Source organism: Hippopotamus amphibius, chromosome 11 (genome assembly GCF_030028045.1).
Source record: "Hippopotamus amphibius kiboko isolate mHipAmp2 chromosome 11, mHipAmp2.hap2, whole genome shotgun sequence".
Lineage (NCBI taxonomy): Eukaryota > Metazoa > Chordata > Mammalia > Artiodactyla > Hippopotamidae > Hippopotamus > Hippopotamus amphibius.
The window spans coordinates 33,679,593-33,748,698 of record NC_080196.1 but is presented as its reverse complement, the minus strand read 5'-3'; the positions used below and the strand labels follow the sequence as shown (position 1 = coordinate 33,748,698).

The following is a 69,106-nucleotide window of genomic DNA, read 5'->3' as shown; positions in this document are numbered from 1 at the left end:
AGGGAGAGGAGTCAGGTTGCAAAGTGCCCGAGGATGACAGACTGATGGTGACTACTCCCCACGTCAAAACAGACAAGGGATTAATATCTAGACTAGAGGATACAAAGAATGCCTGCAGAGCAACGAGAGGACAGCGGCCCGACCCCAACGTGAAGAAGGGCCGTGAACAGGCAGGTAAAGGAGACACAGGACCCCAAAGCTAACAAGCACGAGAAGAGACCCTGACAATCACAGACATCACCTCTGGTGGGCGGGCACACACGAGGAAGTGGGGTGAAGCCCAGCCCTGCAGGGATGTGGGGACACAGGGACCCTCTGCTCTGTGCCGTGGACGGGGGGTAGGCTTAATCAGACGAAGTACGAGCGTGCCTGGGGCCCAGCAGCTCCATTCACGATGACTCCCCAGGAACCGCAGCCCCATCCCTACCTGGCAGGTTGGGGGGGTTGCGTCATGGCAACTTGTTCGCAGTCAGGATGGGCAGAGAAGTGTGGGTCAGCACATTGTGGGGCGCAGTGCAGCCACTGGAAGCAACAAGGCTAGACTTTTTTAAAAACAGTGCCGAGTGAAGGAGGTCTATCACACAATGACATTTACAAAAGTAAAAAAAAAAAGGGTTACAAAACAGTAGCACCCATTTGCAGGAAACAGACCAGCAGAAAGATGGGCATCACATGCTTTGAGAGGAGAGGGGCACAGTGTGGGAAGGGAATGGAAAGGAATAAATGCACAGAACGAGAAGGCCCACGACGCCCTGGAGCCTGCTGTGAGCCGCGTGAGACAGACTCTGGACCGGAGGTCTGCGAGGGGAGCAGTCCCCAAGGCCTGAGGTGAGCACAGGCTCCCAGGGGAGGCCAGGGCGCCAGAGGTCGCCCGGCCCCCTGCCCGCCTGGGGCAGCCGAGGGTCTTTGCCAGAGTCCATCCCCCGCACACTCAGAGCCCCGCCCAGCTTGTGCTGCGGTCCTGTCCTGAAAGTGGAAGCAGGGGGAACCTCAAATCAGAAGCCATGGGGGTCCCCTGAGCTGGATGCGAGGAGCAAACCAGTGAGAATCCGGTTCATGCCTTCACAGACGCCTCCGTAACTGTGGAGTTTTCTTTCTCTTCTGTGTGGAGGGTCCTTATCCTTAGATACATTCAGAAACATTCCTGAGATCCTGTGGTGTCCGAGGTGTGCTTCAGAACAATCTGGGGGTGGAGACAGGGAAAGGGGACGGGGGATTGGCCTGGAGCCTGGGAATGGGCTCATTCGGCTTTTTTTCTAACTGTCTATTTAATATTGGAGTATAGCCTATTAACAATGTCATCATGCTTTGTTCTCTACACACGCGTATGTTTGAACGTTTCTATAGTAGAAATTAAAAAAAAAAGTTCCCAGTAAGAAAGTCTCTCTTCAGACTAGCGCCTGAATTCAGGGGGCGCCGTCTGATGGGGGAGACACAGTCCTCTGCCCTCTGTGGCCAAGGCCTCCCTGCATCTCCTCAGCACCCCCGACGCCATCCAGGGGCCCCCTGTGGGACAGAGGCACGGTCCTGTTACCAAGGGCCGAGCCCTGGGACCTGGCCCTCGTGCCTGAGGCCCCAGGTCAGGCACTGGAACCACGTCTAAGCAGATCTGATTCCAGGTCCAGCTCCACCTGCACATGGCTCTAGACGTCTCACCTTAGCAGCACCTGCCTGGAAGAGAGGGACCACCCAATGAATCCAGGTGTTTGCAGTGGGAAGACGTTTCCACTGGCCGAGGCCCTCCCTGGCGGAGTCTGTCTGGTCTTCTTGTGGTTATTCACCTCTTGCGACTTCTGCCTCTATGTCTGGATAATAAGGACCAGAATCACCGGTGGGGGTGAGGATTAAATGAGGCAGTGCTTCCTAAATGTTCATATTGTCACCAGGACTGGGGGAGGGAGCTGGCCAGGGTCACACAGCGAGGCAGTGGCTGAGTTGGCTTATTCACAGGTGCCGGACACAGAGCCAGCTGCCTCCCCCCGCCCCCGCCATAAGGCTTGCAGGCTGGTAGACAGAGTGTCCTCATTCAGAGTCCAGGGTGGTGTCCCTGGAACCACCCCTCCAACCCCCAGTCCCCCTCCTGGAGTCTCCGACTCAGGGGAGCCCCAGGAATGTTGCAGGGGCAAGATGCAAGCAGGGGGTGGGGGGAGAGGGAGGCAGAAGCCTTTACCCTGCCCCCGGCCCTGTCCCCGCCCCCCAGGAGCAGAGTCCAAGGTCATCTGTCTGGGAGAGTGCATCCAGACTCAGGGCCTCTGTCGGGGGCTGCTGGGTGACTCCTAAACCAGGAGTCTTAGCCGGGCCTCCTTTCACAATAGCGATGAGTAATAATAATAGCCAATACTTGTATAGTTCCTGCTACCTACAAGGCAGTATTCTAGCCACCTTGTGTGTGATATCTCATTTAATTCTCACAACAATCCTAAGAGGCCAATGTTATTATTGTCCCCCCTTCACAGATGAGGAAACTGAGGTACTGAGTGGGTAAGTAACTTTCCCAAAGTCACTCAGCGTGTGAACAGAAGAGCTAGGATGCGACCCCAGGCTGTCTGCCTCGGGTCTGCGCTCTTAATCACCCCAGTACACTCTCAGAGAGCGACAGCCTGGATCCTCCTGAGCTGGTGCGTCTCGTTTCCCATGGGTCTGGTGGTTGTTCATATTGGAGGCAGAGCTCAGTCACAAAGGGGCACAGGCCATTTCTCTTCCCCCCACGGGTGCCTGGGCCACCGGCTCCCCATCAGCCTCCTGGGACCTCAGATGGTGGGGACACCAGACGAGGCAGTAGCTGGCACCCCGTTTGCACACACACGTGTGGGATGGGGTCTTCACCTGGCGCATGGCGAGGACCTCCACCCATCTCTTGCTCAGGAAAGCAGAGCAGGAGCGAGCAGGGGCGGGTCTGAGTTCTCTTACTTTACTCCTTTTTAATTTGAATTGCTCTCCCAAGGTTGACCAAGGTCAGTAACAAATTACTTGTGAGACACTCTCACAACCTGTCCTTCATTGAACGGGAGCATCCCTCCCCCCAAAGCTTGTCCCTCGGCAATAAATGGCCACATATTAACCTCTCTGGGCCTCAGGTTTTTCTCATCTGTAAAGTGGGGATGATAATAGCATCCCCCCACAGAATTGTTACAGGGTGTAAATGAGGTAATGTATGCAAAACATTCAGCCGGTGCCTGGCACGTAGTAGGTACACAACGCTGGCTGCTAGCACTGCTATTGTTATCAGCACCAGCCCCAAACAACCTGCGGGCTCCACTGGGGAAGGAAGCGCCTCTTGTTGATCTGTGTCTATCTCAGCATTTCCCAAAGGGCTTGGCACACAGTAGATGCTCCATGTCTTAAGATGAATTTTCCAGAAACAGATCTGGAGAGGGGATTCCGACCAGGCAATTTCCTAAGGGAGGGCTTCCAGGGGCCATGCCTGGGGAAGCAGGAGGGGAGAGGAAGAGGCCAATAAGGGTGCAGAGGACACCTTCCGTCTGTCCCGTATGGAGGACTTTGGATTGGAAGTTGTCCCCATGCCAGGCAAGAGAGCTGGGTCTTCCCTCCCCCACCCCCCAGGCCTTGGCTCAGGGTCACCTTGCGGGGATGAGCTTCCAGGCACTTCTGCTGCTCCAGTAGCTGAAGGCAGTCTGCAGAGAGCTTGTTCAGAAGGGAGAACACTCGGAGGGCAGGGGGTGCTCAGAAGTGGAAAAGGGGTCCCAGGAGATCTGCTACACTCCATAACTGTCTTCTGGGTTGAACAGAAATCAGCCCCGACCCAGCCTTGAAGGGTCGTGGTTCCCTGTGGTGTCCTGGGTGGTCGAGGCAGAGGGGAGCAGCTCTAACTTATCCAGAGTCCCAGCTGGTCAGAGCCAGGAGGGTCCCCCAAGCAGCCCAGCCTGTCCCCTCACTGAGCAAGGGCGGGCCTGGGGCTGTCCAAGATGGTCTAGGAGCCCCTACCACACGCCCCGCACATAAGCTAAGTTCTTTGCCTTGTTCACTCATTTCACCCTCCCTAGAGGTATCCTGATTTGGACATGAGGGAAGTGAGGCATGGAGAGAGGGAGGGACCCCCCAAAGAGTTAACAGTAAAGATGATTAATGTCATTAGTCATTAGGAAAATGCAAACAAACCCACAATGAGATACCATTTCACACCCACCAGGACGGCTATAAAAAGGAAAATGACAAGTGCTGGCAAGGAGGTGGAGAAATTGAAACCCTCATGCACTGCTGGTAAGAATGTATAACGCTGCAGCTGCGCTGGAAAACGGTTTGGCTGCTCCTCAAGAAGTTAAACATAGAATTACCATATGACCCAACAATTCCACTCCTAGTAGGGACCAAAAAAAAAAAAAAAAAAGAATTGAGAACAGGTGTTCAAACAAAAACTTGGACACGAATCGTCATAGTAGCACTATTCACAATAGCTAAAAGGTAAGGACAAGCTCAGTGTCCATCAGCTGATAAATGGGTAGACGAAATGTGGTCTATCCATGCGATGGAATATTATATAGCCATAATAAGGGATGACGTTCTGATTCCTGCTACAACCTGGATGAACCTTGAAAATATCATGCCGAGTCACCTGCCTAAGCCAGTCACAAAAGCCCAACATATTGTGTGATTCTGTTTATACACAATGTCCAGAATAGGCAAATTCACAGAGACAGAAAGCAGATCGGTGGTTGCCGGGGGCTGGGGGAGGAGAAATAGGGGGTGACCACCCAATGGGTGCAGAACTAGATAGTAGCAAGGGTTGCACAGCCCTCGAATGTACTAAATGCTACTGAATTCAGTATACTTTAGTGAACCCAATTGTACCCTTTTAAATGGTTAAAATGGTAAATTTTATGTTATATGCATTTTACCATGATTTTTTTTTTTAAGTGAAAAAGAAGTGGCTGAGAGAGCCTGGACCAGACCAGTTCTTGACTCTTCCCTTCATGGGCCTGGGAGCAACCAACACGGTCAGCCATGGTGTTTCAGTATGGACAGAACAAATAAAAAACAAGTTTGCTGGACACTGTGCTGACACAGATATGGGACTCACGTGTTTTGGTGTTTTGTTTGTTTGTTTGGTCGTGCCACGCGGTATGAGGGATCTTAGTTCCCTGAAGTGCGGAGTCCTCACCGCTGGACCAGCAGGGGATTTCCCTGAAGTGTTTTTTCAAACATTTCTGGGCCTTGGCCTGCTAAAGAAATAACAGCTCTGGGCTTGAGTTCAGACAGACATGGATATAAACACTGGCTCCAGCATAGGCTGTGTGACCTTGGACACACACTGTGTCCTTTCTGGACCTCAGTTTTCTCATCCAGAAAATGGACAAAGAAGAAGACGCTCTTTATGTTGTTAGAATTCAGTGAGTTGACACAGGTGGAAAAGCCCGAGGGCTAGTGCCTGACACAGTGAGGGCTCTGCGCCTTTCCTCCTTCTCCCCACACATGCCCTTGACATTTATCCCAACCAGATGTCACCTGGACAAACACGATCCCAGAGGTCATCCTTACACCCAACTTGTCCAGCTACCCCGATGGACCCTGCCCATGCAATATTTGCACTTTCAAAGAGAAAACTAATTAATCCACACAAAGTCTAAGGAATATATAGAGAAGTGGAGACTTTCTGAATTCATCCAAGAAATATTTAGGATGCGAGAAGCTCTCCCTTTTCACTCCAATCACACCGCTTAGGCAGCTACCTATCCACACCTCTCTCCTACACACACACACACACACACACACACACACACACACACACACACACCCTCAAACCCCTAAGCCAACAATTCTCAAGAACTGATCCCTGACCATGTTCTCACCTGCCCACAGCTCAAAATGTCAGCATAGGAATGCCTATCAATCTTTCTGGGGAAAGACTATTCTTATTTCTCTTTTCTGGTATTAAAATATTCATTTTTTTTTAAGATGTAATAATAAGAAAATAATTTTTTTTAATTATTATGTCTTTTCTTAATAAAATAATATGCCAGCAGCCCTTAGATCAGTTCCCAAAATGACTTTTTGAAATTTTATTGTAAATCCTCAAATCCAAGGAGCATGGCTTTCCCTACCCACCCACACTCCCCAGCAAATCTCCCTCTTCCAGCAGGAGGTGAATCCCGCCTCACTTGCTCCGTGGGTGGGCAGAGGGCAGGGCCCTGAGGTCTGTCCATGCCTGGGTGGCCCTCTCCGGCCCCTCCCCCTCATCCCCACAGCAGCAGATTGATTGCAGGCTGGGTGCCACTGTCCCAGGGCCAGCCTCTGGATACCAACAGACTGCTTCCTGCTTCCTGGTGCCAGAGGCCATCCTCCAGCAGTGGAGTGGGTGACACAGAGCCATGGCACTGTCCCCTTTACCAGGCCTCTGGTTCAGCTTAAGAAAGGACAAGCTGTCTTCAGGGATCAATTTGCCTGTGAGGCAAGTGAGGCCTCATTACACTGTGTGGACCCTGCTCAGCCTGGGCAACTCACAGCCCAAGCTCCCCAAGCTGAGAGGGGGCAGTGGGCATCACTGGGAACTCCTGGCCTCTCCAGGTCCCTAAGGTTAGACCAGACCATTCTAGGTCACTGTCCTACCACCCAAGGCCTCTAAAACTCCGCTCAGGAATGAAACCCAAACTCCCCACTTAAAATCCTGCGTTTGACTTGGAAGCAAAGTACACGGCAGAGACCTGGGGCCTGCCCAGGACACTCCCATTCTGGGAGACGCCAGGCTCAACCTGACACACGTGAGAAACCATCGGGGGCTACGAGGAGCTGCGAAGGGAAACGGGGGCGAGAACCAGGGCAGGCAGGCAGCAAACACAGAGCAGGGGTCCACTCTGAGGCGGGCACCCTGCTGGGTGCTAAGGCAAACATGGGTGAGACACACCCCTGCCCTGAGGGCTCCCTGTGAGCAGGTTTGGTCGGGGGGGGGGGGGGGGGGGGGAGGAGGCGTGGCTGGGAGTGTCACTTAGCAAGTCTGTTCATTTCCTATAATCCCAGAGACAAGAGCCCCGTCCTCACAAAGCTGACAACCAAGTCACAGAGTCGGAAAATTACAGATTGGGGAAAACCCTAGAAGAAAATAAACAGAAGGTGAGACACAGCTGAAAGGGGGCGGCGATTTCAAGGGTGGTTGCAGAGGGCTTCTCTGAGGAGGTGACACTGGAAATGAAGTGGAGGAGGATGAGAAGGGAGAATGTTCTAGGTAGAGAGCAGCAGGTGCAAAGGCCAGGAGGGCAGGAAAGGACTTGGTGTGTTCAAGGAAGAGCAGGGGGCCAGTATGGCTGGAGTGTGGGGAGCCAAGGGGAGAGAGAAAGGAGACAGGACAGGCTGTGGTGAGGAATCTGGGTTGTGTAATTAGAGCTTTATCCCCATTCAGCAGATATGAAAACCAAGACTCAGAGAGGTTAACTACCTTGCCCAAAGTCACACAGCTGGAGAGTGGCCAAGCTGAGATTCCCAATCTGACATCAGAGCCCTCGTGTTTTCTTTCCTCTACCCACTGACAGCGCTGGGCTGGCTGTTTCATCCGTGGCTGGTATGTGATTAATGACAATGGATTTCATGATGGGCTTTGGGGCGGCCACTTTGCCGGGGATGTCTTTGTGGAGGAACTGACTACTGAACCAGGCCTTTAAGAGTGAGGAGGACTTTGGGGAGTTCCCTGGCGATCTACTGGTTAGGATTCGGAGCTTTCACTGCTGTGGCCCTAGGTTCAATCCCTGGTTGGGGAACTGAGATCCTGCAAGCCACACAGCGCAGCCAAAGTAAAATTTTAAAAAATTTAAAAAAGAAAAAAAAGTGAGGATTACTGTAGCAGGTGGAGAAATGGGAGGAAGAGTGTTCAAAGCAAGGAGCACGTGGCCTGTTTGAGGGCAGTGGGGTTGTGGAGCGTAGCAGTCACAGTGTAAGAAGGCACTGGGGGCCGGATTCTCAGGGACCACAAAAGCCACCAAGGATGCCCGAATTGACTCACAGGCAATGAGGAACCAAGGAAGGTTCTTGAACAGGCTTAGCTGCTCTGTCTTTAGGAAGATGATTCTGGGGCAGGAGCCAGGGTAGGCAGGGAATGGGGGGAAGGGACAGCTGAAATGAACGAGGGGACAGAGGCTGGTGGACAGGAGAGAAGGAAGAAGGAGGGAAGTGGTGAGCTGTGACCTGCAGAGGGAGGTGGGGGCAGGGCAGGGCCCCTCCCGTCCCAGAGATAACAGCACTGCTGGTGCTCCCCCTCCCCCACCACGGGGGCACATTGATCCCAATCATGCAAAACCTCCACAACCTGGCTGGTGGGTATTTGGAGAACAGGGGAGCTCAGGCAGTAGATAGAGAGGTACTTTTTGCAGACCACAGGAAGGGGGTAGCACAGCCTGGGACCCCATCCTGCTTCACTCCCCCCACCAGGCCTGGCCTAGGTCCACGGTCCATTCCTAGTCAAGAGCCCCAGGCCCTGCTCTCAGTGGCCCCCATCAGCCCAGGGCTTTCTGTTCTTTTTTTTCATTTTTTTTTTTTTAATGGCCATGCGGCTTGCAGGATTCCAATACCCTGACCAGGGGTCGAACCCAGGCCACAGCAGTGAAAGTGCAGCATTGTAACCACTGGACCACCCTGCCAGGGAATTCCCCCAGGGCTCTCTGTTCATGCCCCGCAGCCCCCAGGCCCATCATCTTCCCTCAGAGCCCCCAGTCTCCGGGGAGCATGAAGGATGGGATGTCAGCTTCACAAGGTTGAGTGACCCTCAGATACTGATAGCAGCTTAACACTTAACAGCCCTCACTCTGAGAGGGCCCTGTTGTTTCATTTTTAATCATTTCATCCTCACAACATCCCTACAAGGCAGATACAATTGTGCTCCAAAGAAGGGAAACTGAGGCACAAGGGACCTGCCCAAGGAATTCTCTGTGCTCATCGATTCTCCCCTGTGCTGCATCTGCTGCCCGGCTACCCTCTCTCTCCTCTCTACTTGGTACTTTCATGATGATCCTGCCAGATGCTCCCACTCCTGCCAGGAGTGAGGGTGGTGTGTAGCGAGGTGGCATCGGGGCCTCAGGAACCACCTGCCTGCAGCTCGCATGATGTGGGAAGGCCCCCTAGGAGCAGGGCAAGCCTGGCTGAACCCTCCCCACCCCAGACCTGGAAGCCAGGCCCACAACCAACCCCAGCCAGCCCTCCCTGTCCCCTCTGCTCCAGGGCCCAGCCAGGCAGCCCACCCTCTACCGTCTGCCCAGGATGTCCTGCGCCAGGGTGCTGGGAGCCCTGTGCCCACTAGGTGGCGTGATGCACACAGAAATTCAGGTTTGACCGCAGGGCTGCCCCCCTCACCCACAGAGGGGCTGGATTTTCAGGACACACCCTCTGTATTTATCTCACTTTTATCCCCTTCCTCACCCCCACCCCATAGCCAACCATTTGCCTGTGGCTTCTTTCGAAAACCTGAGCCAGTATCTTCTAGTTTCATACTTAGTACATTGTACAAGGGTGAGTCAAAAATTATCCGCACTCTGGTTTTATTAAAACCTCTGTTGGCTTCACTGTCTTATCAGCACTTTCTGTTCAAGGCTACTGTCTCCCCAGTCACTGCTGTGCAAGTGTGAACGTGTTACATCAGTTCATTCATAACTGCAGCGTGAGCAAAAATGGATGCCCCACTTGTGATTTGCACGAAAGAAGAGCAGCGTGCAGTGATTCATTTTTTGTGGTCTGAGGGTGTACCTGGTGCCATTATTTATCAAAGATATTGTGCGCAGTATGGAGAAAGTGTTTTGTGGTGAAGAAGTATGTATGAATGGATAGAGAAGTTCAAGGAAGGTCGCACAAGTGTCAGCCATCAAGAAGGAGACTGATGCCTGTCCAGGTCCACAGCTGATGACAACATTGAGCGTGCACGTGAAATGATTCTGTCTAATAGACAAGTGACAGTGGATTATGTGGCAAGTCATTTGCAAATCAGTCATGGCTCAAAGGTTCAACAGTCAACAGTGCTCGTTACAGTGAGATGCTTATTGAAGAGCTGAAGCCCAAACTTCGGATTAAACGCAGAGGACTGCTATCCAAGGGTGTTGTGATCTAGCATGACAATGCACGTCCGCACACCTCTGCCCACACTGTCCACACTCTGCAAAAACTTCCTTTTGAGGTGTTAAAGCATCCTCCCTATAGTCCTGATCTTGCTCCATCCAACTTTCACCTGTTTGGTCCCCTGAAAACAGCCCTACGAGAACGAAGATTCACTTCTGATGAAGAAGTGAGGACAGCAGTGCATTTGTGGCTCACAGCTCAGCCTAAAACATTTTTTAATGAGGGAACACAAAAGCTTGTTGACAGATGGACAAAGTGTATTGAAAAGCAAGGAGGTTATGCTGAAAAATGATGTATTTGCCTTTTCTAAAAGTTAATTAAAATAAATTCTACAGCCAGAGTGCGGATAATTTTTGACTCACCCTCGTATATACTCTCACTTTGTTTACTCAGCACCATATTTTTAAAACCCACCCATACTGCGACGGTGGGTGCCCTCCACATCTGTTTACCCACTGTGAGGGTGACGGGCACCCACGTCCCCGCCAACACCCCTCAACAATCCTGCATGAGCGTCCTTGCACATGACCCTATGGCCCTGCCAGAGAACCTAGGGAGCGGAATTGCCAGGTCACAGGATATGTGTTGACTTTGTGCGGTACCACCAGTAAGCTCTCAACTCACTCAGTTCTTAGAAAGTTCCTGGGAAAAGTCTCCTGGCCTCCCAGGACCATGTGGCCTGGCATCCTCCCTGTGGGCTGGCCCAAATCCTTTCTGCTTGGGCCTCAGGGCAGTTGGAGGGCTGCTGGCGGGTGGCCTCTGTCAAGAGCACCTTGTGGAATTCCCTGGTGGTCCAGTGGTTAGGACTGTGTGCTTTCACTGCTGAGGGCCCAGGTTCGATCCCTGGTAGGGGAACTAAGATCCCACAAGCCTCATGGTACGGCCAAAAAGAAAAACAAAAAGAGGACCGTGTGATTGTAAGACCTTGGGTCCCGCTGTCTCCCCAAGCCTGCTTTGCCCGCCTGCTGAGCCCTCACTAAGGCCGTGCTGGCACATGACATGGCCCCATCCTTGTCTTCAGGAGTCTTTCTGGTGCCAAGGCCTGTTCTTTCCCACTTCCCTCTCCCACAGAACTACCCCAGTTTTGTGCATTTTCCTGAGTTCTTCCATGTGATCAGTTCTACACTTCCTAGCTATGTGTCTATGGGTAACTTATTTAGACTCTCCAAGTATCCTTGTCTGTAATATGGAGATAGTAATATCATTACCGATAAGAGGCACACAGATATGATCCCTCCTGGCCGCTGCTCACAGCCCTCTCTCTGATTCACTGATGCCCTGCTTCCCACGCACTTAAGTAGCCGTAACTCCTCTTCCTCCAGGAAGTCACCTCTGATTGACCCAGTTATGGTCCCAAAGCCCTTAACCCAGCTGTCACCTAGTAAGAGCTCAAATATTTGGGGGGCTAAAATTTAAAATAACAAAAATTTAAAATAACAAAAATTTAAAATAACAATAATACCACCCACCTGCTCAGTAGAGGTAGGCAGAGCAGGCCTGGGGAGACAGTAGGATCGACGTCTTACAACCACATGGTCCTCTTTTGTTTTTGTTTTTGTTGATTCATTGAGCACATACTATGTGCTAAGAGTTCTTTATCCTACTTCATGAGCACGAGAGCCCTGGAAGGCAGACATTATCCCCATTTCACAGAAGAAGGTGGAGAGTTAAAGTGACTTGCCCAAGGTCACTGGCTGGTAATTGTCAAGGTCGAGACTGGAATACAGGGTTGTCTGACACAAACGTTTTTCCCCTACCCAACCCCACCTCCTTCAGAATCCTTTCCTCATGCCCTCCATCCCCCATATACCCAGCGTGTGTGCTGCATTGGAAAATTAGTTTTAAGCATACACATAATACAGGGGTATATTCTCCTTATTAAAACATTAAAGCAGGACTTCCTAGGTGGCGCAGTGGGTAGGAGTGCGCCTGCCAAAGCAGGGGACGCGGGTTCGATCCCTGCCCCGGGCGGGATACCACATGCCACGGAGCAACTAAGCCCGTGCGCCACAACTATTGAGCCTGCGCTCTAGAGCCCGTGAACCACAGCTATTGAGCCCATGTGCCGCAACTGCTGGGGCCCACGCGCCTGGAGCCCGTGCTCTGCCGCAGGAGGCCACCACAGTGAGAAGCCCACGCACTGTGGTGAAGAGTGGCCCCTGCTCGCCGCAACTAGAGAAAGCCTGTGTGCAGCAACGAAGACCCAACACAGCCAATAAAATAAATAAATTTATTTTAAAAAAAAGTTTAACATCTGGTGCAAAGAACATCAACCCTATCAAACCCAACACTCCTTCTTAAAAAAAAAAATTAAAGTGGTATAGATAGGACTGTGTCACCTGGAACCAGGATCATCTACTCTCTGCAAAGAACCCCGCTAATAGCCGCATCCTGGAAATCATTCAAGTCCATTTTCCATGCATTTCCATGCATTTTTCTACATGTGTAGGAAATAAGTAATATTGAGTGTTTTTGTTTGATTTTACATAAATGATGTGTGTGTGTGTGTATATATCACTCTTCAACATGCTTTTTTCCCACTCAACAATATGTCTTGGGGAGCTGCACCTGTTTAGAACTATGCCATCCTTCCTTGGAGATGTGTGTACTATTCCATGGTAGGGATGGGCTTTGCTTCTGAAACTACCCGCTACCAATGGCCACTTGGGTTGTTCACAGTTTTCATGATTAAAAATGAGGCTGAGGGGGAATTCCCTGGTGGTCCAGTGGTTGGGACTCTGCACTTCCACTGCCGTGGGCCCGGGTTCTTTCCCTGGTCAGGAAACTAAGATCCCACATGTCTCACGATATGACCAAAAATAAATAAATAAATAAATAAATATTAAAAAAAAAAAAAATGAGGCTGAGGGAATTCCCTGGTGGTCCAGTGGTTAGGATTCCGAGCTTCCACTGCAGGAGGCACGGGTTCCATCCCTGGTCAGGGAACTAGGATCCCGCAAGCCGCACAGCGTGGCCAAGAAAAAACAATGAGGCTGAAATGCCCATCCACATACAGATGTCTTTGTGCACTGTGATGTGTCCTGTGAAGGGCACGGACAGTCACCGCTTCTCATCTGTCACACTGCTAATGACTGGTGTCAAGGGAGTTCTCCACCTGGGAGCCTGGGAGCCACTGGAGGCCTTGGGGGGGGGCCTCGAACCCCTGAAATCTCACCCAGAGTTATCTGCGTGTGTGGACTCTTCTGGGGAGAGGGCCCATAACCCTCACCAGCTTTCAGGTTTCCAAAGCGACTTATAAAAGCTAAAAAGTGCTGTCCCCGGCTACCTTCTGCGCCTTTATGGAACACCACGTGATGTGCTCACAAGGACAGGGCGCGCAGCATAAAGCCTCTTCCCTCCCAGCGGTTTTGCCAACAAGGATTCCATCTGGTGCTGAGAGGACCTTTCAAGCCACATCGAGGTCAAAAGCCTGACTCCAACCCTTGTCGTGGGCAACTAAGTAACACCTGAGCCTCAGTTTCCACTTTACAAAGTCAGGTGAGTAATACCTGCTTGGTGGGGGTTGTTGTGAAAAGAGAATGAAGTCACCTGTGCCAGGAACCCGCCCCACCCCCCAGCCCTGCCCTAGGGCCTCCGTCTATCAGTCCCCCCCCGACCAACCCTCCCCTCCAGCAGCACTGCAGTCTGATCACCCCAGTGCCACCAGTTCCTGGCCCTGGCACCTTAGACGGGGACTGGGTACTCCTCCAATCCGAGCTTCAGTTCCTGCATCTGCAGCACAGGGCAAAACCCAGTAAGACTGACAGGCTCTACCTCCTAGAGTACTGGGAAGACAAGCTGTCGTTGCGTGAAGCTATTAGAAGCCAGCTGGCCGGCTGGGAGCGGTCCTCAATGTGCTCGCTGTTGCTCTGGCCACTGGGCAGCACCCACAGCATCTGAAGGGCACAGAGGCACCACTGAACGATCACTGGGTGATCAGGGATGCACAGGCCAGGGGAAAGCACCCAACGACTGCTTGTTCTCCTCATCGAATCGCTTTCAGTCTAAGTCAGGTGAACCCCCAAATCTGTCTCTCCTGGGGTCTTCACCCAAAGCCCCACCCTCCACCAGGCCGTTCTATTCCACTCTCCTGAGAGGGGTGGAGGTCAGTTTCCGTGGGTCTGGGCGCTGCAGGCCTTCAGAGTGAAACACAGCCCACACTCGTGGGTCTCCTCGTGCTGCTAACGTTGACCTCTTGGTACTCACCTTGCTAACAGCTTTTTTTTTTTTAATATTCATTTATCTATCTATTTTTATTTGGTTGCACTGGATCTTAGTTGCAGCAGGCATGCTCCTTTGTTGTGGCATGTGAACTCTCAGTTACCACATGCATGTGGAATCTGGTTCCCTGACCAGGGATCGAACCCAGGCCCCTGTGTTGGGCAGCTAGTCTTAACCACTGCGCCACCAGGGAAGTCCCCTTGCTAACATCTTCTTACCAGAGACTCCTCACAGCAAGGAGAAGCCATGTGTCTACAAACTCACATGCTCAGCTCTCTCCATCCTAGAAAGTTCCTTGGGTCACCCTCTAGCTACAGCCCACCTCTCCTCTTGAAGAAGTCCCCTTGCCCCACCCCCTCCTCACCCCACTGCGGGCTGCCTCTGACCCAGCTCTCCACCAATGAGAGCCGTGTGGTCACTTCCCCATCCCTCTGCAGGCCTCACTGCTAAGAGCCTGGCCACACCTGACCAGATCGACCACTTCCTCCTCGAACCTCACCTCCCGGGCCCCTGGACTCCACTCCCCAGTCTGCCTCCTCCCTCCCTAGCCAGCCGCCTCCTCCTCCACTGCCGCCACGTCCTTCATTCTGCCCTGGGCTCACTGCTCCTCTCTCCCTCTCTCCTTGTGACCTCACAGTCTGAAGTACCATGTATGTCCCAATGCCTCTGAAATCTACCCCCTGTTCTCTCCTTGACCTTGTGTGTAGTGTAACCCAGCATCCCCCAAATACTTGCAGCTCGACCGACAAACAGAAGAGAACTCCCTTACTCCTCTCCTCTCCCAGGATCCTGGACTCCCTAAGGAGCACCCACCCCCAAGCTGGGAGCCCTAGAAGGCTCCCTCACCTCCTCCCACCTCCAGACATTCACGGGATCCTGCCCACCCCGCCTTGGGGCAGCTTGACAGCTGGGTGGCCCAGCAGCTGTAAGACTCAAGGCACAGGATGCTTGGATGCATTTATTTCAAGGACGTGGCTCAGAGAAGGGGCAGCTCCAAGTGCAAGGGCAGGGCCGAGAAGGGGCACAGGGCAGTAGACAGTAGCAAGCCCCACGGCTGGAGTCCCACGGCAGTCTGACCAGGCCACGCAGCAGGCCCCAGCATGGTCTGCCCCAGCTGGACCAGGGATGTCACTGGCATCTCCCACCCACCCACCCAGCCCAAGCCACCATGAGTCACCCCTGAACTGACCCAGGATGTTGCCCCCGAGGCTCTTCCCCTCCCCACCCATCCTCCTTCACCGCTTCCCATCACACCACACAGTTCCTCTGAATACAAACCTATCCCAAATAGCTTGCTTGTGCTAACTTGAATTCCTGGACCCCTGCCCTGTCTCCCAACATGACAACATGACTCTTCTCTATGCCATGCTCCCCCAGCCTGCTAAATGCCTAGTTCCCCCCAAATACTTCTTGACTGCCATCCTCCATCCCTGACCTGCCCTGGTGTTCTCATCATCTCTTGAACTTATGGATTTCCTGCCACCCGGCTGGCCCCTCGCGCCCTCCTTTAGAGGGGTCCACTGCACAGCACCAGGCCATCTTGATAATGCACATCTGAGATGAGTGACACACTTCTGGCACAGGCTGGGATGAAAGATGCTCGGATGAAAGGCTGTCACTTGGCTAACTCTGACCGACCTTCCAGCGTCCAGGGATCTCCTCAGGAAGCCTCTCTGAATCTCCCAGGCTAATGGCTGCAAGGCACACAGGCATCCTGGCACTTACCATACAACGAGCCCATCCTGCCACCTTCCGGCAGCTTCTCCAGGGCAGGAACCATACTTTGCCCATCTGAGGACACACAGTAAATGCTGGCATGGGGCAGGGTCCGAGCAGACACAGGTGCACATTCCATTAAGATCATTTGAGGAATGTTTGACAAAGGGATGGTTAGAAAGTTGTGGGCCAGGGCAGTGGGTACCACAGGCCGTGGCCGACGCCCCCGGGAAGAGAGCTGCCATGAGAAGTCATGGCATGTGCCTGAGGGATGCGGCCAGCCCTGCAGGGAGAAAGCGGGGGTGGCGGTGCCACAGACCCCAAACCCTCTCTTTCCTCTGGTCCTTCAAGCTCCTGCCGGCGCCCCCACTAGCCAAACCCAGCTGGAAATCAAGAGGGCTGGGGAGCCCCTGGTCAGTTTGCAGGTGCGGAGCAGGGTGGAAAGGGACAGGAAGGATGCTGAGGGGCAAGTTAAGACGTCAAGCCCCAGGCAACAAATGTCAGTAGATCAGATTTCACTGATGAGACGTCTAAGTAGGGCTGCGTAGGCTGACTCGCCTCCACTCCAGGAGAAAAGGACATTGAGTCAATGACGTGCACAGGCAGAGCTGTGGGCTCAGTGGGGCATGTGCTGAGGGAAAGGCAGGGGTCCAGTGGACGGGGCTGGACAGACAAAGTGAGGAGCAGTCGCCGGGCGGGACAAACCACACTTCACGCTGAAGGGATGGGCGAGGAGAGCCCGGCCTCTGCAGGGCTGCCTTGACCTGGGTTTTCCGGCTGAGGGATGGGTTTGGAGAAGCAGAGACAGCCTTTCCTGGAGGTGGGGAAGGACCCACGCTCTCCATCTGGGAACCCACTCAGGACTGGGTGCCGAGGGCTGCGCAGTGAGACAGGGCACCGTCAGGGAGCCCACGGGTGGCTATGCGCACGGAATGGAAGGCAGAGGCCTGTTTCCTCAGCGAGAGTAGCCTCTGGGCGGCGAGGGGCAGGAAACTGCTGATAACAGGGCAGGGAGTGGGCCTCCAGCGGGAAGGGCTGGCCTTGGCTGGTCGGAGGGAGCTGGCCTAAGAGGCAACGGGAAGTGACTGCCAATGTCCGCAGCGCTCATCCAGCTGGTGCTTCCGGACAATTTTAACAGCTGAGGGAGGGCATATTACCAAGAAGTATTTCCACCAGAGTCCGTGCGGCAGAGAGAGCAGGAGCTATGAGGTCAGAAGGGCTGACGTCAACCCCCAGCCTGCGCCTGCCTGCCTGTCCCCTGACCCTTCTCAGCCGGGGGTTTCTCAGCCATACCCTAGGCACAATGACCGCAGTGTCACCATGGGGACTACTTAGAACAGAAGGTGTAAAGCCCCTGATACAAAAGTGGCACAAAGTAAGCCCCCAGTACATTGCTTTCTCAATACCTTTGTGTCTCTTCTCTGCTCCTACTACCACGCGCTAGAGACCCCAGGCCTCTAGACGGATGAAGAGATGGGATTTCTGCACCGAGAGCTGCCTCTGGTGGGAGGCTGGATTGTGACAGTAACTGGGCAGCAGTGTACTCAGACGGGGTTGCAGGAGGAGGACCGCTGTGCTGTGAGAGAATGGTCAGCACTTTGTGAAAACTAAAAATGGACAGGGGACAGCAGGACAAACCCCAAAGCGACCCCAAAGTTGTGAGATTTATAAGGGAGGAAGGTTGCCGGTGCCGGTGCTCAGGACAGTCATGGAGAGCGAGCCGGGGCAGAAGCCAACACTCTGGGAAGAGTGACTCACCAAGGTGACCCAACTGGTGGCAAACCCCACAAGCCGCTGACCTCGCCCTGCAGCCGGAAGCCTCTCGTGTGGACCGCGTCCCTCCATCTGCACTCTGTGAGCCAGATGCTCCAGCACTCTGATGACCTTGACACTGCTGGTCTGTTTCTCAACCCTTTGGCAAGCCACAGCCTTCTATGTTCTCCATCACCTGCTCTACCTCTAGGGCTCAAGTCAGGGCAATGGGCAGATAAGCAGCGGTCAAGTGCGGAGTTGCATGGGTTCCAGTGTGGGTTTCATTCCTATAATTCTACACTGTTATTGAGGAACCAATGGTTCATGATGACTCCCAGGTGTCCTCTGTCCCCTTACACACAACAGGCCCCACCTAGTCTTACACCAGGGTTTCCCACCCTTGGCACCATCACCACTTGGGGCCGGTGGTTCTTTGTTGTGTACAGTGTACAGTGTACTGTAACATGTCTAGCAGCATCCCTGGTCTCTAGGCACTAGATGCCACCCCCAGTTGTCATAACCAAGTCTCCAGACACTGCCAAGTGTCCCCCGTTGAGAACCATTGCTTTATCCTTTGAACAGCTTTCTTTTTTCCTAAACATGGTGAAGATTAAAAAATTCAACATTAACCCATCAGTAAACTTGTTTATGCCTCATCCCTCCGGGTGGGGAGAGTGGAGGACATGACAGAGGAAGATAGAAAAGCTTTGTCAAAAAGAAGCAACCGGCAGCTTGGGCACTGATGAACACTGAGGCCGATTTACGGTGACACATCATCACTTTCCATCACGTGCACCTCTACTTTCTTTTCTCCTCTGACTCCCTTTCTTTCCGTCCCCTGCCTAAGCCTGAGGACTGCTGACTGCTTCCAAGGACATCATTTAACCCAATGAACTTGAGCCAAGGATTGAGCTGTTCAAGTTCATCTTTCCCCTTCCATCCATCCCACAGACAGGCACCTGCCTGAAGGGATCGCTGCCCTCTGCACCATGTAGAAACTGCAGCCTTATAAGCTGCTTCATGACTATCTTCTTTTAATGTTGCCTAAATAGTGGAAGGTATTAAAAAATTTGTGTGATTAAAAGCAAGCTTAGGAATAGGGTAGAGCATTTTTATGTTTGGGAAAGTTAGGAACCAAATTCCAGTTAAGGACTCCTTGTTCATGCCTGGCTAGTCCTGGTAAGAGACACCCAAGGTATGGCCAAAAGCCACACCTCACCATGGGTTTTCTCCAAGAAAGCGCACATTGATTCTTCAGACACAAAAGTGAACTCCGGTTTAATAGGGTTATCAGTCAGACTTGGCATGGAAGAGACCTTGTGAGCAGGAAACGCTGGGCACCTGGCCAGTGTGGGTGAAGTCCACTGGGTAAGGATCTACCCAGAGATATGCAACCCTCTCCAGCACCGGTCCTTGGAAATATACCATAAATGTCCTAACTTCTGCCAACTCCTATATTAGACATCTGTACAGACTCCTAAATTGAGAATCCAAATTTTTGATCTGTTTTGTTTTGGTGGTGGTGGTTTAAACAAGCAAACGTTTAATTCTCCCAGTTTTGGAGACTGCGAAGTTCAAGATCAAGGTGCAGCAGTTCTGCCATCAGGTGAGGGCTCACTTCCTGGTGTGCAGACAGCTATCTTCTCACTGTGTCCCACATGGAAGAGAGAGACAGGAGGCACACTTTCTGTCTTTTCTTATAAGGGCATTAATTCCACCATGAGGGTCCCACCTTCATGATCTAAATACCATCACAGAGAATGCAAATTTTAACCTTTGAGCTCTCAATATTTTTTGTGCATCTACTGAGCACCGGGGAGATAGCTGTGAACAAGATGGACACTGTTCCTGAGCCCAAGGGGGCTATTGATTACAAAGAGCTATGAAAAGTGCTATGCTAGGGAGGGGGCTGGTACCAGGCATAGCAGGGACCCCACAGAGTAGTGAGAACGCTGGGCTCAACTCCACTGCACACTTAGTTTTCTGTCTATAAAACAGGGACCTCAGCCCCACCTACCACCCAGTGTTGTCACTGAGGCTGGAGGAAGCCTTAGCAGTAGGCATGAAGTGAGATCACAAAGGTGGGGGCATCTGTACAGCAAACGGGCTCAGGGCTCTGCAGAGGTAAAGGGTTGCTTGTAGTGGTGTTCAGTGATCACGTGGACCCCAGTGAGGAAGTGCCTTGCTATTCAGGAAGAGGAAGAGAGGGCTGTGAGGTAGGCTCTGAAGCCCTCGACCCAGTGGGGATCCAAAGGGTCAGAAGTGAGGTTTCAGAGCACAGCATCACAAAACGGCTCCCTCCTGACCCCATCGCCACTGCACACCCAACCACCCAGTCACCACACCCTGGGAAATATCACTTGCCAGGGAGCCCAGATCCTCCCAGCTCCTCACAGACAATGTAGCTTCCTACCCCTATGGGCTGGGTGCACATGGCCCCATCCATACGTATTTTCTAGAAAGTTTATCATTTTTTTAAATTCAGTGGTGAAAAGAAAGTGCTCAGTGATGCCATGAGTTGAAAAGAATTGGACTGGGCACCAGAAAACCCAAGATCTGGTTGATTCTGTTACTTTCCTCTGTGAAATTGGGGCAGGGGACTCCTCAGCCCCCAAGTTTACGCAGTCACAGTGAAAGGTTCAAACCACATGGGTGAGAGTTCCTCCAGTTTTGTTTTGAAATGAACTCAAGCCACAGGTGGGTTAGCTGTGATGTGCCCTTGGCAAGAGAGGTACCCTACGCCTTCCTGAAACAACATGCACATCGACTAACAGTGTTACTTAGGAAGCGCAAAGTTCTCTTCCCCTTTAAAAACTCACCACAAACTTGAACAGAGGGAACCTATTAGTCTGACATTTACCGCATACCTACTATGTGCCAGGTGCTGGGAACACAGAGTTAAAAGAAATACTACAGCCACATTCCTATAGAATACAACCCGTGCCCTGGCCCAGGAGCCGGGAGGGTGGTGGGAACGTCTGGGCCAGAAGCTGGTGCTCGGGCAGCAGTGAGTGGCCTTGGCAGCCCCAGCTCCTGCTGCCTGAACCAACCCGTCCCCATCGGCCAGCACAGAGCCACAGCTCGGGGGCCAGCTAGGGCCCCGGCCAACGCAAACACGTTTCGAACACAGGTGTGATTTTATCAACAGAATTTATTTTTTGTGGGAAGAGGTAAGCTCCACGTCCTTCTGTTCTGCCATCTTGATTCCTCCTCCCAGAATTCACTTTTTAAAAAAGCAGTCATTCCTTTTTATTACTTTTGTCCCTAACATGTGGAAACTGTCAGACCTTTGAAAAGTTGAAGAGATAGCATAACCGCCATATACTCCTCATTGAGGTGCATCAGTTAGAAATTTCTTACAGATATCATGACACTTCACTCCCTAAGTGCTTCAGCACCAGACCTTTTTTTTTTTTTTGACAGTCATCTTCTTTTATATATAAATTTATTTATTGGCCACGTTGGGTCTCCACTGCTTTCTCTAGCTGCGGCAAGCAGGGGCTGTTCTTCACTGCGGAGCGCGAACTTCTCAGTACGGTGGCTTCTGATGCGGAGCATGGGCTCTAGGCGCGCGGGCTTAGTTGCTCTGCGGCATGTGGGATCTTCCCGGACAGGGATTGAACCTGTGTCCCCTGCATAGGCAGGCGGATTCTTAACCACTGCGCCACCAGGGAAGTCCCAGCACCAGACTTTTTAAAACCATAAATACATCTTATAAAGGGAATGGGTAAGGCTAAAATTAATTTTTATATGTAACAAGAGAAAAAATATATATATCTGTGGACTTTCTGCAAACAGTCACCTATTAAAAAGCAATTTAATTACAAAGGGAAGCCTATGGGACAGCAGATCTGCAGCAAACACTGTTCAAATAAATGCAGAGCCATGTAAGTAGTTCTTAATCGTTTGTCTATTGTGGGGACCCAGCCTGGAGAAACAAAATACAAAGACAACTCTAAACTCTCATTTCAAGCAAGGGTTTCATTCTTCTTCACCAGCGAACCTTTAACCAGAGCTGGCAGCAAACCAATGAGTTAATGCAACTACGTAAGGACAGTGCCAGTGAGGTACATGAACAAATGAAAGCTCTGCTCTGTGCCAGCCAGGAACAGCACTGGGTTAGGCTGTGGGGCTGGGTCAGTACCGCCCTCTCCCAGCCCAGGAAACCAGGGGAGGCCAGGCACGGCATCCCCTGAAAAGGCCAGCACTGGGAGAATAGGTCTTTCCCTCCTCTTCCAGCCCTCAGGAGGTGGTACAAATCACCAGGGAGCCCAGAGCAGCGAGGGGTCAGGATGGCCCTGATCCCACGCCAGACCATCAGTCTCGACTGACCGAGAGTTGCCTCTATTTGTCATATAAATATGTGGCCTAAAATCAACTGCCAATCATAGTTTCATAATATCCAGGGGTATCCCAATTATTCAAGGGCTTTTATGAAATTCTCAAAATAAGTTTAAATTCACTTTCATTTAAAAAAAGCAGCTTGTGGTATGTCTTACGAGATAGCCTGTCATAATATCAAGCAAGGGACAACAGGTTATCACTGAACCTGGCTGGAAACCACTGGCTTTAAAAAAATCATAATGAAACTGGCTTGACGCTGAAAATTGAGAAGCAAGCTTATTTTCATTTTGAGCCTAGGAAGTCCAACTAATTTGGAAAATTACTAATATTTGGCAAAACAATTCAGCAAGTGTCCAAAATACTGAGGGGAACTGAACTGTGATCCATCCTCCAGGTGGGAAAGAATAAAATGAAATCCTCTGAAATTTTTTGTTAGAAGACAATTACAAAATTAGGGGAAGGAAAGAAATGCAGCTGCTGGGACAGATCTGAATTTCAGTTAAGCATCTGATTCCAATATCATGCAATTTTCATCAAAAACAAGAATTCTCAGCAGCTGAGAAAAACAAGAGTGACCATGAGAAGAGGCCAAGAAAGGCAACGGGAGGATGGGGCAGGGAAGCCAAGGAGGCTGTGCCCAGATGAAGCCCAGCCATGCCCCGGGGCAGCGGGGGCCTCCTCCTCACTCTGATTCAGAAGCAGGCAGGCCTCTGGGGGATTCAGCCTCACTAAAGCAAGGCTGGGCTTGAGGGTTTCAGGAGGGAACTGCCTTCCATCCAAGCAGTGATGTGGCCTCACCACCCCTGATGGAGGTGGTTGGCTTCTGGCTATTTTTCCAGGAGTGTTGATGGTGACAGGGTGATCCCTGCATTCTTTGGTCAGGTCCCCATCTGTAGCCAAGGGCACACCCTTCGAGGTGGCTGGGGCAAGGGCGCAGTCAGAGCCATGCCTGGTGACCCCGGAGGCACGCCCACCAGTGGCGGCACCAGGCCCCAAGTGGCAAGCTCCCCAGCTCCCCGAGACTAGTTAGCAGCACAAGCCCGACTGGAAGTCAGGTCTCCCAACCACAACCCCCGAGGTACAGCTTCCTACGTTTCTTCGGCAGGGGGGCAGCAGAGGGAGTCAACCCGTGGGTGGCGCCGGACGATGCAGCAGACACTTGGACAAGGTCTACGAACCCAGAGAGATGAGGCTCTCGGACTTGTCAGGGGCAGCTTCTTAAGGGCACAGAAGGGAAAAAAACAAAAGCTAGTTTATACTCACAGGGAAACATAATCTGTGATTATAAATATTTCATGAGCAGAGAAAGCGGTACTGACTGAGAGAATGGGGTGGGGAGGGTGGACAGCAAATTAGATTCCAGTTTGCAAAGTGACAAGGCAGCTGGGAAAGCAGCAGAGCTGAGGCTATTCTGGGCTGTGCACTGCCAGGGCCTGCGTCACGGTCGGGGAGCAGGCTCCAGCCCCCGGCCCCTGGAAACCACAGCCTTCCAGCGGTCAGCACAGAACACCGTGGGAGGAGTGTTTAAGCCCACGGAAGACGGGAGGGGGGCCGGCAGGACAGCCACTTGAATGACTCGGACAAACCTCAACAGCAGGGAGGCGGAAGGGGGCTGGGGGGGGGGGCAGCGGTGCCCTGCAGACCCCTGAAAGGATGGATGCGTGTGCTGCTGACTAAGGGCAGGGGAAGAAGTGAGCCCGACCCCAGAAAGCAAGTGCCCTTTGAAGCCGGAGGGCAGAACGGAGAATAACCATCCCGCCCTTCCTTTCCCTCAGGACAGGGGTCTCTTCCTCCCCCAGCCTTTGGGAAGCAGCCCAGAAAGAAGAGGAATTAAGAGCTTGCTGAGTAGCAGCTGCTGCAGCTGGAGAGACACTCCCCACTGGCAAAGCAGGCCCCGGTGCGGGCGATTCCTCCTCCGTGGCCAGGGTCAGCCGCTGTAGCAGAACACATCGGCCAGAGTCTGCCGGCCCTTCCAAAGGCCCGGTGAAGAGGGCTGCTAGCTCCTGAATACCCAGAGGCACCTTGAATTAGGCTTAGTCAGAGGGGCCCTGGGGAGCCTCCGGTGCACACCTCGACCAGGAAGACGGAAAGCAAGGAGCCTCTGCTTCCTAGCACTCAGGGCTGAGCTGGTGAGGCTCCAAGCGTACCCACTGAATTCAGGAAAACCAGACTGTTACCCTCCAGACTCACAGCTAGTGAGAATCAGCTCAAGATGGCAAGGACAACCACAAAAGTAAGACCCCAGGACATCGCGGGAGGACCCCTGCGTTGAAGTCACAGATCTGGCTTCGAGACCAACTTGACCACCTGTTAGTTGCAGAACCCTGAGAAATCACATTACCTCTGAAACTCAGTGTCCTCAAGTAAAACACGGGACCAGTGGCCGCCAAACCTAAGGACTGTGAGGAACACCAAGCACGCACATACACATAAACACTTTCAAAACAGACATTAAGTGCTATTCCAGTTAAAGAGACTATTTACATCCAGCTACCTACTCGACACTTCTCGGACATCTCAGGCGCCTCCATTCAGATGCCCAGCTGCTCTTTCTCCCCCACCCTCGGGCCTCTCCGAGAGCACTCAGTGTTCTGCAGGACCAGCCATCCGAGCATAGAAGCCGGTCACCTGAGACACGTTCTTGGCCCTTCCCCACCAACCTAACCCATTACCAAGCCCAGTCAACTACACCTGTTAAAGGCTTCTGCTCCCCTCCTTCACCACCACCCATAGCCAACAGGTCATCATTCAAAGCCTACGCTCGTCCACTGTGGCCTCCCTCAGCCCCTCTCCACAGAGCGAATCTAACCACATCTCCCCTCCCACCACCCCGACCCTCCTTGCTGAATACCCCACATTACTTCTGTCCCAACGCCCTCAGGATAAGAAAGGCTTCCCAGGCTTCTCTGGCCCTGCCTCTTCCAGCCCCATCCCACTCGGCAATCCCTCCTGCTCGCCCTGCTCCAGCCACACTGGCTTTTCCTTTGAGTTCCTGGGACTTACCCCATTCCCTTCTGCCGCACGGTTTTTGCACATGCTCTTCCCCCTGCCTAGAACACTCTCCCCTCCTCTCTCACCTAGCTAATGCCTGTCCATTTATTTCCACTAAGGCATAAAGTACACACAGTGCACTAAAGTACACAGCTCCATAATTATTTACAGATGTATACACTCATGTGACTCCCACCCAGATCTAGATTTAGAATATTTCCAACACCTATAAGGTTCCCTTGTGACCTCTGTGGTCTATGCTCTCTCCCATCCCCCAGGTAACCGCTATTCTGACTTCTATCACAATGCCTATTCATTCTTCAAAAGGCAGCTGATGCAACCTTTTCTTAGGGAAGCTGCCTCCCGTCCCACGGAAAAGGTCTAACCTCTCCACCACAGGCGCTCGTTACACCTGAGGACCTGCACGTGCTGGAGTCATCAGATGAGCTGTATGGATCGGCCCAGGAGAGCACGGACATGCGCTCATCCTCACCTCTGTTCCCAGCGCTGGTGGCTGCAGAGCAGGGATGTGAGGAAACAGCTGATGCCTATCAAGTGCTTATTATTGCCAGGCAGTCACAGGCGTTAACTCATTTAATTCTTACATCAACCCTATCAAGCAGGTTCCATTATCATATCCTCATTTCACAGGAGAGGAAACAGAGGGTCTGAGAAGCAAAATAACCTGCCCCAAGGCACTGAGTGCAAAGTGGTGGAGTCAGGACTGGAACTCAGGCAGCTTGGCTACAGAGCTTTTTTTTTTTTTCCTGCATATATTTAGAGCGTACAATTTGGTATCCCAGAGCGTGTTCTTAAACATCGTGCTGCTCTGCTCCTCAGAGGCCACTGGAATGTTTCAAGAGAAGTGCCCAGCACACTTTGAATGAATAAAGGAGTGACTTTAGAAATGAGTTGATGAGATTCCATGTAAAGGAATTAGGGAGCACCCCCCGAACCTCCCCAAGGAGACCAACAAACAAATGGGAGGTAAACTGTCACTGAATCCCCTGCACAGGCCCACCGTTAGGTGCTCTGCAAACACCGGAGCTCATGCATTTCCCCAGCAGTTAAGGCAGGAAGCTGTCTGCTCGGGGCCTCGCAGAGGGCACCCCACGGAGCAGGAAGGGTCACTGCGCGGGCTCTTTCCGAGCTGGAGGCCATGCCGCGCTGAAGCAAAACAGTCCCCTGCTCCATTCACGTTAACCCAGTTAACCAGTCACCTTCATACCCAGTTAGCACCTGTAGCCCTCTGACACAGGAAGATGGCACTTTGGAAGGCAAATAAATAGTCTGCCTGGCTAGAAAGTGAGATTCCATTGTACATGGATATGTACATTGTACATGTACTACGTACATGGATAGTACATTGTACATGTACTACGGATATCACTGTGGCTTGTACCACAGTCTTCCAGAGCCTGGTAATCCTGGATGAGCTCACAGGCTACCGCAGGCAAAGCCCACCATCTTGTCTGGCACCTTTTAACTGTTTCAGGACCATTTACCCCATGACCACACCCAGAGGGCTCAGGAAGAACCGTACAGGAAAACATTTATTTTCTCACAGGACACTGTTTCCTGGGCTCCCTCTCAGCAGAGGCACAGCTCTCAGGACGGCTCCACTCATGAGCCCCCAGGCAGCCGGCGCCTGGGCTCTGCTCACACGAAGCTCTGTGCAATGGCCAGCACCTTGGAAAACTCGCCTTCCCTCTGGCGTAGGCTGCTGGGGATGGGTGTCTTGATCCGGGTCCCCACAGGGTTCCCGTTGTCCTCGATGAGGACCACGTTGTTGGAGTCGAACCTGGGGGTCATCCGGGGACCGGGCATGCGATGTCCCACAATGAGCGCCTTTTTCTTCTGCCCCTTGATGGCCAGCAGGATGCGGTCGCCCACCTTGCCCACCCCGCTCTTGTTATAGACATGGATACAGCGAGGAGGGCGGTGGTACGGGGTGTTTCCCAGGGCACTGTTGTCCACCACGCGCACCCGCGTCATCTTCTGAATTGCACCGAGGCTCCCCGTGGTGCTGGCGGAAGAGGAAAAAAGTCTGAGGTCTGCATCTCTGCTGGTCAGGGCACAGAGGCCTCTGCCAGGCCAGGCTCAGCAGTCTGCACGTCAGCAGGGCCCAGACCGAGGCAGCGCCTGGGAAGACGTCTCTGTGCCAAGGCAATGCCCTCATAGTTCTTTACAGCTTCCGCTGCTGGGTCAGGACCTTAATCTGGATGGGTTTTAAAGAGGACCCGATATTCTGTTACTACTAACTGCACGGCAGACTTAAATTAAAGCCTTTGGTTTCCAAAAGGACTCTGAGGGAGTACCTTACGGGCCAGGCCTCGCCCACCGCCTAGCCTGCAAAACCTGCTCCCCCAGAACACACTGACTCCCAGACAGCCCATCTACATGTTGCTGGGAACCAGAAGATACAAGTATGTCTGCGAAGGGAGTCCCTTGACACAACATAGCAGAAACTGAAAATGTCACGATAACAATGTTTTGTTTTAATATATTTTTCCCCACTAGAAAGAGTACCTAGTAAAGGCAGATAAACTATTATTAAGCCATCTGATAACAGTGAGAATTCTAGTTTCCTGCCATCACTACCCTAGTGCTGATGTTATCCAGAGTAACCCGGGGTCCTCTCCTCTCATTCCACATGCCTACCCTGGGCAATGTTATCTATTCCTGTTGTTTCCATCTCCAGCCCCACTTCTCTCCTACCTTCTAGTCCTCTATTTCCACTCCAACTCCTCACAACATGTCCTACAGATGCTGCAAACTCAGTAGGTCCCACAGTGACCTCATCGCCTCCCCCTGCAAACCTCCTCCCACTGCTGCATTTCCTGTCTAGATGATGGCTTCTCCAGAAAATCCAGCTCCCAAGCCATCAACCTCTCTCCATCTACATCCAGTGGCTGCCCCGTCCTACTGATACCACCTCCCAAACATCTCTGTCCTTTCCCTCCACCCCCGTGGACACTTCCTTCATCCAGCAGCTCACTCTCTTACACCAAGACTATTACGTTAGTGTCCTAACCCACTCCCCGAGCACTTCACTCTGCCAACCAAGAGCTCTTTTTAGAATATAAACTGGAGGCCACTCCCTGCTTAGGATTGTTCAGTGGTTCCCCACTGTCTACACTGTCAACAACCTGGTCCCTATGTACCTGCCTTCTAAGGTCCTCCATCTTCTGCCACTCACACATCCTCAGTGAGCCCCGATGCCGGGAAACCCTGGAGCTCTCCAAAGTGCCCAGCCTCTCAGCCTTCCCTGGGGGCCTGGACAGGGCCCGTCCCCACTTGCCTTCTGGGAAGGCAGCCTCCATCCTCCTCTTCTCCTCCTCCTCCTCCATCAGCAGCCCCTGCCTCAGGCCTTCCAAAGAACCATACAAGCCTCTATTATTATACTGATCACACTTTCTTAGAGTTATTTGTTTCCAACTTTGCTCCTGTGGCCAACTGTGAGAACTCTTCCAGGGCAGGAAGCAACTCTTATTCATCTCTCTGTGACCAACCCCCGGCACAGGGCTCAGTAAACGCTTGCGGAATGAGTGCATGAACAGGGCCAAAAGGCATGTTTGCCAACAGGAACACAACCCGTGCTCTCCACCCTGGCTTAGCATCTAAATGGGGAGGGGGGAGCTTGTCACACTTCCATCATGCTTGAGTTTATGGTAATAAGTATATGATTTAAAAATACACATACAGTCTATTTTTAAGAGAGAAAGGCTTTTTCCCCTTTTATGTTTTTTTAAATGGAAGTATTATAGTTGATTTACAACGTTCTGTTAGTTTCCGGTATATAACAAAGTGACTCAGTTATATATATACATATTCTTGAAAGAGACGGTTTTAATGTACTGGAGGAAAGATAGGGTTCAGAGACATCAGACTCACTACAAGAGTCTGGCAAGGATGGAGGTTTCATCTTCCTCCACATCCATTCCCAACCCCGCCCCCAGCAGCAATATCTCCTCTTTACCTATTCCCCTCACCTGGCATGACCAAACCCCAGCTCCAGCTATTCCTTTAGATTTCCCTGATCCCAAGCCCACCTCCCTGAGTTTCTAGTCCCACTCTAGTCATCATAATACCCCACCCTCACGGGAGGCTTACTCAATGACACAGCTTTAAGAACTTCATGGGAAAAGTTACCTGAAACAGCGATGACTGAGTGCTCTGCTCACGTGGACAAAGGGGCCCCAGAGGCCAGTAAAGAAAGCCATAGGATCCCAAGATGGCAAATCCTGCAGGGAAAAGGGAAGAGGGGTGGATTTATTTCTAAGTCAATGTCCACACTCAGAGCCAGTAGTTTTTGGTGTTTGGTTTTTGTTTTGTTTTGTTTTTTTAAAGACTGCTGGGGACTTGTGTGGGAGATGGCACTTCGAGCACAAGATCATTAGGCACTAAACATAAATCTTAGTGGTTAAAAGATACACAGATGATTCGATGGAACTCCAGCTACAATTTTGCTGACATAGTCTAACTAGGGTCAGAGAGCTGGAATGGCCCACAACAGTTCTCACTGTAGGTAACACAACAGCACAGAGAATGCCTTCATCATTACATCACTTCCACGGGCAGGAGGAAAGCACGAATCCTCTGGGACACACCCAGGCAGGGAGCCCTTCTCACGTCCTCCACAGAGGAAAATCTGCACACTGGTCCCTTGTTGACACTCCTGTGCCTCCTGAAACTAGAACTTTTACTCTCTGGAGGAAAGCAGATTATCTGAGCAACTGCCCAGGTTGTCTGTCACCACATCACCTTTCCCACAGATATAAAAGCCAGAACACCTGGACAGCTTAAGGTTAGCAAAGTAGAACCAAAGAATGCCCTTGCCAAATCACTGACCAAGCTCTCTGTTTGGGTTGGTTTCCCAAATGACAACATAACAGAGAAAAACTACCTACCCCACACTGCAGCTGGAAGTGGGCTTTGGGAGAGCAAGCTGGAGACAGAAGAGCAAACACCAGCCCAACGCTGGTGACTCCAGCTTGCAGACCCTCAACCCGTGCTCCCTAGCACCAACAAATAAGGCCATGCCCAAGTTCCTGCAACACCAGGCCATCAGTGAGGGGAATATTCAAGAAAAGCCTACAGCCAGATGGTAATTCCAGCTGCAAAACATGCCTGTTTCCCATACAAATGTTTAGCTACAGAGGGCCTCATTCAAGAGCTCTGCTGCGAAAGCCTCTACCACTGTAGTATTTACACATAGCTTTGCCTTGCATAAGTTCAAAGCACCTTAGATAAGATTTTATTTAAAAGGTGGGGGAAAACTCACTATTTACTTTCACAGAAATACCTAAACACTCCAGAAACGCTTACTACAATTTAGCCTCAAACCTAAAGCTTATTCTCCAGTGTTTTCCTTAAGACAACCCAAGAAGCACTGGCCAAAATGTAATTATGATCAGAAAATTACATGGAAAAGAAGGCAGCCAACTTACAGAACTATTAACAGCTGACACACAGAATCAAAGACTATCCGATGAGGTCAGCTTTACCTTCACGGCTCGGTGGCCCTGGAGAAGGAACTATGAGCTTTGGCTTCCCCAAGTGTAACATGGGGTTTCCCCACCTGCAACACCTACTCACAAGGTGGTCATGAGGTAAGCCACTCAAAGCACAGTGCACGACGCCCCCATTCAACACCTATTAGCCCTCTCCACCACCAGCATCGTCACATCAGGTCCCGTTTTGAAGATTAGGAAACTGAGATACAGCAAGAGGAAGGAACTTGCATAGAGCCCCCTCACTAGCCAAGGGCAGAAACTGAACCAGAAGCAGAAGCGGACCAGCTTAGGTCCAAGGGTCTTCATACCCTATGGCCCCACTCTTCCGTACAAAGCCCAATTCACACAGGAGCTCACGGTGGGAAACAGCTTTGAAGGTCACCGGGTCTTTTTCTGCTTGCTTGCTTTCTTTCTTTTTTTTTTAAGTTTGATATTTTTTATTCGTCTTCTACTTTATACATATTAGTGTATATATGTCAATCCCAATCTCCCAATTCATCCCACCCCACCCCCCACCCCCCTGCTCGCTTTCTTTATGAAAATGTATTGAGTAATTATAATGTGGGTAAGTGCTTTACATTATCACCTCATTTAAGCCTCATAAAAACTAGGAAATGGGCTCTATTATTAGCCCCATTTTATACATGAGGAAATGAAGTTAGATAATCTGCCCTAGTCGCACAGCTAGGAGTGACAAAGCTGAAATCTGAACCCCAGTAGCCGGCTTCCTGAACCCACATCTTACTCAGCAGAGTTAACATGGTAACTTAAACATTAACATTTTTCCAACTGTAAGATCATCCTCGTTCTGTCAAGAATACTGATATCACGTGCACATTTTACTCAGACCCAACTCAGTGCTTGCTGAATCAACTGAAATGTAGACAAACACCAGGTGAAAGTTATTCACTTTCATCCAATTTAGGTTTTGAAGACAATTTGTAGTGTAGGTGGCAAGCTCCACACTCTGAACAAGAATGGAAAATTGGCTTAAAAAAAGGAAGAAAAAAAAGCAGCTCTGAAAAGCAGTCCTTCTGGTCCAGGCTACAGTTACCTCCAATCTCAGCCAAGCCTTCCCATCTGATGCTGGTGGGCCCCTGCTCTCACTCCCTGGAGAGGAGAGGCTCCTCAGCTCCTCCACAGAACCCTCAAGGTTAGCCCAGTGCCACCCACATTCCCTCTCCTGAGAATTGTGACACCCAGCCTCTCCACACTGCACTGCTTCCTCCATAGCATTTATGTGAGTCCAAGAAGTGCAGAAGTGCCTAGGGGCTTCCCAGAACTTTCCTGACTTGGGTATAACAAACCCTACCATTCAAAGCACCTCCCTAAAATCTACAGGGCAGTCTGTGCACAAAACACACCCAGGCCTCCTCTCTGTGCCTTGCTCAGAAGCGACCCCCACAACCTTGGCCCATCTCTGCCCAACCAAACTGCCCTGGCCCCAACCACATCTCCTGCGAGAAGTTCTGTGTAAGGCTGCAGCATCCGCTGCCACCCCTCCTGCACACTGAGGCCATCTGGGTGTCCTGTGCCAAAGGAACTCTTACTGCTCCAATTTCCACTATCCAAACTCAGACACGGAATAAATGTGGATTTTTTCTTTTTGGAGATAAGGCGGATATCCCTTAACATTCTAGTTCTTGCTACTCACTATCTAAAACTCAGAGACCACAGAGATCCTGACAACACGGCATCTGAACTCAGGAATCTGAGGGAATCACACAGACTCAGGATTATTTGTACTGTCCTCAAACACAAAAGTAATACATTCATATCTCCAGGGAGCACCTCCCTTTTCACAAGAAAAAGCCAAATTCAAAGACTTTTCACTGGTTCTTTGGTGGATCTGATAGTGACCTCTAGACCTAAAGGACTTAAAAACAGCAGATGGACAGCAGTAAGCACTCCTATGAACTTGAAAGCATAAAAGAAGCAAATATATTTGTATGCTGTATACAAAAAAATCTGTGGTCCCCTCCACTGCCACCCCAGGAAAAGATCCCAGCATGTCCTGATAGAATAGGAGTACAATGAATACTTGTTGAATAAAATACATCAGGTAACCAACAGGAAGACAGATCCCCCACCCATGGCTCCACGCAGGGAAATCCAGACACTACAGAGTTCTTACGTGTATATCTGGAACCTGCACACGTGCTTTAGGAGAACCATGGTGCTGGTCATGGGAGGATTAGCCCATGCTCTGTTTGCAGGCCCCTGGAATCACCCCCTGGGTCTGGTGCCTACACTGCCCACTGTGAAAAAACCCTCATCCCACCACTAAACAACTGGTTCAGATCAGGGGAGAGTAATGGAGGCTGCAATTTATTTCAAAGCAACTTTGACTGACCTTGATGTTATTTCCTAGGATAAATCCATCCTGTAGACACAGGCCCTGATCCACTTCAGATCAGTCTATATATAATGCTCCGTTTCACAAGCAATGTTATTCTGAGTCTTGTGTTTGCACTTGCTAACTCCAATGATATTTCCTCCTCTACACTCTCACTCAGAGGAGGCCAGGTATTCGGAAGACTCCAGTGCCAGAGATGGATTTTCATGCCACTTCCTGGTCAGCATGAGGACTGCCCTCCAGGTTTAGAGCATGAATCACAACCTCTGGGGGTGGGGGGCTGGGGAGGGTAAGAGAAGGAAGGTGAGAGATAGGGAGAGAGGGAAAGAAATTACTTAACACAATCCAAGAGTCATGCTTATTTTCCATTCTGGTTTAACTTTAAGATCTCCCTTCAGTTCCGAAGGCCAGGAAGGACTGTACATTTCAGGAACACACCAGTGAGTTTTTCCCTTGGCATTACCTTACAGGTCCCAATGGAAGCACCCCTCTCTGTGAGAACAGGATCGTGCCTGCCCCATCCAGTGCTGCATGCTCACGACGGAGAGCAGTGCCTGGCACACAAAGGGAACTCAGCGAGTATCTGTTCAATGAATAAAATTTATCTGCAATTGCAATTCATGCTCCAGTTGCAGAGACGCTCCATGTTGGTGGGTTGGTAGTTTTTCTTGTGCCCTTCACCCAGGCTCTTGGGGGAGCTTCCTAGACATTGAGGGCTCATTTTTAGCTAATTTTAATACACAGAGACTGAACTAGAAAAGCAGACAGAAAGAGCCTGACGGAAAGCTAGAAAGTATCACTACTTGAACTTCGGGAATCAGCAAAATGTCGTACTTAGTATCACAGATCCACATATATTTATACATTGCTTCTACCTGAACAATTTTCATCTTTCCATGCCTGGCATGTTACATAAATTTTAAAGGCCTTTCAAGAGAAACAGGTTCTAAAGAAAAGAGACAAAACAAATAAAAAGTTCAGTCCAATCGCGAAAGTGTTTACAGGAGATTCTGTTGGTAAGTGACAGAGTGAAAAGAGAAATCAAGTCCAAGGCCCAGCCACAAAAGGGACTAACTCTGCCTAGTGTAAGGATATAAATATCCTTAATTAAAGCAGGAAAAAAGCAGAGGCCTGGCAGCTTCAAGGAATCAAGAAAGGGAACACCCTCCACCCTGTCATGCTGACAACCCCTCCCATCTCCTACAGGTTTTGCCCCAATCATTCTGGACCAAAAAGTGCTCTTATGTGTTGCTTAAATACTCATTACTGATTTGTTGTAGAAGGATTCTCTTTCAGGAAGTTTTGTGGGGTTTTTCTAACCTCACATAAGTATAACATGTTACAATTCTCAAAGTCCTTTCACACAGATCACTTTCTTGGTTGATTTCATTCCTGAGCACCCAATGGAGACACAAAGACAAATAACAAAGAGCAACAGTTTGGGGAGGGTTGATTCTGCTAAGGATTTTGAACAGTTCTGAAGGTTCAATACGAGTAAGCGCCATTGTGCAGATGGAGAAATTAAGTCAGAATTGCTAAGCGACTTGTCAACTTGTCCTACGAAGGGAAGACGGGTAGAAGGCTGTTTCTACTACACGCTGCACAATACCTGCACGGCTAAGGTGCTGCTTTAACCACTAATAAACTTCACAGAAACAAAGACACCCCACATACTGCAAGTATTCTTTCTCTTCTCTTAAAGCTGCCACATAATCTTTTACAACTCAGTAATTAAAAATCTGTCTTTTCAAGAGATATCTGCACCACAAACAGCACAGCCTGGGACCAACGCTGAAGCCGATTCTGATACATCTGCAAAGGTGTGCGTTTCCACAGCAGTCCTATCAAGAAGCAAAGCATCCCTCAAGAGTACCATGGGCTGTTTCCACCCTGGCTACCAGTGAGGACCCCAGTTCTCAATCTGGTTCACAAAAAAAAATATTTTCAGGGTTCTTGTCTCTGTTTGTTTACCTATATGTGTTTATTTACCTGTATATTTGTTTGCTCCATTTGTTACAGAAATATTTAAAATCATGGTTCTTAAAAATACCTGACAGTTCTCAATTATTCAAGTTGGTTTTTCAATGTGCAGATTTTACCTATTCTAGCTTTGCTCTCCTGCCATCCCCACTTCACAGGTGTGCAAACACATATAGTTCCAGATATAAATTTGTAACATTCTTGGTATGGTTAAACTCAGAAAAACCACACAAGGCAAACTTAAGTTCTACTTAATCATGTATGTATTTCTTTCCTATTAGCACCTCTTCCAAGCCAGTGGCAAGGAGCCAGGATTATGGAGATGTCAGGTGGGTGGGGAGGGGGATGGGATGAAAAGCCCAAAGAAAGGGTATCTCCGCCACCCCTCCTCTCCTCGTCTGTGACCTTGGAATCCAATTCTCCAGGCCTCAATGACTCTGTCAAGCAGGAGTCACTGGGAAGAGCAAAGAAGCAAGGAAATGAAAGTATTTTAGCTTCACTCACATAAGTGATCATTTTTTCAAGTGGGAGAAACCCTCTCTGAATTAACCAGTAGGGCCCAGTTCTGCAGGATAAGCAGTTTGTTTCCCAGATTCTGACCAGGGAGAACAGCCGTACTCCCTGATTCTCAGGGCAGCACTATGGGTGTCTCTTTAAGATCACTCAGTCCTGAAAGTGTTTTTCAGCTTAATGCAGACACGGAAAAGCGCTCGCTCTTTTCTAAAGACACATGATATTTTTTTTTTTTTTTAAGTTTTTGACAAGGAGACTTTCCCACTCTGAGTTGTGTTTCAGTGGTGACTAATAAGCTACCTGGCACCTTTCTTAATAAGAAAGCATACTACCTGACCAAGAGCAACATTTCTGGGATCTGAATCACAGCCCTCTGATACAAGCTGGTTGTCGTTAATACACATGTAAAATCACACCAGGGTAAGCCACAACCCAGAACAAACCATCGGCCTCTAAAAAGGAAGGATCAACTGTAACCTGATTTTTGAGACCCTCCCAAGTCCCCACATGGCCATAAGAACTATCCAAGTAACAAAAACAACAGGAAAATCCATCTCTTGTGGGTCCAGGTGCCATAATCTCCCAAGACAGGAGTGGAGTAAGACAGGCTTCAAAGGACTCTTGCATCATGTAAGATTCTAGATGCTGAGAAAAGTCTAAATAATTACGTTCGGTGCTCACAGAGTCCCACCTGAAAAATGGACTCCAGGGAAAGTGTTTACCCTTCATGTTCAGGGGCAATAATAAAACACTTTGGCCATTGTTCCTTCATGGATTCTACAGTATACTTAATTCAATTCTCCTTTCAGGCTTTCTGAAATGTTTCCTCTTCTCCCTGTTTGTTACTTTGTGTTGACTCTAACTAGACACAGGCAGAAATAGATCTGGAATCAACCACATGCTAACATGCATAACTGTATTATTAAAAAGACAGTAACACATGAGAAATGCCTTACAGCTATGCTCAGGGGTCCCCAAACCAGGTAACTACATACTCCGTTTCCACTTTCCAGATATCCATTACAAGTGCTACTTGGCATTGGATCACAGCAGCTTTACACCATAAAATCAACATAATGCGTAAAAAGTTCCATAGGAAATATACACTCAAGAAGCTCTAAGGGTAAAATGGACAATTCCATACAAGGGAAAAACGGGAACTTCCCTGGTGGCGCAGCAGTTAAGAATCTGCCTGCCAAAGTAGGAGACACAGGTTTGAGCCCTGGTCTGGGAAGATCCCACATGCTGCGGAGCAGCTAAGCCCATGCCCCACAACCAATGAGCCTGCGCTCTAGAGCCTGCGAGCCACAACTACTGAGCCCATGTGCCCCAACTACTGAAGCCTGCACGCCTAGAGCCCACACTCTGCAACAAGAGAAGCCACTGCAATAAGAAGCCCATGCATCACATGGAAGAGTAGCCCCCGCTCGCCACAACTAGAGAAGGCCTGCGCAGCAACTAAGACCCAATGCAGACAATAAACAAATAAATTTATAAAAATAAACAAATAAAATAAAATAAAAATTCCTAAAAAAAGGAAAAAAACAACACCACCACAAATAGGACAGATTCCTTTTCATCTAAACTGCTTGCTCCTACCCAAAACAGCTCCCAGAATTCAAATGTATAAAAACTCCTTCCACTAGGCAGTCTAACATACACAGCTTAACCCCACCTCCCTTTCTGGCCTTCCTAAGAAAGGCAATCTATTTCCTACTTCAACAAAATCCTTGTTCTTCCATTGTACATACTTCCATGAGTGAAGAGTGAACTGTCTTTCTTCTAGCACAGTAACCTCCCTGAAAAAAGAGATCCACCCTGTTCTTTACTATTTATCCCTGGTGTGCTGACTGCATCCTCGCAGACAATTTTAAATGACTGAAAACACAGGCTGATGAAGGCAAGAGCGCAAACAGAACACAGGAAACTAATGTGTTTAGAATTTTTCTGTGACACACAGAAACGCATTGTATAATACTTCCCAATACAGTCACACACACTTACACGTGTGTGTACCTGAATCAAGTGCCCAGAAACAATACTTATCCTTACTAAGTACAATGCACTCTGATATTTTCTATTCTACTTCACTTTTTCTTAAATGATGCCCATGACCCACTGAACTGATTTCCAACTAACCAATGGGACTCAGTTTGAATGGGAATTCACTTTGAACTGCATCAAAACCTTACAGCTGCACTCCACAAGCTACTAACAAACCCCTGAAAAAGCCAGCATACAGCAGAGACACTGACCGATCACAAGAACCTGACACACCCAGGTAGGCAGTGCCCTTCCTCTGTCCAGCAGCCCAGGTTCAAGTATCTTCCAACCTTCCAGCTCTTCCGCAGGAACCCGAGGTGACGCTGTCATATGCTCTTCTGTTAACCTCTTTATAAATTCAGTCCATCCACCTCTTTGGGTGGCAAAGTTCATTTACTCCCCATCATGAAAAGTAATACTTCCTTTCTGTCCCCAGACTATCCCCCTTCAAGCCTGAAGGGAAGAGCCTTCTAGGAACCCACAATTAAATGAACAAGTTGGTATTCCGTGTGCCTTTGTGATCTTTTTGCAGGTAACATACAGGAGTTATGCACGCGCGCGCGCGCGCACACACACACACACACACACACACACCTCTCTCTCCCTCCTCTCTCTCTCTCATCTTTCCAGTCTTAATCCCTGGCAGATGCAGCCTCTGATGCAATGAGAAACCAGGGAACCCCCTGGAGCCGGGGCAGCTACTCATAGGCATGACAGTGAAAGCGGTGGACTCACTCGCCGCACCACAGAAGCGCCTGACAACCGAGTCACAACATCATCTCAAGACCCAGGTTGGGACAGGAAAGGGAGAACGAGAGAAGCAGACAAGCCCGAGGAGTCGCGCCAGAGTGCCCGGCCGAGGCCACCTCGTGAGGCCTCGCGGCAGCCCGCCCCGGCCCCGAGAAGGCAGGTGAGCGCGGGCCGGGGGCGCAGAGGCCACGGGAGCCCGCGGCGCCCGCGGGGAGCGGGAGGGAGGCGGGTCTGGGTCAGAGGCCTCCGTCCCCGTCCAGACCCTCCCACGGCCTCTCCGCCCCCAGACGGCCCACGAGCCTCGCCCTCCGGCCCTTCCTCGCCCACCCCGGAGAGTGCGCCACCCCTCCTGCGGGGAGGAAAGGGACAGGGGAGGCCGAGTTGGAGGGTGACGTCCTCGCCCCCCCCCACGCCATACCGCCTTCGCCGCCCTGGAATATCCCGCCGCGGTGCCGCACTGGCCCAGGGCCGCCTCCCCCCACCCCACGCGGCCTCTAGCCCTGCGCCTGCGCGTCGGACCCAGCAGGGCAGGCGGCGATCTGAGAGTGCGCGCGCACCTTGCGTGTGCGGGCGTGGGGGTGGGACCTGCGCGGCCCCGCCCCTCCTCCGCCCCCTCCCTCCTCCCGCTCCCCCTCCCCCTCCCCCAGACACTGCCGCGGCCGCCGCAGGAGCCCGGAGCCCGAGCCGCCCAGCGACTCCCCCTCCCCCTCCCCCAGCCCCGCCCCGCCCCAACCCGGGGCTCCGAGCCGGAGCGGAGTCTGCGCCTGGGGGTGAGTACGAGACCCTTCCCCAGCCCCCTCTCTTTTCTTTGAGGATCCCACCACCACCCAAAGAAAAACCCCGGTCTCAGCTGCGCGTCCCCTCCCTTCAATCTCCTGCGGGACCCGGAGGTGCCCGGGCCCGCGGGAGCCAGGGGTGCCGCGCGCTGCCCCCCAACCCCGCACCGTCCTGAGCCTGTCGTGAGTCCTCCAACCCCAGCCGGGGGGTCCAGAGGTACACCGCCCTCTGTCCCCACCCCTCGAGAGATCCGAGGGGTGGGACCCCCGGCCCGGCCCCCTAGCGCCACTCTTCTCCCACCTGCCCGGTCCAGGTGCGCGTCCCCTCCTCGCCCCTCCGGGGTTCCAGCTGCGCCCCATCAGCCTGCAGCCGCTGTGGAGAATCTGCCGCCCCCGCCCCCGAGTTTTGAATTCCAGGGTCGCCAGGTCCAATGCCCTCGGTGTCTTTCATCTTTTCTCCTGCTCCAGGGGCCGAGTACCCCCGAAGCCGGCCCGGGGCAGGGGTTCGGGCTCGGGCAAGGGCAGGGTTCGCGAGAGCTGGCGCGAGGCCGGACGCGGCCCCCGGCCCATCTAGGGACTCTGGTCGGAGGGCTGGGGAGGCGACTGGCCCCGGGAGCGTGTCCTCTCCTTGCGCCCCACACAGTGCAGTTCATTCATGAGCCGCCCGGGCCTGCGTTGGAGGGTGCGGTGGGGAAAGGATTCGGACGCGGAACCTGAGTGGGGCAAAGGCCCTGATGGGGGCAGGGAGCGTGCTTTTTCTTTTTCCCTCCTGGCCTTTTTGACCACCTAGGGAGGACAGTCCCAAAGCTTTGGCGCCTTCTTCCCCAGAAGAGAAGGACGCTTGGGAAGTGGAGAGGAGAGGTCAGGGGGCCGGCTGCCCTTGGGGCTCTGTGCTGCCACCTGCCTGGGTCCCCTGGGTGGAGGTACGGCCGCTCGGCACTCCACTTTCCTGCAGGGGGGGTGGGGGGGCCGCACAAGCGGGGAGGGCCAGGACTTCTGTACCCAATACCACTCTCTAGCCTCTCCCTGTGTCTGCAGCAGCCCAGGAAGAGTGAGGTTGTCCCCAGCCCCTCCTGAGGAGGGGCCCCCAGTCCTGCCTCCCAGGCACATGTGAGGAGGGGAGTGGCAGTGTCTGCCAGTTTCCAGCGGGGGGGTGTCCTGGCAGCATCACTGTCCTCCAGGGCACCAGAGGGTCCAGGCCCTGGCATGCCCCAGGTGGCACATGCTGGGTCCTGCTGTTGGCTCACCCAGTTGGGTCTTGGCCTATGGGTGGGTGGGTAGGGATGTGGCAAGGCAGAAGGCAGGTGGTGAACAGCTAAGGATCCCCTTTTGGACGTCCCACACGTTCCCTCCAATTATAACCGTCTTGGAGACCTGGGTTCAAATTACAACTCTGCCATTCTTTAGCTGTGTGACCTTGACAAGTTACTTAACCTGTCTGAACCTTAGTGTCAGTTAGAAAGTATGTTCACTGCCACCTCCTTACAAGATTAATCATGGGGATCAAACTAGATAGTACAGGTAAAGAGCCTGGCACCCTGCCCAGTAGTCGATCAATAATGAGTTCGCTCCTCTGAACTTCTGACCCACCCTGGCATGGCAGCACCCTCCCGCACCCCTGCCTTCCAGCCTGCGACAGATGGATCAGTTTGTTTGAAGAGGTTGGAAACATTCCCTGCCACTCCCTGGCAGAGTCCCGAAAGCAATATAAGCCTTTAGGTCTAGAGAAGAAGCCCATCCAGACTGAGGGGTTCTAGCATATTCTGTTTTATTTTGATTTTGACCAGTTCTCCACTAGACCAACCCCTTTTATTCCACACTTTATGGATAACAATAGCTAATTTTTTTTTTTTTTTTTTAGAATCCATTTGTGCCTTGAACTGTATTAAGAGCTTTACGTAAATCACCTTGTTTAACCCTCAAAACAATCACACGACTGAATTATTATCCCCATTTATAGATGAAGGAACTGAGGCCCAGGGAGGTGAGGTGATGTCACCAGGTCAGAAGCCAGATCTGTCTCATCCTAGAGCCTGTACTCTTAACCACCAGGCTCTGTTGCCTGTCCCCTACACCTGCCTCAGAACCTGAAGTCACAAACCCAGGGTGGAAGGTCTGGGAGCTAGAAGCAAGAGGAAAGCCAAACAGGTAGAAATAGGGTGTGGCATTTCTCCAGAGCTGTAGCTGGCGACCCCCACCCCCCAACACCCAGCTTCCTGATGGAAGTGGCTCCTCTGTTGGCTGAGGCCGCACAGTACAGCGCTTAAAAGCATAGGCTTGAGCCAGGTTGCCTGGGATATCCAGATTATCACAGACTGTGTCATTGAGCAGTGGTGTACCCTCTCTATACCTCAGTGTCCTCCTAGGGTTGTGATGGGGAGTAAACGAGGTAACATTTGTAAAGCAGTTAGAATAGTGCCTGGCACAAAGTAGGAGTTAAATAGGTATTTTATAAATGCATTCTTTTCCTACTACTTTTATCCTCACTTGTGGATACATTTTTGCCCATCTCTCTGAAGTTGTTAGACGGGATGGAGGAAGCATATTAATATCTCTTTGTTACAGATTGGAAGACTGAGGCCCAGGTTACATAGTAACATCTTCATCCCCTCCCAACAGACCACATTGCCTTCCTATGATCCCAAGCCCTAAATTAACTCTTCCCTAGTAACTTAGAAAAAAACTTTTAATTTATAGCCCTCTCCCCCCCACCATGCAAACACTTCTTGATGATTAAGTAACCATCAGTTAGCTAGAAATAAAATCCTCCATCACTCTCCCTATACACTTCCAGCTAAAGCCTCAGTGTCAGACTAGAGAAATTCTGGGATACCAACTGACTCTGGCAACCCTGTAGAGTGGATGAGCTGCCCCTCCCTCCCACAAATATTCTGCCTCAGTCTCCTTTCTGTCAGCTGCTCTCAGTGAAGTCTTTGAGAGCAGCTGGGCTGGGTGAAATTCAGCCCAGCAACCCCACCTCCACAATTAAGAGCAAGCCGAGCCACCAGCCCTGGCTCCACCCTTTCCTGCCCTGTGACCTCCCTGTGAGTGGCTTTTCCTCCCCGGGTGTCTGCTTCCTCCCCTGTCAAATGGGGAGTGTGCCCTACGTTCCTCTTGGTGTAGGTGGGAAGAGCAGTGCAATTGTGGAGGGGAGAGTGGTTTGTGACTGTAAAGAGGGAGGCAGCAGATGGACATGGTGACTTCAGTTACTAAGCACATACCTGGACCCTCACCTACTCTACCCCTTATGTAGGAGCTCCCAGAATATCCCACCTTCCTTGGAGTGCAGAGGATGGAATGGGGACGAGGGTGCTGCTCCAGAGTTTGTACCCTTTACATTCCAGCCTTGGAGTTTTGGAGAGAAACAGGCCAGGAGTGGGTATGGGCTGGATGGATTTCTGGAGTGCACTGGAGTCAGGAGTTAAGGGGGGGTGGGGCGTGTAGAGGCCCCCCAATTACTACATCCCCAAGATACCTATACCTACCTTTAACCTTCCCTGGTACACCTCTTGTTTACATACCCAGGCTCTCAGACACACCCACATACACACCCCCGCTTAGAGACCAACAACTCTCTTCATTTCTGTGAACTGCCATGTAGTCACCCAGCCCCCCCCCCACAGATGCACATCAACACAAGTTTACACACCTAAACACGCACATTCTCACAGTGCTCCAGTGTTCTCCAGCCAGAGAACGCTTAATGAGCACTCACAAAGCTTCTGTGGTCTGCAGAGTCATGTTCTAGGCACATCCGAAAAGCATCAAGGTGCCCTGAAGAGTGTTAGACCTTTTAGAAAGAAGTTGTTAGAGAGAAATTGACCTAGGTTTGATCCCCAGGTCCATTATTTTATGAGCAGTGTGACTTTGGGAAACTTACTTAACTTCTCTGAGCCGCATGCTCTCATCTTAAAATGGCAATGACATCCAACTCCGGAGTGTCAATGATTACATGAAAAATGTATGTATTCTTGAAACAGTGGGCAGTCCATTCATGGTACCTGCTACAATTACTAAGTTAAGGGGTCTTTTTTGTTGTGTTTTGTTTTGTTTTTTCTAAGGCAACTTGGGCTAGAAAGAAAGAGGGAGGCATAACACACAGGGCAGTTATTCCCTTAGCCTTCCTAACCCAGGCTTTTCAGAGCCTCCCTGGGTCCAGGTGAGACACAGACAACCCCAGCTTCCCCTCCAGCTGAGAGCTGGTGCCTCTTGCCCTGCAGTTAAAATGTTAGGAAGAGGCAGGGAAGCCCTCCGAGCCACCCGGGGCCAGGGGACGCTTCCTCCCAGAGTTGCAGTCACCGACGCTAGGTTTGTTGTTCGCTCTCTTTGTCTGGTTTCCTTTCTTCCCTGGGGACCGCCTCCCCCCTCCTACAAGGCAGAGTTTCAGTGTTGTCAGCAGAAGGGGTCCCAGGGGCCCTCCAGTAGGACAGGGGTGGGGCGGTGATGCCGTGGTCACACTTCTCCTCCGCCCCAGGAACCTCCCCAGAGCCCTGCTGGGCTTGGTCCCCAGGCACTTCCAGAACCCAGGCATCTGGGCTGGCAGCTCCTTTCCTCCTTTTCCCTCCCCATCCACCGGGACCGTTGAGGGCTGGACAGCCTGGCAGTGGCAGGAAACCAGGCCGGAGGGCACTACTCTGGCTTCAGGGGGCTTGGGCCGGCTAGGAGGCCCCCGCCCACTCTCCCTTCCATTGCCAATGGAAAAACTCACTGCAGGGCACGGCATTCCCAGCCTGCCCTGCTTGGGGGCAGGAGCAGGGCACTCTGGGAGTTGTAGTCCTCAGCTCAGGTGCAAAGAAAATTGGAAAGAGGTCAGGGAGCTGGAAGGGAGAAAGGCGTAGCTGGCCCAGGAAGAAGAATGAGGGTAAACAGATGTGGCCAGGGCGAGCAAGGCAGGCCACGCAAACCCAGAAGTCCTGCTTTTTAATGAACTTCCCACTCTGACTCCATCCTCAGACCCCTACCCTGAGGACAGAAGGACAGCTCTAAAGCTGAACATCTCGTTTTGATTGGGAAGGTGATTAACAGAGTTGAAAACTGAGCAAAGGAAACCATGCCATTTTTCTAATACAGGTAGAAAGAGAAGATCAAGATGAGGTAGCTGGCTCCTGACCCATCCTCCCCTGGCCTGAAGACCCCTCCACTTAGACCTAAGAACCCTCCCCATCTTCCCGCAGGCTCAGCTCCGTCCCCTGCCTGAGACAGATACAGAGACAGAGAGTTTGTGTTTGGAGAGAGAGAGAAAGAGAAAATGTGTGTGTGGAGGTGGTAGGAGGTAAATGCTAGAGACTCACAGACAACTTCCAGCTTAGAAAAACCAGTCTCCCCAGTCCAGACCTGGGCCAGGTTCCCCAGACCCAGGGTGGGGTTGCAGCCCGAGAGCCAGTGAAGGTAAATCCATGTGACTCAACACTCCCATCCGCAGGCCTTATCTCCAGAGGCCACAGCTTCTACCCACCCAGGCAGCCCAGTGATCTGCCCTCACTGTCCACTCCCCACCCCACCCTGCCCGAGCCGTGAGCAGACCCGAAGGGGACAGGGGCCAAGCCCCGCTGACTGCTCTGCCTTCTGCCCAGGAGGACCATGCGGCAGTAGCAGCCATGCTGCCCTTCCTGCTGGCCACACTGGGCACCACCGCCCTCAACAACAGCAACCCCAAGGACTACTGCTACAGCGCCCGCATCCGCAGCACCGTCCTGCAGGGCCTGCCGTTCGGGGGCGTCCCCACCGTGCTGGCTCTGGACTTCATGTGCTTCCTTGTGAGTGCCCACATGCCACCCTCCACCCGTGGCACCCATACCCTGTACACAGCTGGCCAACACCTGCAGCTCTAACCACTCTCCCACCTGCCCCTGACTCCCCAGCCAGGACTGCCGGAGCGAATCCCTGTCACGCAGCCCAAGCCTAGCCTCTGACCATTCACCCCAGCCAGAGGCATCCCCTTCTAAGACAAAAATCCTATCCCTCTGCCCTGCCCTCCTGGCTAGTCCAGGGGGTGAACGGCCTCTCCTCCTGCCAACCACCCCCTCCTTCCTCAGGCACTGCTGTTCTTGTTCTCTATCCTCCGGAAGGTGGCCTGGGACTATGGGCGGCTGGCCTTGGTGACAGATGCAGACAGGTAAGGCTCTGGGACCATCCCCGACCCCTACACACAGGCTTGCGTGTGCGCGCACACCCCTTGTCCACATTCCTCAGGGACAGGAGGAGGGCCAGCCTGCTCTCGTCCCCTTTGGTGGGGGGATGAAAAGGGACTGGTCCCAGAGCGAGCATGGGGGCCCACAGCTGGGCCTTTGTCCCTTGCCAGTCCCTGGAGACCCACCCCCGCCCCGCTCACCTTGTCTGTTCTCCGTCCCCAGGCGCCGGCGGCAGGAGAGGGACCGCGTGGAACAGGAATAGTATGTGGGGCCGCAGCCCGCTCATCCCCACTAAACCAGCTTTCCCTTTTCTTCTCTTTCACGCGTCTCTTCTCTTCCTGCCACGTTGCCGGTTTCTCTTTTCAGTTTTCTCCTCTGCAGGCTCATGTTCGGATTAACGCAGGTGGTGTGCTTTGCAGAGCAGGGGGCTCCCCAGCTTGTCTCTGCCGCACCCCCCCCATCCCTCCCTCCGGCTCCCAGCCGGGGAGAAGCCCCTCGCGGTGTGCCCCTCACGCGCAGGCCTCGACAGCCCTGGTCGGCCGGGGTGGAGGAGCCATCCTCCCGGGAGCCCACAGTATAGTCACCCTATTGGTTGCAGAGACAAGATTGGGTGTCTCCAGGGGCTTCTCACCCCCTAACAGCTAGTTCTTCCTGTTCCAGGGTCCCCTGCTCACCCCTTCTGGAGGCCCGGGAGGGGGGCTGCCAGAGAAACGCTGAGTTTGGCCCTCTGTGTGCATCACCGTCTCTGTCTATAGGCCTGGCATTGGAGTTGCGGCAGCTGTTGGGGTCGGGGAAGTGGGGGGTGGGGGACATCCCCCAGCCCCCCCCTCACCCCCAGCCCTTCTGGGGCTCTCCTGGTCCAGACTGTCCTTCCCCCCCCCCCCACCCCCTCCACTGCACACTGCCCTGTGCCTACTGTGGGCACTGCTGCCCCATCCCCCACTGGTCAGCTCCGGAACCGCAGGACCCACTCACATTCTTCCTTCAGCCTCCACTGGGCGCGGATGAAGACCCCCCATTCCCTTCGCCCTGAGGCACTGCATCAATGCCCCCCAGTCCCCCTGGTCCCCCGAAGGGAAGGGGTGGGTTTAAGGGAGGCAGAGAGAGGGCGGTCACGCCTCCCTGCTTCTGCCTCTGCGCTTTCTGTGCCTTGCCTGGCCCCTGGAGCTCTGGAGTGGGAGTGCACCCACTTCCCCTGGCTCCCAAGGGACTCAGACTCACCAGCGCTCTGATCTCTCGTCTCCCCCCCCACCCCCCCCCAGTGTGGCCTCAGCTATGCACGGGGACAGTCACGACCGGTATGAGCGTCTCACGTCTGTCTCCAGCTCCGTCGACTTTGACCAAAGAGACAATGTGAGTGCCCTGCCCCCAGCTTCTTCGCACCCCCTTCTCCAGGGCGGGTGGGCTCAGTAGCCTGCGGCTTCCAGTGATACGGAGTCAGGGACCTTCTCCTCAGCGAGGGTGACGCGCGTCCAAGAGCCACAGGGTCACCCCTGGACCCAGAACTCCCGGTTCTGTCTTCCATGGCAGCCTCCAGACCAGCACAGGCTGAACATCTGTGATGTCTAAACATCATTTGCCCCAGTAGCATTCTGTGCCTGCCTCCGGTGATCCATCCTAAGGACCCCTTTCTCCTTAGACCTGGTTCTAGACGTAATAATGAGCCTTCCAGGCCCACCTAGCAAAACACACAGAATCCACTGTGCTGCTCTGAGGTTGCAGGCTGGCAGCCCCTGGCTGCCTGGGGCCAGCAGACCTGCATGTAGGTTGCAGCTGAGGGGTCGCCTGTAGACAAGGCTTGTACTTGGTGATGCAGAGCCGACCCCAGACCCCTTGCAGGTCAGACCCGACACTCTGGCATTATCTGCCTGGCCCTCTATCGTTCCGCCAGGGTTAGACCTCTAATCCTGGTCAGCACTCTAATCCTCAGGCCCTAGGGTGGCCCTTATCAGTCCAGCTTAGGCTGGGGGCCTTGGGGGTGGCAGCTCCTGTAGCCACCGTAGCAGGAGAAGCCTGTCAGCTTCCTGAGCTGGATTCATACTGGTAAGTGGCAAAGCAAAGGTATCACCCCTGCCAGCCAGAGGTGTCCAGATGATCCCCAGACTCAGGGGATGCTGGCAACAGGTAGCACAGTCCTGCCTCTCAGCTGGAGGGTACCTCTCTCCCCATCCCGTGTTGTGCCTGGACCGTCTCCCCATAGGAAGCTGGGGGAGGGTCTGTTTGTGCTGCCCTCCCCCGCACACCCCCACCCTGCCCTGAGTGGGGTCTCTGTCCGAAGACAAGCCTGGGGGCTTAAGAGCAGGACATTGCAGCTCATGGTGACCCTGGGTTGATCCCTCTCAGGTTTTCTAGAAGGTAGGTAGCAGGACCTTGGGCAGCATGGCCCACCTCTGCTCTTGGCGGCCACATCGCGGACTCTCCTTGTTAGCTGCAGGTCTGAGGTCCCTTCCTAGAAGCCCAAGCCCCACCCACCCCCACCCTGGCCCGCACAGCTGCAGGACTCCCCCGGTTCTGCTGCCCTCCTGGGTGTTTGCGGGGATCTGTACTCTGGGCATGAGCGTCTGCAGGCGACCCCATGTGGCCTTGGTCCCTTTTCTTCCCTGAGGGCTGGCACCTCTCCTGTCCCCTCTCTGGGGATGAGCTAGTTTCTGTGGGGGCTGTGGGAGCTGTGACGAGCGGAGCCACAGCCTGGAGGTGGTTCCAAGGTTGGGGCTGGGTGGAAGGGAGGCTCGGGGTGGTGGGGTGGGGACCGTCGCTGATAGTCTCTGTCCCCCCAGGGCTTCTGTTCCTGGCTGACAGCCATCTTCAGGATAAAGTAAGTGAACGGTCTTCAGGCTCTAAAGAAAGAGAGAAACAGAGAAACTTCAGACCTGTCATCTCCCTACAAAGTCCAGAGGCCAGCAGCTTTGAGGGCCTTAGCGCTCCTAGCCAGCCCAGCACCCTCCTCCCTGCTCCAGGGGGCCAGGCCCCTGCTGTTCCTCCGAGCTGGCCTCACTGTACCTCCCCACGGTCTCCTGTGCACCCCCCTGCCTGGGGGGCCCGCTCTGCCCTCAGCTCTCCCCACCCCTGCCACCCTGTGAGAGCAGGGGCTCGCGCTGCCACCTCGGAGCCTCGGGCAGCCAGCGGGTGGGGGCATCAGGCAGGCTGGGAGCAGCCAGCCAGCAGCAGGCAGGAGCCAGTATCCAGCAGGCAGAAGTCAGGAGATGGAGCCAGAGTGCGGCAGGCAGGCAGTGAGCCCTGAGAGAGGCAGGAAGCCCGGACAGGTCAGCACCGCCACCTCCCTCCACCCTGGCCCCCCTGGGGCGCCCCCCCAAGTCTAAGGGGCTTCGCCAGCACCCCTAAGGTGCCACTGCTTCCTGGACCCCCCTCCTCCCTCCCGCCTCTGCCTCTTCCTGCCACCATGTTTATCCTCCCTTTCCAAATTGTCCTCTTCCTTTACTCCCCATTCCTCACTGTTCTTCCTCTCTGCAGTCTTCCTTCTTCTTTTCCTTCTTTCTTCTCCCCTTCTTTCTCTTTCTTCCTGCCTCATCCCTCTCCTCCGCCTCTATTTTCCCTCTCCCACCCCTTCTCCCTGCATCCTTCTTTTTTCTCCCTCCCCTTCCCTCTCCCTCTTTCCTCCCTCCCCTCCCAGAGCATGGGGGACCCAGAGTCCCCTTTTAACCCCATCCCGCTGCCAGATTGGCAGGGGCTAGGGCGGATGTGGGCTGGGGTGGGCAAGGACAGGCAAGCCGCGTGGCCCCTGTGTTGCCCTGGTCCTCACCGCATCCCTCCATCCCTGGCGTCTGCAGGGATGATGAGATCCGGGATAAATGTGGGGGCGACGCTGTGCACTACCTGTCCTTCCAGCGGCACATCATCGGGCTGCTGGTGGTCGTGGGTGTCCTCTCCGTAGGCATCGTGCTGCCCGTCAACTTCTCAGGGGACCTGCTGGGTCAGTGAGGGCCAGGATGGGTGGGGCAGGGAGAGGAGGGTGTGGGAGGGGACGTGCCCTGACTCCACTGTCATCCTCTTCCCCCCCCCACCCCCAGAGAACAATGCCTACAGCTTCGGGAGAACCACCATTGCCAACTTGAAATCAGGGTAAGTGTGGGAGGCTGGTCCGTAAGGCCTGGGTCTGCAGCCAGGGACTGGGCGTGAGCGGGGAGAGGAGGAAAAAAGGGGTGTTCAGAGGAGCGGTGCTGAGGCTACAGAGATGGCTGTGGGGCCCTGAGGGCTTGGGATGGAGACAGAAGGAGCAGATCCCAGGGATGGCCAGATAGAGATGAGCCGTGTGCAACCCCGGGCCGGGGAGGGCTGGCTGGTGGTGGTTGGAGGGCAGTGTAGCCAGCAGGTAGGGCATGAAAAGGTGACCTCTTGGGGACATTGGAGTTGGAGTGGAACAGTCTTGGGGTCTAGAGGATGTGGGGTGTGGGACGGGCCTTGGGAAGGGGTCGAAAGTGCATTAGAGGGGCCCTGTACCAGGGTTTAATTAACACGGGGAGGTTGGGGGTGTCCGAGAGTGTTCCCAGCCCCGGCGGCTCCATGCACCCCTCTGCCCCGCCAGGAACAACCTGCTGTGGCTGCACACCTCCTTCGCCTTCCTGTACCTGCTGCTCACCGTCTACAGCATGCGCAGGCATACCTCCAAGATGCGCTACAAGGAGGACGACCTGGTGAGTGGCCAGGGCCCAGGCCCGCCCAAGCCCAGCCCCTCCCTTTCCCTCCAGGCCTCCTGCTGGAGTTGTCAGGGGCGTGGGCTCCCGGGTGAGGCCGGCTGGCTTTGAATCCTGGCTCAGCAGCTGAGGAACCCCCATCCGGCCAGTTAAGTTACCTCCCCCAGCCTCGGTTTCCTCATCTGCAGAACGAGAGAACCGTTCCCCTCCCGAGGTGGGCGGGGGGGGGGGGGGGGGGCGGGTGAGGTGAGGCCGTGCATGGAAAGCACCAGGGCCGGAAATAGCCGCCGGAGGATATTATGGGAGTGATTGTCCCTCTCCCTCTGTGTGCATTCCCCAAGCTGTTACTGAGTGCCCACTCCATGCCACCCACGGTGCTGGGGCCTCACCGCCTGAGGATCTGACAGTAGAACCCCTTCTCCCCCTCTGTAACCCCTCAGGGAGCAAGCGGGGGGAGGCTTTCACCCTGCTCGCTGCCTGATTTCCATTAGGAGTGCTCGCCCCGCTTTCCCTGGGCCTGGCTTATCCCAGGGCCCCCTCCTGCCCCTGTCGGCCCCTCTCTACTCACCCCCTCCCCACCCCTCCCTGCGTCCTCCGGAGGCGGGGTCGCGCCTCAGGAAGGCAAACCGGCCCCCTCTCACCCCAGGTGAAGCGGACTCTCTTCATCAACGGAATCTCCAAATATGCAGAGTCAGAGAAAATCAAGAAGCATTTTGAGTGAGTAGCTGCTCCACCCCTAGGCCCTGCGGACCCTTCTCTGCCTTCCAGCTCCAGGGGCACCCTCACACACCTCGCTCTTTCGCGGGGGAGGGGGTGGTCAGGGGCTGCGGTGGCGGGGTGCAGGTGAGGCTAAGGAAGAATTCTCTGACTCCAGGGCCGTCTAGCACGGGGGCTGCACTTCAGGCCCCGCAAAGAGCAGGAGAAATACTTGAAATATGAGTCCCCTGGGCCTCGCCTCCTGACGTGCACTGGGTCATGGATGGTCGACCCCGGGTCCACGGGCCCTTGACGGGTGTCGCTGTCTCAGAATTGTGTGGGGCATTCTGGAGCTTGTGTGTGGACTGGCGGGGAGAAGCTCCTTGGCTTTCAGTGGGTCCTCAGGGAGCCAAGGAGAGCCTGGGCTGTGTGTTCTCCGTGGCGCGGTTCAGCTAGAAGTCTGTGTTAGTGAGGGGGTGGATGTACACCTCCAGGGAGCCAGAACAGTCTGTGTGCAGGATTAGGGATCCTGTCCTGGCACGCATCTGTCTGTTCATTCAGCAGACGTTCTCGGGTGCTGTTGAGGTCACTGTGGTGGCCCGGGGACCGCAAAAATGAGGGCAAGACCGTCGAGTTCTCAGGGGTTCACAGTGCGGAGGCCGGCTTTAGGGGCCAGTCCAGGGTCTGCTCAGGGATTGGTCTGGGGTCGGTATTAGGAGCTGGTCCAGTGGTTCTGATTAGGGACATTGGGGATTGGGGGTCTGGATCAGGGCTCCGCCTCTGGTCAGGATCAGGATTTAGTGAGGTCTGGATGAGAGGCCAGCCGTTGTTCTGGATCAGGAAGGGACTGGGGTCAGGTTCCAGGCCTGTGTGTTACAGGAGAATGGCTGGTTTGTGACCAGCGTTCATGGAATATTCTTTCATTCTGCGTGCATTCACTGGTCACCTTCTGTGTGTCAGGCGTAAATAAATTAGAAACAGGCCCTGCCTTCATGCAGTTTACAGAACAGCAGCCAAAATTAGATCATCAATCATTGGTCAGTATGAGAAAATGATTTGGGGTCCCATCTGGGGTTCAGGCTGGTCTCAGCATTAGGGGACAGGCTGGGTCAGGATTAAGGACAATGTGTGCCGAGAATTAGGTGACATCTTAATGTTACCATCCAAGTGGAATCAGTCATCAGCTTGTACAGATAAGTCCTTTTTTTTTTTTTTTTTTTAATATTTATTTTTTTTACTTATTTGGTTGCACCGGGTCTTAGTTGCAGCAGGCGCGCTCTTTAGTCGTGGCTTGTCAGCTCCTTAGTTGCTGCAGGCGGGCTCCTTAGTTGCAGCTTGAGGGCTCCTTAGTTGTGGCTTCCCAGCCCCTTAGTTGCGGCTCCAGGGCTTCTTAGTTGTGGCATGTAAACTCTTAGTTGTGGCATGCCTGTGGGATCTAGTTCCCTGACCAGGGATCGAACCCAGGTCCCCTGCGTTGGGAGCGTGGCGTTGTAACCACTGCACCACCAGGGAAGCCTGCAGACAAGTCCTTTACTAACAGGTATCCTTTGAGCACCGGCTATGTGCCTGCACTGAAGCAGGAGCTTGGGGATATGGCAGGAAACGAGCCCCTGCCCTCATCTGCTTACATTCTAGTGGGGCGAGGCCGATGTCAAAGAAATGAACTAGGCAAGCAGGGGTAGGTGCTAAGGGGAAAACTAAAGCAGGGAGAGGGCGGGGTGAGAGGGGTCAGGGAGGGTTGCTCTTTCCGATGGGGTGGGAAGCTGGGGCTCTGACAGGGTGATGTTAGAGCATAGCCCTCGGTGCAGGGTAAACCCTGTGAGTCCAGCATCCACTGATCCAGCACCCGTTTGTTGTATACCTACTATGTGCTTCATCCCAGGGAGACAAAGAAGAGCCAGGCTTGACTGGTGTCTGTGGGGAGCTCACAGTCGAGGTTGTCTGTTTCAGGGGTCATTGGGTGGTTTTGTTTAGGAAACAGTCTGATTAAAATTAGCAGTCAGCCTATGAGCAGGGACTGGGGAGACTGCAGTCCCAACTGGAGTTTTTAGGATCAGTGCAGTGAACACTACGGAATAGCCATTTCATTAACCCGTTCATTCCACAGCACAGTGGGTGTTTACTGAGCACCTACTATGTGCAGGCTGTTGGCCCAGGCCTGGGTCCGTGGTGCTGAGCAGGAGGCAACCCTTGTGCTCGTGGAGCCCTTGGCTAGTTGTCAGTATCAGGTAGGGTTTGGGGTCCAGGCCTGGGGTCTGTCTGGATTGGAGGACTGACCCAGCTGAATCAGGTGATATGCTGTGTGCAAAATCAGGGAACCTGTGTGGTGGGGATTAGGGGATTAGAGATTAATTGGGTGAAAATGAGGGCTCAGCCTGCCACAGGGCTGAAGGCCCTTCCAAAGAGGAACCCTAAAATGGTTCGAGCAACCAGCAGTGTCTGGGGAAAAGTCTGAAACCTCCTGGGAAGTGCTTTTCAAAGACCCCATCCCAAATTTAAGTTGCCAAATTCTCATAGGTTTGTGTGGTCCATCTTGTTACTTTAGAACCATATCTCCTGCATCTTTATCACTTGGTATTTTCTTCTTTAAAAATTAAAAAAAAAAAAGACAGGGACTCAGTGTAGATTAGGGATTAGGATCAAGGAGCAGTGTGATCTGGATGAAAAAGGAAGTGCTCCTCCACTCAGTCTGCAAGCAACACTTGAGCCCTGCCGGATACCAGGCACTGAGAGTCTATTTGGTCAATCTCAAGTCAAGATGGGGTCAGTCTCAGATCAGGGTTAGAGGGTCTGGGTTATGGATCAGTTTAGATCAGAGTAAAGGATCAGTCTTCGGCCAGGGTTTGAGGTCAATCTCAGGTCAGTTTTCAGGATCAAGCTCTGGTCATTCTTGGGCCAGAGATCATTCTGTAGCCTGGGGTTGTGGGTTGGTTGGGGTCAGTTAATGGTCAAGGCTAAATGCTGGACTCTAACCAGGTCTTCTGGGAACAAGGTTAAGAGAACAACTATGACTAGAAACAGTTTCTCTCAACTTGAAGTTCACAGCCCCACACAAGAATCAGACCACAGCCGTGGCATCCCCAGGGCCCCGTGGGTACAACTCACGCCTGGGTCTGCACCCCTGCCTCCGTGTGCACACCTCCCCCACTCAGATAAGCATGAGGAGGAATTCCAAAGTCTTGTTCTTGGGAACTGTCGTTTTTGCAGACTCAGAAAGAGGGAGCTTGAATTGGGGCTGTGTGTCTTGAAGGTGATGGGGTCACAGGGGAAAGCTGGGGGCAGGGTCCCTGCAGAGGATGATGGTGGGCTGTGTTTCAGGGAGGCCTACCCCAACTGCACGGTTCTGGAAGCCCGCCCGTGTTACAACGTGGCTCGTCTGATGTTCCTCGATGCAGAGAGGTAATGGGGCTGGGGGCGGGGGCAGCACCGGACGGCCCCCTGCCTATTGTGGAGAGTGTCTTGGCTGCCACCCAGGAGCCTGGCTCCCCTTCAGGTGTTTCCCAGGGCATTTGATTATCTGAGCCTCATGGCATGTGGGATCTTAGTTCCCCAATGAGGGATGGAACCCATGCCCCCTGCAGTGGAAGTGCAGAGTCTTAACCGCTGGACTGCCAAGGAATTCCCAAGGGGCATTTTATTTTAATTCACCCCCCGGAGTGCCTGTCAGTTTGCTCTGGAAAGAGCAAGCCCTGGAGGTTAGAGGAAGGGGGCCCACTGTCCCCACCCCATTTGAGGATATCCTCTTTCTCAGCTACAGTGTGCAAAACTTAGGCCAGACTATAGGAAGAACTTCTGTCCCTCAAGGGATGGCGGGGAGACCCTGGGCTGGGACATGTCTAAACCATGCATCCTAAACAAACCCAAGATCAAGGTGGACCCTGTCCTTGGGGAGTGGATTCCGTGACCCCCTAGCTGGGCTACCTACCCATCCTCCAGCCAGACCCAGCTGGGAGATGGGTGACCGGGCACCTGGGTCCCACAGGAAGAAGGCCGAGCGGGGAAAGCTCTACTTCACAAACCTCCAAAGCAAGGACAACGTTCCCACCATGATCAACCCCAAGCCCTGCGGCCACCTCTGCTGCTGCGTGGTGCGAGGCTGCGAGCAGGTACGGGGTGTCCTGGGCTCGGCTTAGGCCTCAGGGCCCCCAGACTCCTGATGGGTGAGGGGGGCAGTTGGAAGGTCCTGGGGAGACAGGTGGCAGTGGGGATGGATGCACCCCACGGTGGGTGCTTCCCAGAGGAAGCAGAGCTGGGGCGAGGACCACAAGCAGGGGGCAGCCCCTCCCTTATCAGGTCTCCCTCTGTTCCTACATCCTGGAAGCCTTAGTCCCGCTGTTGGGTTTGTCCCCTATACCTAAGGTGACCAAGTGTTCAAACCCCAAATCAGAAGCGGTCAGCCAAAAGGACAGCTTGCTCTATTTACAACTCTGTGGCTCTAGGCAAGTTTCGGGACTGCTCCATCTCTTGGTTTCCTCATCTGTAAGATAGGGCTGCTTGTACCCCCCTCCCAGGGTGGCTATGAGGATACTCGAGTGAACAGAGAGCTCAGAGCAGTGGCTGGGATGCAGTCAGCTCCAGGCGGTGCCCGTCGGGTGCCGCAGGGGACCGGCAGCTCTGACCAGGGCCCCGCCTCGCCCACCCTGGCAGGTGGAGGCCATCGAGTACTACACAAAGCTGGAGCAGAAGCTGAAGGAGGACTACAAGCGGGAGAAGGAGAAAGTGAACGAGAAGCCTCTCGGCATGGCCTTTGTCACCTTCCACAACGAGACCATCACCGCCATGTGAGCCCCACCCACCCACCCCGGCCCCTAGGGACCAGCTAGGGCACCCGGTCCCAGGTAACCATGCCCCCCTCCCCCAGCATCCTGAAGGACTTCAACGTGTGTAAGTGCCAGGGGTGTACCTGTCGCGGGGAGCCCCGCTCCTCCTCCTGCAGTGAGTCCCTGCACATCTCCAACTGGACTGTGTCCTACGCCCCCGACCCCCAGAACATCTACTGGTGAGCAAAGGGGATGGTGAGGTGGCTTCGCGGGGCCGGCGCAGGCTCCAGTGGGGAGAGGGAGGAGAGGGAGGCCCTAGGTGTCTGTGGGGACGCATTAGGCATCCAGACCTGGAGTGACCCTCCGTGCGTTCCTAGGGAGCATCTGTCCATCCGAGGCTTCATCTGGTGGCTGCGCTGCCTGGTCATCAATGTCGTCCTCTTCATCCTCCTCTTCTTCCTCACCACCCCGGCCATCATCATCACCACCATGGACAAGTTCAACGTCACCAAGCCCGTGGAGTACCTCAATGTAAGGCCCACACCCCTACCCTCCACACTGTGTCCCCAGGCACAGATACCAGGCCCCAAATCCCTCCTGGCGGCAGCGGGAGGCTAGGGGAACCAGATGCCCTCCAGTCCGGCTCCTGTTGCACTTTTCCAGCCCAGCCCCACTAAGAAGGTCCCACACGACCATGGGCTACACTTCCCTCAGGCTCCCTGCCACCTTCCCCCTAGGAGAGGCCTCCCTCGAGTTTACACACTGCTAGAGGGGCTCCCAGGGAAGAGAAAGAGCCTGGGTCCTTTCCCGACTGATCATGTGACCTCAGACAAGGCCCTTCTCCAGATCCCTCCATCTCTCCAACCAAAGAGTGAAGGGTCAGACCAGATCCTTGGCTTCCAAACTTGGATTCTAATGCCCTTCATCAAAAGCAATCTTACATGAAACCCAATGTAGAAAAAAGCAAGGTCGCTCAGATGGCAGTGGGGTGGGGGGCACACTTCTGCTGCTCTCCCCTCACCCCTCCTGCAAACCTCCTTGGAACCTCAAAGTTCAAGAAAAGGCACTTTGAAAAGCATTGAATGATGATGGCATAATAGATAAGACCCAGACTGCCTGGGTTCAAATTCTGCCACCACCACTGCTTACTAGCTAGATAATTTATTGAATCGCATTTTGCCTCAGTTTACTCATCTGCAAAATGGGGTAATATCATTATTGTAAGAATTAATACATGAAAAGTACGTGATCATGTACCCCCCAAAAAAAAAAAAAAAAAGTGTGTGATCAGAAAAAAAGTACATGATCAGTGCTTGGCACATAGTAGGTGTTCAGATGCTAACTGTAATATTATTCACTTTGGGATTGTATATATGGCCCTGGCCCCCAGATGTTCTGGACTTCTGGCATGAGGCCCTGAGAGCTGGGGGTCCCAGGGCTCAGTGGGGGAGGGTGCAGGTAAGCAAAGCAAGCTGTCCCACTAGATTGCCCCCACCTGACGTATCCCCCCCAACCCGTGCCCTCTGCAGAACCCCATCATCACCCAGTTCTTCCCCACCCTGCTGCTCTGGTGCTTCTCGGCCCTGCTCCCCACCATCGTCTACTACTCTGCCTTCTTTGAAGCCCACTGGACACGGTGAGACACATACGCCCCCCCCCCGCCCCCCACTGTGGCCCTCCTGGGTGCACACCTTCCACCTTCAGGCTCCCTGCCCTGGGCAGTCCCAGAGCTGGTAGGGGAGGGATGGTGACCGGCCTCCTCACTTTGGGAAGCCCCCCTCCTTCCCAGGGAGCCCTGCTGGGACACTGTACGAGCTGGGGGAGCAGGCATGGGGGCTGGCTCACCTGATCTCTGCCCCCTCATGTGCCCGCCTCAGCTCCGGGGAGAACAGGACCACCATGCACAAGTGCTACACCTTCCTCATCTTCATGGTGCTGCTCCTGCCCTCGCTGGGACTGAGCAGGTGGGTTTCAGAGGAAAGGGTGGGAGCTGGGGTGGGGGATGGCTGGAATGGGAGGGGGAGCAGCTCAGGCTCACACCTCCTCTACAGAGCCAGGGGCCCCATGTCTGGGGGACATCCCCAGAGCGCGTGGTCGGGACTCCCCCTCCTCTGGGGTTCTGGGCTGCTCCAGCCCCCCTACACTCCCCTTTCCTCCCCTCTCCAGCCTGGACCTCTTCTTCCGCTGGCTCTTTGATAAGAAATTCTTGGCTGAGGCAGCTATTCGGTTTGAGTGAGTGACCGGGGTCCCCAGGGAAGGAGACCAGATTTGGGGGGGGGGTATTCCCCTGTGGGAGGGGGCAGCAAATCTCCCACCCCTGCGGCAGGGAGGAGGAGGGGGCTTATATCATGGTCAGGCAGGGTCATCCCAAAGGTTGCCCCCGCAGGCTATCTTGGGTGTATACATGGGATGTCCCCGGGTCTGTGTGGGGAACCTCTCTGGATTCTGAGGTCACCCTCAAGGTGTTTTTGGGGCTTTGGGACCCACACTCGGAGGGTTTCTGTGGTGGGCTTTGGGGCTCATATCCTGGGACCGACTGTGGGAGTCCAGAGCTTCACTAGGGAGGTTTGGAGAGGTCTGTAGTGGGATCTTGGTTGTGCTGCGGGAGTGACGTGGGGGTTCCCAGAGGTATCCCTGAGGGTCTCCGGAGCCATACCTTTGAGTGTCTATGGCAGGCTCTTGGCTCACACCTCAGAGTGCCTGTGGGGGACTCGGGCTCATACTGTGGGGTGTTTCTGGGGCACAAGTGCTGGGAATATCTCCAGGTCTTGGACTGTCATCCAAGGTGTGACTGTACCGTTCTCTGTGGGGCACTTTCCCTGGGAATCTCTGTGAGGGGATCTCGGGGGACACGAACCGTGGCTGTTTATGTGGCTCACGCTCCAGGGGTCGTGCTCTAGGCCATCTGTGGTAATCTCGGGCTCACACTTGGGGTGTCCTGGGTACTGACAGAGGTCCCTGGGGTCCGCCTCTGGAGATCCCTGGGGGAGGGCCTCTGGAGTCCTGGAGGTGTCTGAGGCTCATCCTCTGGGGGTGGCTCTGGGTTAAGGTCTAAGGCGAGGAGCCTTCTGGGTATTCCTGGGGCTGACACCCTTCGGGATCTTTGGGGTCTCATGGTGGGGGGGCATCTCTGGCATCACACCCTGAACACTGGTGGCCTTAGGGGTCTCGAGCACTCTCTCCGGGGGTCTTTGTGGGGCACGAGTTCGAGGGGTGCCCCTGGGCTCCCTCATGCTGAGGTGTCTGGGGCTTCCTTTGGAGGCATCTGTGAGCACTCTGGCATCTGTCTGCCTCTGCGGTTCACACTAAGGGGGGCTTTGAGGGCTGACCTGGAGGGTCCACGTGAAAGGAGGCACGTTGGGGGTGCTGGCATGCTGGCAGCGGGCAGGGGGCCACCGGGTACCCCAAGGGTGCAGAGCTGGAGCACCTGGTGCCCGCAGGTGCGTGTTCCTGCCGGACAACGGCGCCTTCTTCGTGAACTACGTCATTGCCTCAGCCTTTATCGGCAACGCCATGGACCTGCTGCGCATCCCGGGCCTGCTCATGTACATGATCCGGCTCTGCCTGGCGCGCTCGGCCGCCGAGAGGCGCAACGTGAAGCGGGTACGGCCGCCCGGGGCAGCCGCGGCCTGCACAGCGCCCCCTGGTGGGCCCAACCAGGAACGGTGGCAGCCGTGCTCGAGCGTGGGGGCGCCCGGGGTGCTGGGACTTGGGGAGCCGAGTTCCACGGCCCTGGGTGACCCGCTTCCTGGCCGGGACCTCAGTTTTCCCGTGTGTACAGTGACGGGTTGACATAGCTAACCCTGAAGGCCCCTGCCAGTTCTGACAGTCTAGTGTTCTGACGGGAGCTGGGGGAGGTCTGGGTCCAGACCTAGGGTCCCTTTGCCCTGACCCCACACGGGGGCTCTGGGCGTCCCACTCGCAAGCCCACCAACCTGCCAGCCCCTCATCCCTTGAAGGCGCCTCTCCATGCCCCATCACTGTACCCACCCTGACCTCCGTCTCCGCCACAGCCCCTCTCTCCATTGTCTTTGCCCTGCCCTACCCTGGACGTCGGGTTCCTTTTCTCCCTGGCTTCTTTCCTGGCCCCAGAGTTCCTGGCCCCCTCCCACTTCCCACCTGCCCCGAGCCCCTCCAGTCCACCCCGCCCCGCCTCTTGCCTCCCTGAGCGACACTCCTGCCCATCTCCCCCCCAGCATCAGGCCTACGAGTTCCAGTTTGGCGCAGCCTACGCTTGGATGATGTGCGTCTTCACGGTGGTCATGACCTACAGTATCACCTGCCCCATCATCGTGCCCTTCGGTAGGCACCGCCGCGCCGGGACCTGGGCCCTGCTCGGGGGGACCCAGGACCTCTCCCGCTCCACTCTAGCAAGGCAGGCCACCCGAGTGGACAGGGCCCCGGCTGGGAGACCGGCCCCTCGGGCCTCCCGCCTGGTCCCTGGCTCAGTCTGGGGCTCGGCCTGGGGGGAGGAGGGGAAAAGCCACTGCAGCTCGGGCTGGACTCAGCTGGCGTCCTGGGCCCCTGGGCCAAGTCTCTGCAACATGGAGATATTCGCTCACACCAGTGCCTTCACTCAGGTGGATATACTTGGACACACATCACATGCCTACTGACAGGGTGTCCACACACACACACACACACACACACTCACTCACTCACTCCTACACAGGATCCATGGGCACACTTGGACACAGCCCCGGGAAAGACCTTAAAGTCGGGAAAGACCTTTGAGTTCCAGGGTGGGTTTGGGTCCTTGCTGCTCATGGAAATACCCTGCTGTAGCTGCACCATGTGCCTTGGGCAAGTCCCTCTTCCTTGTGAAGAAATTTAGCAAAGTTTCTCTTCACCCCCATTATCACCCCCACTGGTGGCCTCTCCTTTCCCCCCGCTAACATCCTAACCACTTCACCACCCTCCCTGGTTATTGAAGGCTCCAAACTCCCAAACTAACCACCTTGTTCTCATTTGAAATTTCCCATCCCCTCAACCTCCAGGAAAATAGGACTTAGCACCTAATTTATGCTCATCTGTGTAAGGGCAGGGATAGGAAGAACGATATGGGTTTTAAGAGGATGCTTGCTGACCCAAACTAATGGATTTCTAATAGTAGAAGTCCTAGGGAGGGGCTGCGGAGTGAAGGGGCTGAAACAGTGGAAGCTGAGGTTCCGTGGTCCTGCAAGGGGCTTAGGGCTCTATTCTCTACTGGGCCTGGGGCGGAAGAAGGGGGACCAGCCCTTCAGTGACCTCAGAAGGCCCAGGACAACCCGTGACAAACACACAAGGGTCCAGCAGCCCGAGGTCAGGGCCCGTGTGGCTTCCCCCAGGGCTCATGTACATGCTGCTGAAGCACCTGGTAGACAGGTACAATCTCTACTACGCCTACCTGCCGGCCAAGCTGGACAAGAAGATCCACTCCGGGGCCGTGAACCAGGTGGTGGCCGCGCCCATCCTCTGCCTCTTCTGGCTGCTCTTCTTCTCCACCATGCGCACGGGTGAGGGCCGCCTCCCACCCTCGGGGACCAGGGAGGGGCGGCGGGAAGAGGAGACGCCCACCGGAGTCGAGGCAGAGCGGGCCGCGGGGGCCGGGGGCGGCAGGCCTGGGGCCTGGGAGAGGCCACAGCATGTGGGAGTGCGGGACTGCACTCAGAAGGGAGCCGAAGCCCCCGGCAGAGGGGCCCGGAGGAAAGGTCGCGGCCCTTTGTTTGCACCCCCGACACCAGGGTTTCTAGCCCCCACGTCCATGTTCACGTTCGTGGTCCTGGTCATCACCATCGTCATCTGTCTCTGCCACGTCTGCTTCGGACACTTCAAATACCTCAGTGCCCACAACTACAAGGTGCGGGGGGAGGGGGGCAGGGAGGTGACCGAGGGCGGGATCTCAGCAGGGTGGGGGTGGGGGCTTGGGAGCTGAGGGCAGGGACGGCAGGGATGCCGGGAGGGAATGGGGTCATGATTGTGGCTGAGGGCAAGGGCAAGGGCATCCCCCCCCCCCCGCCCACTCCCTGACTCATTCTGGGCCCCTCAAGATTGAGCACACGGAGACAGACACCGTGGACCCCAGAAGCAATGGACGGCCCCCTCATGCTGCCGCTGTCCCTAAATCTGCGGTGAGTGTCCTGCTCCTTGGCCAAGCGTGGGGAAGATCCTCTGGTGGAGATTCAGCCCCAAAGTGGGTGCCCCATTGGTCATCAAGAAAGGGAAACCTGTTCCAGACCCCAGGGTGGTGGGGACCAGGGGCGGGGAGGGATCCGGCTTCACCAGGTGGGAGCTGCTCCCCATCTCCCTGGGAGGAGGGTCACTGCCCCTCCCCGCACAGGCCATGAGGTTTCCCATCACCACATCCCCACGAGGGGCAGCCGTCCACCCTAACCCTCCCCCTCCTCCCCCTTCAGAAGTACATCGCTCAGGTGCTGCAGGACTCGGAAGTTGACGGGGATGGGGACGGGGGTCCTGGGAGCTCGGGGGACGAGCCCCCGTCGTCCTCCTCCCAAGATGAGGAGCTGCTGATGCAGCCTGACGGCCTCACGGACACAGACTTCCAGTCTTGTGAGGACAGCCTCATCGAGAATGAGATTCACCAGTAAGGGGAGGGAGGGCCCTGGAGGCCGCGCCCTGCCCCCACCCACCCTGCCCCCCACGGACACTAAAATGCTAATAATTTATTAGATCTAAAGCCCCTTCCTTCCCCGCCCCCTGCTTTCATTAAGGTATTTAAACCTGGGGATGTCGTCGCTCTCCCCCACCATGGAGGGAGGGAGGGAACCCCCCAACCTCAGTGAGGAGAGCCCCGAGCCGGCCCCGGGGCAAAGAGGGGTGTGGAAAGGGTTCCCCCAGATCAGTGCCCCCTCCCCCCTTGGCTAGTAGTGTGATCAGGGAAGGGTTCATGAGAGCCAAGAGGGGTACCTGGTGCCACGGCTGGAGACCTGGCGGGGGCAGGCAGATCAGGGGCTGCCCCCCCCCAGTTCTTACCTCCCGCTCCTGCCACCAAGTCCCCCTGGGATCTAGCACTCCAGGGACGTGGAGTCTCCAGCCCCTACGGGGTTGCGTGAGAGGGGAGGGGGTGCTGAGTGGGAGGAAGAGTCAGGTCCCGAGTCGGGGGGGGGGGGTGACCTGGGGGTGGGGGGTGGGCATGGCTGACACTGGAAAATGGGGTTTTGCACTGTTTGTTTTATTTTTTTTTCCTTTAAAATAAAAATGGAAAGAAAAACTGCAAGGCAGGTGTCTGACGTGTGCTGCTGCCCTGGGCTCATGGCCGGCGTCCAACCACCCTTCTTTTGGTCTGGAGGACCTCTGAGGTCAGCATCCCGTGGTGCTGGGGCTGAGACTTGACCTGGGCAGGAGACTTCTTGTGTGGAGCCTCAGTTCCTGCATCAGGGAGAGGAGAGAGTGGCAGGAGGGGCCTGCTGTACTCACAGTGCCAACCTCTCCGCCACCCTCCCTCTGCACCCCGTCACCTCGGCCTCCGCCCCCTGCCCTGAGGAGACGGTGGCACCACTCAGGCTGGGGAACAGGGACACGGGCCCACACTCTGGATTGTTGAGACCCACACAGACGGGACAGAGATTCAGGGGAGAACGGCTGTGCAGAGCCACAAGTTCCACACGGGTCTAGGAAGGCTTCCTGGAGGAAGAAGATTCCAGGACAGCTGCTTCCAGAAAGGGACTCTTAGTGGGCTGCTCTGGAGGGAGAGAGGCAGGAACACAGGGCCACAGTAGTCCACCAAGTACTGTCATTGTTATTTGTTGTCATTGTTGATGCAATTTATTGAGTGGTTATTATGTGACTGGAATTACAGTGACTACTGTGCTTTTTAAAGCATTTACACCTCAGAGAGCTTGCTGTGAGGTCAGGTGGGGGTTTGCTGTGAGAGTTACATGAGGTAATATATGTCAGGTGCTCTCTGGGCCCAGTGTCCAGCACATGGTAAACACCCCATAAATGTCAACTGTAATTAATACTATGCTCATTAATAGTACCTACCAAGCTGGTGTGGTTTTCCTTTTTTTATGGATAGGAACACTGGCTCAGGGAGGGTATGGGGTTTGCCAGAGGATACCAGCCTGGGAGGGATCTTGGAAAGTTTCTCCTGAGCATCTCAATGAACCAGCCCCAGCCCATCTGTCCCTTCCCCAGGAGTGCCTGAGAGCCTCCAGTTCAAGTCTGATCCATTCTCTAAGCTCCAACTCAAATTCACCTTCTCAGGACTTCCCTGGTGGTACAGTGACTGAGAATCTGCCTTCCAAAGCAGGGGACCTGGGTTCAATCCCTGATCTGGGAACTACCATAATTAAATAAATAAGTAAATAAATAACAATTTCACTTTCTCTAAGAAATTTCCTGTGACCATTCTAGCCCACCCTCCAGAGTCCCACAGTATATACAGCATGTACAATGGGAGCCAGACAACCTGGACTCCAGTCCTGGTTCTGTCACTCACTCCCGAAGGGAGCCACCTCTCCTCCTTGGACCTGTTTTCCCTATCAGTAAACTCGGAGCATGACCCGTTGACCCCTAAGGCCCTGGAGAATCCTCCTGCCCACCTGCCACCCACCACCCACCAGTAGGACCCAGAAAACAAGAAAGCAGGTCAAAGAACTCCCAGAGGGGAGGGGAGGCCTCGGAGGAGGCGGGGAAGGAGGAAGAAGCAGGTACTCCAAAGGCCTGCAGACCATCAGCAAGAAACGACCAAGGTGGGGACAGCAAACAGCCTGATAAAGATTGCCTGGGAGTCCTGTACGTCAGATCCGCAGCCTTGGGAAATGTGGACTCCAGGGCGGGGGGTCCCAACGTCCCAGGGCTGGAGTTGCTGCTGGGCCAAGGGTCGGGGAACAGGGAGCCAGCCGGTGGGTGGGCAGAAATTGGCTGAGTTTCTGGCAGGGAGCGTGCACAGCAGTCCCCAGAGGCCGCCAACAGCAGTCTCACCCTTCATCCTTCCATCCAGCCATCCTGAGGACCTGCTGTGCCCCGGTGACTCAGTGAGGAGCAAGGCTGCCTCCTAGGCCCCCACAGCCAAGGGGACAAGCCGGACAGGTGGAAGCGCTCACTAGGTCCAGCACTGTTCTTAGCACTTGCTGTGAGTGAACTACAGGCAGGCTGCGGAGATACTGTGGCCTCCGTTCCAGGCCTCCGCAATAAAGCAAATATTGCAACAGAGCGAGTCACGAATCCAGGGGTCCCCAGCGCACATTAAAGTTACGTTTACACTGTAGTCTACTGAATGGGCAGTAGCATTATGTCTTAAAAAATGTGTATACCTTAAAGTAAAAATACTTTATTGCAAAAAATGCTAGCCATCATCTGAGCCTTCAGCAAGGTGTAACCTTTTTGCTGGTGGTAAATTCGAAATATTAAAATGTGACCCAGAGACACAAAGTGAACAAACGCCGTTGGAAATGTGGCCCCAGTAGACGTGCATGACCGACGCAGGGTTGCCACAAACATTCAATTTGTAAAAAATACGCAACATCTTCGAAGCACAATAAAACGAGATGGGCCTGCAATTGAGTCCTCAGAGGAGCCCTATTCCAAATTTATAGGTGAGAAGTGTGAAGTACGTGGCCGAGATGTCCCCCGGCCCAGCTAACACAACCTGTACACAGCGGAGCTGGGACAGGGTGAAAAAAATCTTAGGATGTTATGGGAGCTTAAAGGCAGGACGTCTTGCCTTATTCAAACTTTTTACTGTTCAGCTGAGAAGATTGACCTGGAGAGTGATGACTCAAGGCCTCACAATTAGGCCAAGATGACGGGTATGGTACCAGACACCTTCCCCAGGGGTCCTAGAGTCAAGCCAGAAACGCCCCCATCACCTGCTCTGAGGCATGCCAGTGGCCTAACCATGCCAAGAAGAATGTTATGGGTTGAACTGCATCCCCCAAAAAGATTTGCTGAAGTCCTAATCCCCAATACCTCAGCATGTGACTTTATTTGGAAATAGGATCATTGCAGAACTAATTAGATAAGATGGGGTCATGCTGGAAAAGGGTGGGTCCCTAATCCAATACAACTGCTGTCTTTATAAGAACAAGAGAGAGACACAGAGAAGGCCATGTGAAGACACAGAGATGCACAGGGAGAACACCATGTCGGTGGCTTATAGAAACCAGGAGGCATTCAAGATATAAAAAGGGCAGGCTGGGGTGTCAGGTGCAGCCCGTTCCTGGCAGCCTTGGGCTGAAGAAGCAGGACCCAGACTTATCCTGATCAGAAGATATGGTGAGAACAGCCAGCCTGGTGGTGGCCTCCACCCTTGTCCCCACAGGGAGATGGCCCTTGGACTGGTGGGTGGGGACCAGGCAGATGGAAAGGGGCCAGGTTAGTGACAACACCAGCTTTCGGGGGACAAGTGGGAAAGAGGCAGTTGTTAAAAATATGCCACTGACCTAGGAATCCCATTGCGATTGGAGAGTTCTGGGTGGGGGTGGGGATCCTCCAGCCCCTCCCCCCAGAACCTTCAACTGCCAAGCACCATGCAGGCCACCAGCATGCTGCACTCCCCAGGTAGGTGCTCATGGGGTTTGTCCCACTCCCGTACCTGGCAGACTAGGGCCTCCCCCCAGGGAAGGGGCTGTGTCCCCTTGGGGGTGACTCCTCCATCAGACCGGGTGCTCCCGAGGCCCCGGAGCTGGGCCTCTCCCTCAGCTGGTTTGGGAAAGAACAGATCACAGATGGTCAGACCTGCAGGAGCCCAATCTTATCTCCACTGAGAAGCTGGAGTCAGGGAGAGGAGAGGGACCAGCCACCCGCTGTCACAGCCACCTGGGAAACACACTTACATGAGGAAAGCCCCCGTGACTGTGGCCGTTAGAGAAATAAGGGGCACCCTCGACCCAGCCTCCAGGCTTCTTGGGAACCGTGGGCCGAGGGGGAGACCCCAAGCCCAGTCTAGACAACATCTTCATTTGCTCTCTGCTCTGGAAATTAAGCTGTCCCTAAATTTATAGGTCCCCAGTCTGATGGGAGAGAGAAGTCGTGCACCCGGGACAAAAATTGTCCTATCCGTTCACGCCTTGTTTTCACATAGTGCCCTGGCCACCTGCCTGTCCTTCCCACAGCCAGCCTTGTCTGTCTCTATGTCTCAGCTTGCCCACGGCCCTGGCCCTGAGACGTTTTCGGGGATAACTGTGGTGGAGTGTGTGTGCGCGTGTGTGTGTGTGTGTGTGTGTGTGTGTGTGTGTGAGTCCTCCCTGCCAGCCACTGAGTCAGGAGTGCAGGCCTGGCTGACTGCGCATGCAGGTGTGGAGTCAGAACAATGACTCCTTGGCTGGGTGATGGCCTGGGGACAGAGGGCTCCTGGGAAATGAGGGAGGTGACATTTAACCCTCATTGCCTTGGTCTGCTCTCTGATGTTCTCCAATTTTCTTGGACACCAGCACCACCTGTGGTCCTTCCAGAACCCCTGGAGAGCTTGGCACATTCACTCCTGGGGGCAGCTAGGCAGAGGCCTCTGGGCAGCCCCAAGATAGAAAGGCACGGAGGGTTCCCTCACCATGTGGGGTCTTGGGCCATTCACTTAGCCCAGGTTTCTCACCCTCCATGCGTTTGTCATTCGCGGGAAGGATAATTCTTTGTCATAAGGTCTCTCCTGGGCACTGTAGGGTGTTTAGCAGCATCCCTGGCCTCTACCCATTGGATGCCAGTAGCTCCCACACCGCACTCCCCAGTTAGGACAACCAAACATGTCTGTAGACATCGCCAAGTGTTCCCTAGGGCTGTGGTCATCCCCCGCCCCTCGATGAGAATTGCTGACTTACCATCTCCAGGCGGGCCCTGGGTTCCACCCACCCAGGTCAGTTGGCAGCACTGGATGAGGACCCAGCAGTGAAACTAAACAAGTTCTGGATTCTCTTCTCCACTAGGGATGTTCTTTGTCCTTCCTCCCGGGACCCTGTCCTTATGACCATTAAGTCTTGTGACACAGGGGTGTGCAGGGGGCTATGTGATCCTGCTAGGAGAGCATGAAATACTAACTAGTTGACCAGCCAGATCAGTGGGGAAAAGACAACTCACATTTTCTGAGCGCTTATGGAACATCAGTCTTTTTCATGTATGTTGCATCATTTAATCCTGATACACACTTCAAGATAAGATATAGCAACCGCTGCATACAAATGAGGAAACCAAGGCTCAGAGTTATAAACCAACGTGCCCAAGGTCACACAGCTACCCAGTCTGGCTCGGTGCAGCCCAGGACACTAGCTCTGCTAAAGAGAAATAAGCTACCTTCTGACCCCTTTTCCAACACCTTACCCATCCTCAATCTCTCCTCCCAGCCCAGGGAAGGGGCGTAACAGAGGCCCCCTCGAGGCTGTAGTAAGATGGAAGAAGGGACGGTCCCAGACCTGCGGACCATCCGTCCTTCTGTCCAGCACAGCCTCTGCCCCTCCACTGAGGCTCCCTCCCCCCAAGGCAGCAAAGGGAACGGGTGAAAGCGTGGACCAGCCTGCCTAGGTGTGACCCTGACTCTGCAGGGGGGTGATGATAATAAACCTAAGGAACAAGGCTGTTGTGACGATTCAGTGAGTTCACGCGAGGAACGCGTTTAGAGCCGTGCAGCCATGCGCCAAGTCCTCAGACGCTGTTAACTAGTATTATTTTTATAAGTGCTGTGTGAGTGCTAGTTACTTTCATAACTGAGGGAGGATTCCTACTGTCTTCCCATCACAAGACACGGACTTGACTGAAGAAGCAAAAGACAGGATTTCAAGCCTTTCTTCAGCAAACTCACCCTCATCCTTATAGCCAATGAGCTTTTCTATAGTGGGAGCCGGAAGCCCCCAGGCCTCAGGGACCCCGAGGGACCCCAGAGAGGCCTTTGTGCTGTGGCCAAGACCTTTGTCACTCCCTGTGCCAACACTCTGGATTTCCTGGACTGAGCTGAGCCCTTTTGGGTCCCCAGCCCAGGCACAGCCTGTGGACCGTGCTGGACTGGAGTCTTCAGGTCCCACCCCTTACTGGGCCCCTGCTGGGGAGCTCTCCCTAATAGAGGGTTCCAGGGAGGAACCACATGCCCACCCATTCCCTCCACAGATTGGTTTTTTTTAAGATTTATTTTATTATTTATTCATTTATTTATTTTTGGCTGCGTTGGGTCTTCGTTGCTGTGCAAGGGCTTTCACTAGTTGCATTGAGCGTGGGCTACTCTTCGTTATGGTGCGCAGGCTTCTCCTTATGATGGCTTCTCTTGTTGCACAGCACAGGCTCTAGGCACGTGGGCTTCAGTAGTTGTGGCTTACAGGCTCAGTAGTTGTGGCTCGTGGGCTCTAGAGCACAGGCTCCGTAGTCGTGGCGCACGGGCTTAGTTGCTCCACGGCATGTGGGATCTTCCCAGACCAGGGCTTGAACCTGCGTCCCCTGCATGGGCAGGTGGATTCTTAACCACTGCGCCACCAGGGAAGCCCCTCCACAGATTGTTATTGGGCCCTCTTCCTGTGGGAGAAACTAAGATACACCGACCTCCTCCCTTCCAGCAGCTGCCAGGAACATCCTTCAAAATATTTATTGAGCACCTACTGTGTACTCAATACAGCAGCAGGAATACAGCAGCAAACAAAATGGACCAAAATCCCTGCCTGCGTGAGATTTCATTCTGTGAGGGAGGCGACCAACAAACAACATCATGTGGGACTAGAGTGGAATGGGGAGTGGGGGAGCAGGGCAGGATACAGACAATACAGATTTGCAAACATAGAGGAAACATTACTACAGCGCAAAGCAGGCAGTCACTGATTCATCCCATGAAAGCGTTCCTGAGCCCCTTCTGGGCCAGGTGCAGTGTGAGTCCCAGGGAACCCAGCAGTGGACAGGAGGCCCCACCTCCACCCTTGAGAGCACATCGCCTCGGTGGGGGGCGGGGGGTG

At 53.8% G+C, this 69,106-nt stretch overlaps 2 protein-coding genes and 1 long non-coding RNA gene across 18 annotated transcripts; 2 read left to right on the top strand and 1 right to left on the bottom strand.

The window, feature by feature from the left end:
* The first annotated feature begins 6,760 nt into the window (after window positions 1-6,760).
* LOC130830796 (uncharacterized) lies at window positions 6,761-7,402 on the top strand. The gene is made up of 3 exons (XR_009047910.1): window positions 6,761-6,848; window positions 6,973-7,065; window positions 7,355-7,402. It is a non-coding gene; the product is annotated as an uncharacterized LOC130830796 (long non-coding RNA).
* Window positions 7,403-26,611: 19,209 nt separating this feature from the next.
* Window positions 26,612-38,790, bottom strand: MRPL14 (mitochondrial ribosomal protein L14). Of its 11 annotated transcripts, none has more exons than XM_057698579.1 (5): window positions 38,648-38,701; window positions 32,941-33,223; window positions 29,224-29,315; window positions 28,373-28,441; window positions 26,612-27,097 (listed from the first exon to the last, which is right to left on the bottom strand). In XM_057698579.1, the coding sequence occupies exons 3-5, from the start codon at window positions 29,292-29,294 to the stop codon at window positions 26,731-26,733; spliced, it is 507 nt and encodes a 168-aa protein (XP_057554562.1). In that variant the 5' UTR covers window positions 29,295-29,315; window positions 32,941-33,223; window positions 38,648-38,701; the 3' UTR covers window positions 26,612-26,730. The 11 variants fall into 11 exon arrangements, with proteins under 11 accessions (XP_057554562.1, XP_057554560.1, XP_057554561.1 ...); XM_057698577.1 differs by lacking the exon at window positions 38,648-38,701 and adding an exon at window positions 37,692-37,815; XM_057698578.1 differs by lacking the exon at window positions 38,648-38,701 and adding an exon at window positions 33,407-34,126.
* Window positions 38,198-62,449, top strand: TMEM63B (transmembrane protein 63B). Of its 6 annotated transcripts, none has more exons than XM_057698573.1 (24): window positions 38,209-38,389; window positions 44,579-44,761; window positions 45,041-45,120; window positions 45,359-45,397; window positions 46,399-46,489; window positions 47,914-47,951; window positions 48,925-49,067; window positions 49,165-49,216; window positions 49,743-49,788; window positions 50,435-50,505; window positions 53,803-53,883; window positions 54,467-54,590; window positions 55,132-55,265; window positions 55,346-55,483; window positions 55,622-55,775; window positions 56,774-56,880; window positions 57,122-57,208; window positions 57,411-57,476; window positions 58,685-58,847; window positions 59,441-59,546; window positions 60,572-60,739; window positions 60,968-61,083; window positions 61,274-61,354; window positions 61,640-62,338. In XM_057698573.1, exons 2-24 carry the CDS (start codon window positions 44,603-44,605, stop codon window positions 61,829-61,831), a joined length of 2,436 nt encoding a protein of 811 aa, XP_057554556.1. In that variant the 5' UTR covers window positions 38,209-38,389; window positions 44,579-44,602; the 3' UTR covers window positions 61,832-62,338. The 6 variants fall into 6 exon arrangements, with proteins under 6 accessions (XP_057554558.1, XP_057554556.1, XP_057554553.1 ...); XM_057698570.1 differs by having other exon boundaries at window positions 38,215-38,389; window positions 49,680-49,788; window positions 61,640-62,449; XM_057698572.1 differs by having other exon boundaries at window positions 38,215-38,385; window positions 49,680-49,788.
* Window positions 62,450-69,106: the final 6,657 nt, after the last annotated feature.

Bases quoted from the DNA above. Each gene is read 5' to 3' on its own strand.
- TMEM63B (XM_057698570.1), top strand. From the start codon at position 44,603: ATGCTGCCCTTCCTGCTGGCCACACTGGGCACCACCGCCCTCAACAAC. The intron at 46,490-47,913 runs GTGAGTGCCCTG...CTGTCCCCCCAG, and splicing joins ACTTTGACCAAAGAGACAAT to GGCTTCTGTTCCTGGCTGAC. The intron at 53,884-54,466 runs GTAATGGGGCTG...TGGGTCCCACAG, and splicing joins ATGTTCCTCGATGCAGAGAG to GAAGAAGGCCGAGCGGGGAA.
- MRPL14 (XM_057698586.1), bottom strand. From the start codon at position 29,294: ATGGCTTTCTTTACTGGCCTCTGGGGCCCCTTTGTCCACGTGAGCAGA. The intron at 28,442-29,223 runs GTAACTTTTCCC...GTTCTTTGGAAG, and splicing joins CTCAGTCATCGCTGTTTCAG to GCCTGAGGCAGGGGCTGCTG. The intron at 27,098-28,372 runs GCAAGTGGGGAC...CTCTTCCGCCAG, and splicing joins GGAGGCTGCCTTCCCAGAAG to CACCACGGGGAGCCTCGGTG.